Here is a 72,089-nt window from a genome sequence, read left to right as displayed (position 1 = left end):
AGTGTCTCATTGTCAGCGGTCAGTAATTGTCAGGCAGAGTGCCACACTTTTGGAGGTCAACTCTGAGGGAGTGCCGAATTGTTAGAGAGAAAATATTGATGGAGTGCACATTAGAGGGTCAGGACTGAAGGATTGCCACATAGTTGGATTCAATTCTTTACAGCTGCAACTTGACTTGTTAATTTTTATATTATATGTCCCAAATGATGAAGCAAGCATGACATAAAACTTCTGGTAGAGTTATAGAGTCATATAGCATGGAAATAGTCACCTTGGTCCAACTCATCCACACCGACCAGACATCCTAATCTGACCTAGGCCTATTTGCCAGCATTTGGCCCATATCCCTCTAAACTATTCCTATTCATATACCCATCTAGATGCCTTTTATGTGTTGCAATTGTACACCTGTTAATGACCCTTCTGCGAGCTTGTTCTATACAAATGCCACTCTCTGCGTGAAAAAGATTCCCCTCAGTACCTTTTGAAAATCTTTTCCTTCTCAACTTAAACCTATGCACTTTAGTTGTGGACTCACCCCCAACCCCCACTTGAGTCACCACTTTCAAGGAACTGTGAACTTGTATGTTGATGTTTTGAAGGATTCTGACATTTACTGCATACTTCCCTCCTGCATTGGACCTTCCAAAATGAGGTTCGTGGACCTCCTTACCAGGATATTGGTGGCCCTCCAGCTGAGGTAAATCCTATCCTTCTTGTACAAATCTCACCTTCCTCAGAAGACATGACAATGATGCACAAATGGGAAGCTGTCCCTCCAATACCAGCCATCAGGTCTTTAGATGTATTATTTAACTGTATTGTCTTCATATTTTTGGTTTCACTGGCATATCGAGTAGAAAATAATCCCAAAATTACAACCTTGGAAATCCAGCTTTTCTAACTTACTACCTAACTGTCTGAACTCCTATTGTAGGATTTCATCACTCTTCCTGCCTATGTCATTAGTACCAATGCATACCACAACTTTTGTTGGGCTTGCTCCCTTTTTTGATCATGTTCCACACCTGTTCAGGGCATCCTTAGCCTTGTCACAAGGGAGACAACACACCATCCTGGAGTCTCTTTTGTGGCCGAAGAACTGCCTATCTGTGCCCCTGACTATAGGGTCCCCTTTTATGACTGATTGAGCGCACTTTGAACCTCTCTGCTGTACAACATAGCCAGAAGCGGTGCCATCATTCTGACTGCTGCTGCCGCCATTCCTGATAGGCAGCCCTCTCCCCATAGTATCCAAAACTGTTTACTTGTCACAGAGGCAGATAACCACAGGGAACTCATGCACTAACTGCCTGCCCCTCATAACAGTCACCCATCCATTTGCCTGAACCTTGGGTGTGACCATGTCTCAAACTCCTGCCTATGATACTTTCCACCCTTGTGCAGGCTCTTAACTGTATCCTACTGTCATTCCAATGATTCAGTGTGTCAGGATATGCAATCAGCCACACATCAGGGATATTTGAACTCTCTCTGATCTCCCACATTCCAAAGAAGCATGCTACCCCACTGCCAGCCATTTTTACCCCCTAGCAACTATTTAATCAAACAGTTATTTCTATTAAAATTAATTTACAGCTCATTACATGGTCCTGAATTGGATTCTCACTAAAAATGATCAAATACACTGTTCTGTAAACAATAATCTAGGTGCAATTGTAAATCCCAGTACTGTATAATGTATAATTTGATAATGGGATAGTGTAGGTTAGATGGGCTTCAGTTTGGTTTCGCAGGTCGGCACAACATCACGGGCCGAAGGGCCTGTACTGTGCTGTAATATTCTATGTTCTACGTATTACCCCAGCACCAGTCTAAATCCCATTTCTCTGAAACCTGATTGATATTAAAGGGTTAATGGAAATTGGAGTTACAAAAAAGGTTCCTGACTACTGTTTACTAATCAGGAGCCCTTCAGTCCAATCAAGTATCTCATTGACAATAAGGCTAATTCAATTCTATTCAATTATAGTCCGCTGGGCTCAATGCATTGTTTAAAAATTGTATCATAGAGTCTATGGCCATTTTGTTTCCATTCCACTGGTGAATCTTTACCTCTCTTATTTCTCTTCTTTCTTTGTCTTTCAGACATCAATTTTTCAGGATCCTGCATCTACACCTCATCAGGACTTGTTTTTTATTACGTCAGTTGTTCTGTCACTTTCTTTGGCCCTGTACCATGACCCTTAGCTTTGCACTTGGGCTGCAGCAGTTCAATAATTCTGTATCATCTCAAGGGCAATTAGGGATTGGCAATATGTGCTGACTAAGTCAGTAAAACATTTGTATGTTGCTTAATTTAGCCTGACACAGGCTTTCCACTTTGTTCTTTGCTCCTTCCCTTCCCTCTTTTGTTCAAAATTGTTGCATTTTAATTTCTTTTTCCGATGCTGATGACAGGTTAGAGAAGTAAAATTTCAATTGTTTCTCTCTCCCCACTTGCATTCAGGCATATTAGGGATTTCCAGCATTTTCAGATTTTTTGTTCCTTTGGATTTTTTCAATAACCTGTACAATGCTTACTACAGCAAACCTAAATCGTTGAAATACTGGAACCATTGTATTAAAATGCTGTGCAAATTAACAAGGAAAGGCTTATTTTTTTTGTCAGTAAAATTCTATGGGAATAAAACTATTTAAAAAAAAATTTGTAGTCACAACAGAAAGAATGCTTAAGGTAACATCCCTTGCCTGCAGGTTTGATAGGATGGGGAGGGAATGTTGTATCAGCCCTAATATGCTCAGTTTATTCTCTGGCGCATGTTTCTCTCTAACCTTGTCTCATAAAATTGCCCTTTTAATACAAACAACAAATTTAATTGACAAAATCTATTGTCTACGATTTATGAAAGACTGTTGATAAGAATATATCATTATAAATGGATCATCTGTGACTAAAATGTTGGTGCCTCACCTCATAAACCTCTGAATCTTTTATTATTCCAACTACAATTTCTAATCTGCTCTGTTTAACAACCATACTGGATATAGTAGTAAATTGCCTTCTAGCTCAACTGCAATTAAAATAAGGACTAACCTTATGGAGGAAAAAGTAGAAGGATAAACTAAATTACTTGAATCATCGGGGGAGAAAAGCATCCACTCATTCATCCTAATTTACTTCCCTTTGAATTTGCAACACTTTGCTCCCTCAGGTCCGATGCTAACATTGTACTGTAATTAAACTTACAGGCATGGGTGGCACTGTTGTTCTTCAGTGAACTGACCTGCACCAAACAGATTGATAACTTTGCAATAATTTCTCAAACTTTCTCATGGATTGTGAATCCACTGACAAACATAAAGTCAATATTTCCAAAACTGTCACTGACCATGTCTTCTGGAGATCTTCCTTCCATATCATCTATCCTATAGGCCCTTCACATAGTTCAATTCTAACTCCTGCCTGCTTTCCACAGAAGGTCTGTCATGGGGGAAATGGAAGAATGGAATTTACTAATGAAGTCGAGCTGGTCTGGACAATAGAAGGGCTAGGCATAATGGCGGTGAGTGTTGTCAGGGAAGCCTAACAGGTTTCAGGAGCAGTGTGTTGGTAGGTGTAGACCGCGCTTGAAAGCAGTGCAAGACATCCAGACCTGTTCGACACAATTAATTGCACATTTTTGACCAGTGCTTTTCCATTATGCAAAGGGACTCCGAACCAACAGAAACTTCAGACTCTTGCCAAATGTAAGAAGGCTGAAGCTCAGTGAATGTTAGCAGCTATAGGGCGAGGTGGACTGGCTTTGTCAGAAGATTGAAACTGATTAATTAGTTATCATAGCAAACTGAAGGCAAGCCAATCTTAGTTGGCAAAGCAGAGGTAGTTTAGTTGAGGGTCAACTGTTTATTGGAGCAAGGAAGTGGGAAGTGGGATTGTGAAGATGGGCATCTTTGAGCACTGACAGCAGCAATTTGCAAAGGGCCTCATTTAGTCAGGCCAGAGAGAGACAAAGAGAGAAATAGAGATTCAGCCACGAAAAAACAGAGAATGGGAACTGCAGATGCTGGAGAATCCGAGATAACAAAGTGTGGAGCTGGATGAACACAGCAGGCCAAGCAGCATCTTAGGAAAAAATCTGATGAAGGGTCTAGGCCCGAAACGTCAGCTTTTGTGCTCCTAAGATGCTGCTTGGCCTGCTGTGTTCATCCAGCTCCATACTTTGTTATCACTAAAAACAGAGATGCAGCGTCTGGAGAGGAAGTAGCATTGTAAGGCTGGATGTTGAGGAAACAGGTATAGAAAGGTGCATAGCAGCCCCTTATTCATATACGAAATTAAGATTTTGCTTCCTGAAGATAACAGAACAGTGGTGCCACAGAAGACTGCACCTCTCCAGAAAGGCTGTCAGTGACCTGTGCACCATGATGGAAAAGGAGCTGAGCTTAAAGAGAGGTTTTCGTTACCTGCTCCCAGTGATGCCTAAGGTCACTGATACCTCTGGATTTTTCCATTGATTTTCTAGGCATATCTGTGGCAATCCACAGTCTGCAGATTACTGATGATATGAAGTGATGGGAAGTCTCATTGACAGTGTATTAAAGTAGCACCTATGCAGCAACAGAGATAGTAAGAACTGCTGATGCTGGCGTCTGTGTGGAGCTGGAGGATCACAACAAGACAGGCAGCATCAGAGAAGCAGGAAAGTTGACGTTTTGGGTTGGGACCCTCCTTCAGAAATGGGGGAGAGGGAAGGGAGCGCCAGAATAAATAGAGAGAGGAGGGGTGGGCTGGGAACGGTAGGTGCGATGGTGATTGGTGAGTGCAGGCAGGCAGTGGTGGGGTTTGGTCAGTGAGGTGGGAAGGGGGGTATAGTTGGGAGAGAAGATGGACAGGTTGTGTCAGGTCAAGGAGGTGGGGATGAGAGAGAGGGTCAGTCATGGGATGAGGCTGGTGAGTGGGGAAATTTTGAAACTTGTAAAGTCCACATTGAGACAATTGGATTGTAGGTTCCTGAGGTGGAATATGAGGTGCTGCTCCTTCAGTTGCTAGGTGGTGTCATTGTGACACTGGGGGAGGCTCAGGATGGATATGTCACTGAGGGAGTGGGAGGGGGAGTTGAAATGGTTCGCGACTGGAAAATGTTGTCGTTTGTCACGAACAAAAGCGCAGATGCTCTACAAAGTGGTCTCTGTGCCCCTGCTTAGTCTCACCAATGTAGAGGAGGGCCTGTTGCTGATGTTAGTGGACCTCGGAATGCCGATTTCTAGCTCCTTGAAAGTGGCATTGCAGGTAGACAGGATCATGAAGAAGGTGTTTGGTATGTTTCCTGTTATTGGTCAGTGCATTGAGTATAGGGGTTGGGAGGTCATGTTGCAGCTGTGCAGGACATTGGTTCAGCCATTTTTGGATTATTGCATGAAATTCTGGTCTCCCTGCTATAAGAAGGATGCTGTAAAACTAAATAGGGTTCAGAAAGGATTTACGTGAATGTTGCCAGGGTTGGAGGGTTTTAGCTATAAGGAGAGGCTGAATACACTGGGGCTATTTTCCCTAGAATGTCGGAAGTTGAGCAGAGACATTATAGAAGTTTGCAAAATCATGAGGGGCATGGATAGGGTGAGTAAGCAAGGTCATTTCCCCAGGGTTGGGGAGCCCAAAACTAGATGGCATAAGTTTAAGTTGAGAGAGGAAAGATATAAAAGGGACCTAAGGGGTAACTTTTTCAGTGGGTAGTGCGTGTATGGAATGAGCTTCCAGAAGAATTGGTGGAGGTTCGTATGGTTACGGCATTTAAGAGGCATCTGGATAGGTATATAAATAGGAAAGGTTTAGAGGGATATGGGCCAAATACTGGCAATCAGGACTAGATTTAAGTAGGATATCTGGTCTGCATGACGTATTGGACCAAAAAGTCTGTTTTTATGCTTTGTATCTCCATGACTCTATGGTATCACATTTTATGCTCTTTTGCACTTTATTAGTGATGTGGGTAAGTGATAGCAGACCTAGCTTGAGGAAGGGAAAGGCAGGTGTGAAATGCTCCTGAATATAAAGTGTTCAGAAAACATAAAAAAGGAAGAATGGAGAAGGGATGTTTCTATTGAGTAAGGAGACATTGCGTTGAGAAGGAAAATATCTCAGAAGGGTTCAAGCACAGAATCAATTTGACTGGTACTAAAGAACAAAAAAGTTGTAATTACATTTCTTGCCATCATCTATAGGCCACAGCTCATGGCAAGGATTTAGAGGAATAAATCTTCAGAAAAATTACAGAGAAATGCCAACATCATAAAATAGTTATAATGGCATACTTTACCAAATATAGACAGATATTTGCATAATGTGAAGGGCACTGAGGGGCAAGAATTCCACGTTTGTGATCAGCAGAATCTCTTACATCATGACGTGCTCAATCCAACAAGAAATGATGTGTTGAAAGCAACCAAAATTGCAGATCATAGCAGGTCAGGCAGAATCCATGGAGAGACAGCAAGCTAACTTTTCATGTCTCGATGATTCTTCACCAATCACCTACTCTCAAAATATTAGCTTGCTCTCTCTCCATGGCTGCTGCCTGAACCCATGTGATTTCCAGCATTTGTAGTTTTCAGTACATATTCCAGCATCTGCAATAATTTGCTCCACAGAAATGATGCATTTTTGAGACATGTTTCCAGGAAATGAGGTAGACCAAGTTAATCAACCGTCACCAGACAGAATGGGACAAAAAGGAAGCATATTAGAGAAGAAAGTAGAATTATGAGAAAAGGCAACATAAAAGAGAATCACAGAGTCTTCTTTAAGTATGTAATTTGTAAAAAGAGTAATAAAAGGCTGATTAGAGCCAAATATGGACAAAAAATTTTAAACATAAATGCATGGTCCTCATGAAGGTTTTTGCATGAATCCTTTGCATCTGTCTTTAACAAAGAAGGTAAATGTGATACAGGCCACAGTGATGGAAGAGAAAACTGTCACCAGAGTGTCTCAAAATTGAAAAGAAAAAGGTATTGTAAAGATGTGGGTCCTTAAAATTGATAAGTCACTAGGGCTGGATATGATATATGTAAGGATAGTGCAGGAAGTAAGAGTGGGAATTTTAAAGCATGGGCCATCATCTGTCAGTCTTCCCCAAACTAGGTGAAGCTGCCAGAAGACTGGAGAAGAACAAAACTCACCGCCTTACTCAAGAAAGATTGACAGGATAAGCCAAGCAACAACAGGTCTGTCAGTTTACAGCTAATGGTTGGAAAAACTTACAGAAACACTTGTTGAGAATAGAATTAGCGATCGCGTGAAAAATGGCAAGTTGATTGTGAAAGACCAGCGTAGATTTCTAAAAGGGAAACTATGTTCAACTATCTTGCTGGAGTGTTTTTTAAGAGATAACTGGAAGGGTCAAAGATGGATTTCCAGAAAGTGTTGGATACAGAGCCACATGACTTTTTGAAAAATGTATAACTTATAGAATAAAAGAGACAGTAGCAACATGGGTACAAAATTGTTTGAGTAGGAAACAATTAGTAAATGTCAATGATACTTTGCTGGATGGTATAGACAGGAAGAAAATGTTTCCTCTCAAAACAAAAATCACGCCCAAGAGGGCGAAGGATTTGAAGTGATATGCGAGAGAAGCAACTACAACGTAAGAAAGCTTTTTTCTACAATGTGTGACTTGTGTCTGGAACTCACTGCCTGATGTATGATGGAGACAGGTTTGATTGACACAAACAAAAAGATATTGGATGATTATTTAAATAGAAACAATATTCAAGGGTATGAGGTAAAAAGCAAGAGCATGACACCAGGTCATGATGCTCATTTCGATATTAGATGGAAACAAAATGGGCCAAAGGAGCTCCTTCTGCACCATAAACCCTCTGTAATTCTGTGATCCTGAGATGTAATAAGCTATTCCCATGCTTTGTTGAAACCTTTTAGTGGTGAAGTGCAGCTGAGGATGAAGTGACTTCCAAGAAATTTGTTATCACTGATCATCATGGCAAGGTCTCTCTGAGAAGGAGCAACGTGATAACAACATGATAACTGGCTACACTTTCAGCTCTTCAGTTTTACTGAAGAGGCTTCCCCACTGCACATTGCATCAGTGACCCTGGCAAATTGCTGGCATCTCAGGATACACGTTTACTCTCTTTGCAGAATCCTTGGCTGAAATAAAGCTTATAATATTTAAATGCATGACCCAAAATCTGAACAGAGTCACCAAAGTCATGTTGGTGAAAACTGGCAGAGAGGAAGATGATCCCAAGATCATGAACTTTTTGATTTTTGGGATTTAATTCCCTGCACAATCACAAACCATTCTTCCCTTGCCTGGAAATTTTGTTCTGTTTTCTATTTTTGTCTTCTCAGAAGTTGCCTGGTCTGATGACTCAATATGTTCAGCTTTTTCTGTTATTGTCTCAGATTTTCTACAAGCACAGTAACTTGCATAATTATTTATTCAATTTACTAACAATATTTTCAATTTTCAGAACAGGTTGTGTTCAGAATACTGCATAACACTCTGAAATTTAAATTGTAAATAGTCATTCCTTTTTGCCAACAACCTGTCAAGTGTTGATATGAACTGCGCAAATAAACTTTCTGCTCCCTCTAGAGGGTCGGATCTCCGATGCTGCTTCCATCGAATCTTCTAATCCTCCTATTTACACCATTCGAAGCAAAAACAATCTGAGTTATGAGCTCACTTCTTTTAGCACAGAAACATAATTGGTGATTGACTACAATTGCTTAGCTCAGTGCAGTTTCTTTACGAAATATGTTGCTGTTAAATGTAAGCCTCACCATGTTGATGACTTCTCTGAAAGATAATTTCTAAGTGTACACAATGGACTTCTTTGAAGTGGAAAAAGAAAAGTCAATTTCTTGCTTTGTGTATAATCTGCCTTGATGATTGGGCACCTTTGTTGACTTTAAATTATTATAGAATGCTGCATTTCTTTTTCAATCCCTGGAGTAACATACACCGCAGAAAATAGCCAAGGAATCCAGAATCAGGATCACAGTTTAAGGATATGAGATTTAGAATTGAGATAACATGAAATTCCTTCAGTCAGAGAGTGGGAAGGCTATGGAATTCTCTGCCACAGAAATTGGTACAGGAATGTTTTGAAGACAGAGTTAAATGTAGCTCTCGGTGCTAAAGGAATCAAATGGTATGGGGAGAAAACAGGAACAGTTGAATGATCATTGATGGTCATATTGGATGGTGGAGCAGGCTTGAAGGGCCAAATGGCCTTTTCCAGCCCTATTTTCCAAGTTTCTCTGTTTCTATGTTCCTTTATTTCGATCCTTCACCTCCATCTGCCTACAGCTGCTCGGCATCACTTCAGGTGTTGCTTGATGTTTGTTTCCAATTCCATGGGTCTGGAGACTATTGTCACCATTTGGTCAGATCAGGTCACCTTCAGACAAATGACATTAATGGACTAATTAAGTATAGCAATATACAAAGGATAGTACTGCTTTGAGGCAAGAAATCCTGGGTTCAAGTTCCACCTGCTCCAAAAGTTTGTAATAGCATCTCTGAACAGGTTAAGTCAAAACAAAAATTTGATGGATGGTGTAAGAAAATGTTACTTATATCCTCAAGTTTCAGCCCATTGTGGCCGGACATCACTATGACATAGCTCTGAGCACACATCTTTTGTAGCTGTTATTAGGATTAAGATAGAGTTTATCTTTTATTCTGGAAAGACAAGGGCATCAAAACTTGGATTATGAATGCAAAACGGGAAAATAAGGAAGTAATGGACTAAAACTTGGCATGTTTAAAATCACAATTAAAACATGATTGTGGCCACTTTAATTTTTAATTTTCAGTTCAGCCAAGTTTATTGGCAGTCAATAACTTTATAAATGTGTCAGTTTTTGTCCAATGTGTGCAGGAGGGTTTCCCAACACAATATGTAGACAGGCCAACAAGAGGCGAGGCCACATTGGATTTGGTACTTGGTAATGAACCAGGCCAGGTGTTAGATTTGGAGGTAAGTGAGCACTTTGGTGATAGTGACCGCAATTCGGTTGCATTTACTTTAGTGATGGAAAGGGATAGGTGTCTACCGCAGGGCAAGAGTTATAGCTGGTGGAAAGGCAATTATGAGGCAATTAGGCAAGATTTAGGATGCGCAGGATGGGGAAGGAAACTGCAGGGGCTGGGCACAATTGAAATATGGAGCTTGTTCAAGGAACAGCTACTGAGTGTCCTTGATAAGTATGTACCTGTCAGGCAGGGAGGAAGTGGTCAAGCAAGGGAACCGTGGTTTACTAAAGAAGTTGAATCTCTTGTCAAGAGGAAGAAGGAGGGTTATGTAAAGATGAGGCATGAGGGCTCAGTTAGTGCACTTGAGATTTACAATTCAGCCAGGAAGGACCTAAAGAGAGAGCTAAGTAGAGCCAGGAGGGGACATGAGAAGTCTTTGGCAGGTAGGATCAAGGAAAATCCTAAAGCTTTCTACAGGTATGTCAGGAACAAAAGAATGACTAGAATAAGATTAGGGCCAGTCAAGGACAGTAGTGGGAAGTTGTGTGTGAAGTCTGAAGAGATAGGAGAGGTGCAAATGAATATTTTTCATCAGTATTCATACAGAAAAAAAGACAATGTTGTCAAGGGCAATACTGAGATACAGGCTATTAGCCTAGACGGGATTAAGGTTCATAAGGAGGAGGTGTTAGCAATTCTGGAAAGTGTGAAAATAGATAAGTCCTCTGGGTAGGATGGGGTTCATCCTAGGATTCTCTGGGAAGTCAGGGGGTAGATTGCAGAACCTTTGGCTTTGATATTTATGTCATCATTGTCTACAGGAATAGTGCCAGAAGACTGGAGAAGAGCAAATGTTGTCCCCTTGTTCAAGAAGGGGAGTTAAAACAACCCTGGTAATTATAGACCAGTGAGCCTTACTTTGGTTGTGGGTAAAGTGTTGGAGAGGATTTAAAGAGATAGGATTTATAATCATCTGGAAAGGAATAATTTGATTAGGGGTAGTCAATACAGTTTTGTGAAAGGTAGGTCATACCTCACTAACCTTATTGAGTTCTTTGAGAAGGTGATGAAACAGGTGGATGAGAGTAAAGCTGTTGATGTGGTGTATATGGATTTCAGTAAAGCGTTTGATAAGGTTCCCCACAGTAGGCTATTGCAGAAAATACAGAGGCATGGATTGAGGGTGATTTAGCGGTTTGGATCAGAAATTGGCTAGCTGTAAGAAGATAGAGGGTGGTGGTTGATGGGAGATGTTCATCCTGGAGTTCAGTTTCTAGTGGTGTACCGTAAGGATCTGTTTTGGGACTGCTGCTGTTTGGCATTTTTATAAATGATCTGGATGAGGGCATAGAAGGATGGGTTAGTAAATTTGCAGATGACACTAAAATTGGTGGAGTTATTGATAGTGCGGAAGAATGCTTCAGGTTACAGAGAGACATAGATAAGCTGTAGAGCTGGGCTGAGAGGTGGCAAATGGAGTTTAATGCGGAAAAGTGTGAGGTGATTTACTTTGGAAGGAGTAACCACAATGCAAAGTACTGGGCTCATGGTAAGATTCTTGGTAGTGTGGATGAGCAGAGAGATCTCGGTGTCCATGTGCATAGTTGCCTGAAAATTGCCACCCAGGTTGATAGGGTTGTTAAGAAGGCGTATGGTGTGTTAGGTTTTATTGGTAGAGGGATTGCGTTTCAGAGCCATGAGGTCATGTTGCAGCTGTACAAAACTCTGTTGCGGCTGCACTTGGAGTATTGCATACAGTTCTGGTCGCCGCATTATAGGAAGGATGCGGAAGCATTAGAAAGGGTGCCGAGGAGATTTACCAGGATTTGCCCAGTATGGATGGAAGGTCTTATGAGGAAAGGCTGAGGGACTTGAGGATGTTTTCGTTAGAGAGAAGAAGGTTAAGAGGCAACTTAATAGAGAAACACAACATGAGAAGGGGATTCGATAAGGTGGAAAGTGAGAGCCTTTCTCCTCAGATGGTGATGGCTAGCATGAGCGGACATAGCTTTAAATTGAGGGGTGATAGATATAGAACATATGTCAGAGGTGGCTTCTTTACTCAGTGAGTAGTAAGGGCATGGAATGTCCTGCCTGCAACAGTACTGGACTCGCCAACTTTAAGGGCATTTAAATGGTCATTGGATAAACATATGTATGATAATGGAATAGTGTTGGTTAGATGGGCTTCAGATTTGTTTCACAGGTTGACGCAACATCGAGGGCCGAAGGACCTGTACTGCGCTGTAATGTTCTATGCTCTATGTTCCATGTTCCCACCATTAAAAAAAATTGCACTTGTAATTACTGCCCAAAACTATCTGTGATGGGTTTCTTTCCGATCTACAATGCAAATACCACAAATCAATCGCAATATTGTTTTGCAAAGTGAAGGGGCACAACTTGGATAGCAATGTTGGATATGCACATTGAACTGTTTATCTACTGTAACTGGATTAACGTATCATTGACACACATGAAATGATGCCATTGGACTTCCTGTTACTTTGACAGCAAATTCTGTCTCAATGCCTTATATAAGTTTAAATACAGCTGTTTTCAGATGACAGATAACCATGTCCGAATCTGCAATTGTTTTTTTTCGGTTAGTGGTACTGACTACAGGGAGAAGTATGCAGAGAAAAGAAAGGGTGAGAGGCATTCGAGGATGATAATTTTAGATTTAATGCAAAGAATCTCTTTAAGTGCTATTTTTTTGAACTAAAGCATTTGTCGCTCGAACAAGAACTTGTGTTCTATTGTAAGAATACATAATGGAATGCACCTTGTCTGAAAGTTTCAATTTAAAATATTTCCCTTACAATTGGCAATTGCCTATTTTGAATATTTACCAGATTTAATTTAATTCGCACATTTCCCATCTGAAATTGCTCATTTTAACTCGTGTACAAATTCATTTATTATCAATGAATTAAGAAATAGCCGGAAAAAAAGAGAAATCCAACAAAACAAATTTGCACTCTCATATCACAGTTTAAAAGATATTTAATCTCCCATTGATACATTCGATACCAACGGTTTTAGTTTAATTCTAATACTAATGTGACAGATGAATATATAAAGATTTTACCAAAAGCACAAAAAACGGAGATATCAACAATCTGTATATCTAGCTAGATAGCAAAAGTATAAGCAAGTGAAACATGATGAGGTCTTCACCCTGCTGAATGCATCTGAAGGTTTCACAGCACAGTATGAGGCAGCTGCTGCACACCTGTAGTATGAATTCATAATGTGTTATTACCACATGAATACATTAATAAACATGTAATTCTTTTGTCAGTGATTTTAGCTGTCCACACAGAATAACTTGCAATATTTATGCTCGAAATGAATTATGATTTTGTTATTTGAAGTGGGCTCTGAATGCTATTTGAATTTGATAAAAGGTGATGTTTATCATTGAAACGAGCACCAGAAAGACTCAATTACAAACGGAAAATAAACATCTTTCAAAATTCCATTACACACAAATGTATTCTTATGTGTTACAGGCCTTTGGAGAGGTGACAGGATTTGTTTTACAATTTTTGCACAGATATATTTGGAAAAGAGCTACAAGTAAATCAAAGAATCATGAAATGTTTACAGCACAAGTGCTCAATTTGCCCATCATATTTGTGCAAGCTCTCTAAATGAGCAATCACCTAATTCCACTCTCTTGCCTTCAGCCCACAACCCTGCACATTCTTCCTTTTCATGTAATAAGACAGCTCTATCTTGAATAACAAAGTGTGGGGATGGATGAACACAGCAGGCAGAGCAGCATCTTGGGATCACAAAAGCTGACGTTTCGGGCCGAGATTATTCGATCATGATTACCTTGATTGTTGCTGCCATTTTGTGATGTTTTGGCATTTCTGCCTGGGCCAGCAGTTATTGCTCATATTGAAAAGGAAATATTTTTACAATGTAGGAATTTCAAACAGAAATATCGGTGATGTGTTGGCTAGGTACGTTGCCACCAATCCTCAATTCCAGTATTAGATAAACATTGTGATTTTAACAGGAAAATTGCCCACTTCTGACCCAGGCAGAAGTTGGGCTTGATCTTCATGACCAGTAAATAAATGAATTCCAGCCAGGATGGAATTCAGCTGGAAGCCCTTAACATTTAGAGCTGTAAGGTGGCATGAGAAAGCTTTGGCAGGTAGGATCTAGGAAAGCTCCAAGGCTTTTTACACATACATGAGGAATAAGAGAATGACCAGAGTAAGGGTAGGGCCAGTCAAGGATTGTAAAGGGGATTTGTGAACTCAGTCTGAAGAGATAGGGGATGTCCTTAATGAATACTTTTGTTTGGTATTTACAACTGAGGTGGGCCTAGTTGTAGGGGAGGACAGTGTGAAACAGGCTGGTAAACTAAAGGAGGTGGACGTGAGTAAGGAAGAGATACTAGGAATTTTGAGGAACTTGAAGATAGATAAATCCGCCAGACCCGACGGAACTTATTCAAGGATTCTATGGGAAACGAGGGAAGACATCGCAAGGCCTTTGGTGATGAACTTTTCGTCCTCATTGTGCATGGGTATAGTGCCAGAAGATTGGAGAGTGGCAAATGTCATTCCCTTGTTCAAAAAGGGAATAAGGATAATCCTGTTAATTACAGTCCAGTTAGTTTAACTTGAGTGGTGGGCAAATTATTGGAAAGGGATCTGAGAGATGTGATTTATGATCACTTGGATAGGCACAGTTTGATTTGCGGTCGTCAGCATGAATTTGTGAGGGGTAGATCATGCCTCACAAACCTTATTGAATTCTTTGAAGTGGTGAACAAACGCATGGCTGAAGGTAGAGCAGTGAATGTGGTATACATGGATTTATGGAAGGTATTTGATAAGGTTCCCCATGGTAGGCTCAAGCAGAAAGTAAGGAGGTAGGATAGTGGGAAAAGTGGCAGATTGAATTCAGAATTGGTTGACCATTAGAAGACAAAGAGTGGTAGTGGACGGGAAATATTCAACATGGTGCTCAGTTACAAGTGGTGTACCACAAGTGTCTGTTCTGAGTCCTCTTCTAGTCGTGATTTTTGTAATTGGTTTGGATGAAGGAGTGGAAGGGTGGATTAGCGACTTCGTGGATGACGCAAAGGTGGGTTGAGTTGTGGATAGTGCAGAGGGCTGTTCTAGGTTACACAGGGACATTGATAGGATGCAGAGCTGGGCTGAGAAGTGGAAGATGGAGTTTAACCCTGAAAAGTGTGAGGTTATTCATTTTGGAAGGACAAATTTGAAAGCAGAATACAGAGTCAATGGAAAGATTCTTGGCAGTGTTGAGGAGCAGAGGGATCTTGGGATTCATGTTCACAGTTCCTTGAAAACTGCCACCCAGGTAGATAGAGTTGTTAAGAAAGCATGCGGTATGTTTGCTTTCATTAATGGAGGGATCGAGTTCAAGAGCCATGAAGTTATCCTCCAGCTATACAAAAGCATGGTTGGGCCACATCTGGAATATTGTGTCCCGTTCTGGTCACCTTATTTCAGGAAAAATGTGGAAGCATTTGAAAAAGTGCAGAGCAGGTTTACCAGGACATTGCCTAGAATGGAGGGAACATCTTACAAGGAAAGGTTGAGAGAACGAGAGTTTTTCTCTTTAGAAAGATGAAGGATGAGAGGTGATTTGATAGAGATGTACAAAGTGATCAGTGGTATAGCTAGAGTGGATAGCCAGAGACATTTTCCTCGGGTGGAGGTAGCTATTATGAGGGGGCATAGTTTTAAAGTGAGTCGAGGTAGATACAGAGGAGATGTCAGAGGTAGGTTCTTTACTCAGAGAGTGGAAGAGACGTGGAATGTATTGCCGGAGAGAGTAGCGGAGTCTGTCTCATTAGGGACATTTAAGAGGCTATGAGCTGGGCATATGAATGATAATATAAGGTAGGGGTGGAGGTTACATAGACCTTAGGTTTAGGGTAAAAGTTCAGCATAACATCGTGGGCCGAAGGTCCTGTATTGTGCTGTACTGTTCTGTGTTTATGTTCTGTTGATGTCTCATGATTTCAGGTTAAACATGGATAAGGAAGCCACTTATTAGTTGCCATGTGCTATCCTCCTTCAGCAAATGAATCAGTACCCCTTCATGTTGAAGAATACTTAGAGGAAGCACTGCAGGTGGCAAGGATGCAAAATGTACTCAGAGAGGGGTATTTCAATTTTCATCACCAAGAGTGGCTCAGCAGCAGCACTATCGTTTGGGCTGATCAGCTCCCAAAGGACATAGCAGGTAAACTGGGTCTGCAGCAGGTACTGAGGGAACCAATAAGAGGGAAAAATATACTTGACCTCATGTTTGCCAATCTGCCAGCTGTTGATACATCTGTCCATGATAATATTGGTTAAAATGACCACCACGCAGTCTTTGTGGAGAGTAAGTCCCACATTCTCATCTAGAATGCCCTCTATTGTGTTGTGTGACTCTATCATTGTGCTAAATGGGTCATATTTGAAACAGATCTAGCAACTCAAGATTGGACACCTATGAAGTGCTGCCATCAGCAGAACCTCCACCAGAAGGAGAAATGTCATGACAATCAGCATTCTTATGGCCCAGCATACCACCCACTCAACCATTCCCATCAAGCATGGGGATCAACTCTGGTTCAATGGACTGTGTAGGAGGGCATGCCAGAAGCAGCAACAGGCACATCTGAAAACAAGGTGTCAAGCAGGACTATTTGCATAAGTAGCAAATGAAATACAGAACTAAGCAATTCCACAACCAATGGATCAGAGCTAAGCTCTTCAATCCTGCCATATGGTGGACAATTAAATAACTCATTGGAGGAGGGGGCTCCACAAATATCCCCCATCTCAATCATGGAAGAGCCCAATCAGTGCAAAAGATAAAAGTGAATCATTCAAAGCAATCTTCAGCCAAAGGTGCCAAATGAATGATCCATCTCAGTCTCACCCAGTGGCCCCAGCATTACAGATATAGGTCTTCAATTCACTCCACAAAACAATGGTTGGAAACACTGAATAGTGCAGAGGCTCTGGGCCCTGACAAGCTGTTTGAATATATAGTTACAACACTGGCATTTACTCAATAATATGAAGCATTCCCCAGGTACATTCTGTGAACAAAAAGCAAGACAAATACAATCAGGCCAATTATCACCCCATGCTCCTATTCTTGATCATACGTAATTAATGGTGTCAACTTCAAGGCTATCAAGCAAGATTTGCTCGGCAATAACTTGCTCGATGATGTCCTGTTTGGGTTTTACCAGGGCCACTCAGCCCTGTCAAACAATAGAAAAAAGAAGCTGTTTTCCAGAGTTGAGGTGAGGGTGACAGCCCTTGACATCGATGTTGCATTTGACCAAATGCGGTATCAAGGGCATCCTTGCAAAACTGGAATCAGTGCACACGGGGGGCAATCTTCTGATGTTTGAAGTCATGCCCAGCAGAAAGGAAGATGGTTGTGATAGCTGAAGGTCTGTCATCTCAGATCCAAGACATCTCTGCAGGACTTCCTTAGGCTAGTGTTCTAGGCCCAAACATCTTCAGCTGCTTCATCAATGACCTTCCCTCTGTGATAAGGTTCAGAAGTAGGGATGTTTGCCAATGATCACACAATGTTTAACACTCCTTAGATACTGAGGAAGATAGGCTTATATCCATAATGAGTGAGAGTAGAGAAAATACCCAAGGATTCCAGATGGCATTCAACATTCTAAAATGATAACAATGCTAAGTATTTTGCCAATAATAAAACAAACCAACATTGAGGAGGCAAGCCAACTCCCAGAACCAGCTGCAGCTAGGTGTGGAGCTGGATGAACACAGCAGGTCGAGCAGCATCATAGGAGCAGGAAAGCTGATGTTCTGGGCCTAGACAGTTCTGCAGAAATTTTTTAAAAGTTTTTGAAGACCCTTTTTCTGAAGAAGGGTCTAGGCCCAAAACATCAGCTTAATTAAATGGCTGAGTGGACTCGATGGGCTGAATGGCCTTACTTCCACTCCTATGTCTTATGGTCTCATGACCTTATGCTGTTTGGCCTGCTGTGTTCATCCAGCTCTGCACCTTGTTATCTCAGATTCTCCAGCATCAGCAGTTCTTACTATCTCTGCAGCTAGGTGTGGCTCTTCATAGTCACCATGAAGAAATGGTACAGTGGCACATTTGCTGCTGGAAGTCTGCCATGCTCCAACACCATAGGGGTTTGGATCTCCAACTTGAAAATTTCATCTTACCTCTGATCAATGGTTTTAGTTTGCCTCTTATCTTTATAAGTTATCTGTTGCTTGCTACCAGAGAGTTGCTCAAAACCCAGTCTGATTTTCTCGAAGGTGGTTCAAGGCTAGGATGGTACTAACAAATTTGCATGAGAGCCAATGGCGCAAAGTTACACATCAGTCTCTCACCTCTATCTCTCTAAATGTCATCTTTATCATCTTGCAAAACTTTTGATCATTGCTTTGAAAGTTTTCTGCTCCTAGAAATGTATCAGTTTTTTTTTACGTTGGCTCTCCTATCTGATTGTATTGATAAGGTTAAGAAAATGAATGAAAGCTCACACTCAAAATTAGATTCTTAAACCTGAAACTAGCGGAACAGAGATTTGAAAGGTATAGATTCATATGCAAAGACAAGTTACATATTATTTTGTTTTAGTCAAGCAAAGTAAAATGTAAATATATTATGTTCATCATTCAATATTATCCCAAATAGTTATGTCATGCTGACAGATTGAAATAGTTAGGTCCATCCATTACTATTGTTGTCTTTATTCATTTATTGTTTGCAAATACCAATCAAGAGAAAATTTTGATGGTTGATCAGAAGGATTGGAACTCAAAATTTATAATCCACAGGAGAAAGGGAATGAGGATACTGTATCCCAGGAAGAAGACTGGTAAACAAACTTACATGCTGTCTTGTTGTAAAGGCCATATATGCAGATCTCAAATGCTTATTCTGTAAAATGTCTGATGGGGTGTCCGTGTCAATTATTCAAACCATTGGACTGCCTGCCATGAAGATTGCAGACTGTACACAAATGTGGAGGAACTCGCTTCCAATTGTATGATGTTTAAAGTTAGGTCAAAGCAATCGAATGTGAAACATATGTCCACTTCCACATGTATCTAAGAAGCCTAGTGTGACACCTCTGATATTTATTATGGTAGATTAGAGTGCTTCACTTCAGACTCTAGGTATCTCACAGCTCACCATGTTTGAAGGAAAGCAAGGATAAATCATTGATGCACTTTGTTATAGAGTCATATTGCATGGAAACATTCCTTTCAGTCCAAAGAGTCCATGCTGACCATGTTCCCAAACTAAACTAGTTTCACCTACCTGCACTTAGCCCATATTCCTCCAAACCTTTCTTATTCATGAACGTACCCAAATGTTTTTTGAAAGTTGTAACTATACCTGCATCCACCACTTTCTCTGGCAGTTCATTCCACACGTGAACCACTCTTCATGTAAAAACGTAACCCCTCATGTCCCATTTAAATCTTTATCCTCTCACCTTAAGAATATACCTTATACCCTAGGGGCGGCATGGTGGCTCAGTGGTTAGCACTGCAGCCTAGCAACGCCAGAGACCTGGGTTCGATTCCAGCCTCGGGTGACTGTCTGCGTGGGTTTCCTCCGGGTGCTCCGGTTTCCTCCCACAGTCCAAAGATGTGCAGCCTGGGTGGATCGGCCATGCTAAATTTCCCATAGCGTTCAGAGGTGTGTGGGTTACAGGGGGATGGGCCTGGGTGGAATGCTTCAAGGGGCAGTGTGGACTTGCTGGGCCGAAGGGCCTGTTTCCACACTGTAGGGAATGTAATCTAATCTAATCATATTTAACTCTCTCACACTAGCAAAAAAAACTTTGTCATTCACCATATGATTTTATGAACCTCAATAAGACCATCCCACAAACTCGTATACTCCAGTGAAAACAGTCCCAACATTTCCAGTCTATTTTTATGTCTCATACCCTCCATTTTTGGCAACATCCTGGTAAATATTTTATGAACACTCTCCAGTTTAATAGAGCTAAGAGAGTGGAGGTTGCACCATGAGAGGGGCACATACAGTGGCTCACTTTCACTTGATCACAGAATGTGCTTTATCTAGCAGCCAGTAAACCTGTTTCGGCATTGGCACATGGCAACCTATTCAATCAGATTATCATTGCCTAGCCCCTTCCCTGGTGCCTACAGTAAGGCCATCCACAGGATGGGCCTCTATGGCCTAAGCCTCTTGAAATTTATCGAGCACAGCCATTGCAGGAGATGTTAGTGATTAATCAGCCACTCCCCACATCCATAATCATATTCATTGAGGTTGGTCCTCAAAACCACTGTGGTAGGTAAAAGTTCAAATAATACAGGCAGCAAGGTGTAGAGCTGGATGAACACAGCAGGCCAAGCAGTATCAGACGAGCAGGAATGTTGACGTTTCGGGCCTAGGCCCTTCTTCAGAAAGATACAGGCATTTGTTTTTATATTATTCCTGTACATAAGATATCCTGAGTATTATAAATTAAATAGTCGTGGTTATATAAATGGGTCATTGCATAATTAAACTTAAGGCTTCTCTAACATCTTAGCAGAAAAGTGTTATTCACTGTGAGTGACAATTAGAAATGTAACCGGCTTGACCACTCAAAAATAAACATTGCTCATGTGGTAGATTTTGCAAGATTATGGTCCCTGTTTATTATCTCAGTTGGTTGGAACATGGAGTACTGAATGTGGAGGTCATGCCTGATTTACAGCATTTCTCAATTTTTTGTTCTTTAATTTTAATGAAGGAAATCAGGGTCACTGTACATACTGATCTCTGTGCCCAATTCTCTCACTGGCACTCACACAACCTCACAACATTTACTCTTGCTTAAATTGGTTTCCAAATGGAATCACTTTTATGTTTCAGAAGGAAAATATTTCCCAGCTGATATCATATATGAAACAACCTCACTGCAAAATCAAAGCAGAACATTGATACTTTGTGTCAACTCAACTAGGTTCTCGACTTTTGTCATTTTTATCATTTTTACAGGGTTGTTAAAATGTATTAACTATAGCATCATTTAAGTGCGACAAGGGTCTAGGTGGGCTCAGTCCTACGGGGACCTGAGGTAATACTTGACTGCCTATGAGCTGCGGTGTTGGAATCCACACATTGCAAGATGTCAGGTCATATTAATTCTTATGCGATATACCCTGATTTCTAGACACATCTATTAGCTTAAATTCCCAAAATATTGACATTTATTTTTCAAGGGGTCACATTGCTGCATCAGGCACATTAACTCTTTCGGGCAGATTAAGTACCTAAGTAAAAGAAGGCATTAAAGAAATGTTAAAGAGTCTTCAGATTGTCTGTAGGTGCAAGTCTGTTTTACTGCTGCTGCAGTATGTGCAGTAGCAGGATCATCTGAGAGGTGTTTTTTTTATTAATAGCAAATTAAAATTTAGAATAACAATATTAATAGTTTTCATCTCTCTGTAGAATTTTACCTGCAGTTATTTGTTTCCCTCAAAAAACTAAATTATGGAGAACCACTGTAAATTCTAAAAGTGGCCATGATACTCCAAACACTAATACATGACATGAAGACCTTTAGATAACCCAAGCTCAAAGACTCAAAATAAAAGTAGTCTTCTGCTGAAAATGGCCCCACAACGATGTGAATCATGCATAAATGGTGAAGTGTTGACATTCATTCTATTTTGTCATGTTATTAATTCGGATAACATTTATTTTTCTAAAACTTGTTTTAAATTACACAACCCCTTTAATATTATTAATTACTTACACAATACAGTATGAATGTACCAAGAAAATGCAAAGAATAAGAACAGGTAAATCTGACCTCCTAAATGTCCAGAGTTTTTCTTCAAAATACTTTTTTTTTAAAGGATTATGGGCCTGGGTCATTTCAAGTCTTCACCTATGAAAAAAGCCAGAACAAGAGAGAACAGACGTATTCAGGAGGTTTAAGTGCATGCTACTTCTTATTATTACAATCTTTTCTTCCACGTGTATGTATCTGTGTGAATGGGAGGTTCAGACATTGCATTGAGAAATATACCCTGTTTTTTTTTAAAGAATGAGAAACATGTCATTTGCCTATACTTGATGCTTACAGCACAGGTATAAAGCACATTTTCTTAAAACACAATATCTTTCATCAGTCTAGAGTTGAAAACTCCAAAATCTTAAAGATTTGTTCTTCAGGCCAGCTGTTCATTACTGTAGTTTGTGGATATTTACAGTATGTAATGTTGTTCCTTTAACCTGATAAAGAAAACACAAAGAAATGTATGGTATGTGGGTGAGATATGAAATGATACTATATAAGTCAAAAGTATCAAATCAACTAAGATTGGAACATATTTGTTGGTTTGAGTTTCTGGCTCAACAAATGCAGAGGGTAGGATTATCGCTTTCAGTAAACTGCATGGCCATTCCTGGTAGCAGGTTTTCTCATAGATACTGCCAAAGTAGAAAAAGTACGGTGTCCCTTTTGAATAATAAAATCATTCACAGGATGATGGTGGGACCAGCATTTTCTGTACCATCCTTAAATGCATTTCCTTCTTGAATTGTAATCCCATTATGTTTCACATTTCAGGGGATTCCAATGAACTGCTGGTTTTCTGTAATGCAGTCATTTTCATATAGAAACCCCACGGTGTGGAAACAGGCCCGTCGGCCCAACAAGTCCACAACGACCCTCAGAGCACCCACTAAACCCATCCCCCTATAGCACACCTAATCTACACATCCATGAACACTACAGGCTATTTAGCATGGCCAATCCACCTAACCTGCACATCTTTGGACTGTGGGAGGAAACTGGAACACCCGGAGGAATCCTACACAGGCACAGGGAGCATGTGCAAACTCCACACAGACAGTCACCCGTGAGTGGAATTGAACCCGGGCCCCTGGCACTGTGAGGCAGTGCTAACCACTGTGCTACCATACCACCCCAGCTATAATATTGAACATACACTGTTTAGCTGTTACGATCAACATTGGTTGAAAATGCAGACTCAAGACATTGTAAATCTCTACATTCTTTTTTGTCTTTAGAGAGGGTGAGAGTGGAATTCAGTTTGCAACAATCTCTCCTGATCATTGAGAAATGAATTGTTTCTCTTATTCATTCCAGCTTACCCCGTGAGTTTGTCACAATATGGTGGTTTTGCAATATGAATGAAACAACTGCTGTTCTGTTGCGTATCACATTTCAATACAACCTGCACCAGTGAAAGAATATTTGCAAGCATTTTATCTCATCTAATGCTTTCATCTCTGGCCTATTTTTTGTTCCACTTGCTGTATTTTCCTCTGGGTTTTAGAAGCATTAACCAGCTCTGAACATTTCTGTATTCCACTTTTAATACCTATGCTTTTTCAGTTCTTCAACATTTAATCTCAGACTCACTTCAAGACAATTTTACAAGCTCACAATTCAGAATTTTGACTTGTACTAGGTCCTTATTGAGCTGGCTGTAGGTTGGATGTCTGCAGGGAGTATATCTCATGCTACAGGTCACATGACTGCAAGCCAAAAAGGACACTTACACAGGACTGCATTTCAACCCGGCAGCCAATCACAAATTGATGTAACAAAGTTCTATTGACATAGTGGCACTCTAATATGTACAAATCAATTTAGGCCTTTCTCCATTCAGCTGGATTCCTTATCAGATGGTAGGACCTTGCAGAGTTGAAATGAAAATGCTTTGAAATCTTTGATTTCAGAGTCACTAATGTGTCTTCTTGGTTTGCACTGTGTAGGTAGTATCGACCTAACCCCCAAGTCTTTCCTTCAGCATTGAAAGTATTGCAATTAATTGATTAATGCTGGAACTCATTGAACAGGCAAACCTGAAAAGAAAAACAAACTAGTTATCATTCTTTCAGGACTTTATTCAAATCAATTTCAGACAAATAGGATACAAATCTACTCCCTCTAATGTTAAATAAATGAAATTTGGCTAGCATCAATCCAATTCCCAGCATATGCAAATCTCCAGCATGAAACTACATATAATTTGGCACTAATTACAACAGGCGCTAATTAGGCGACCCCACTCAAAGAGGCTATCAGAACAGATGATGTGGGAAATTGAAAGTTGTACGCACGCAGCAGGGGAATTTCTTTTGAGGTTTCTGCAAGGTGTGCTGCTAATGCAATGGCAGGGTATAGAGACAAGCCTTACATTGCCTTTGACCTTGACTGAAGGTAAATGTTTCATTCTCAGAGTTGCTTTATCTCAGCTTGATAAACAGAAAATTCATGAATGTGCCCAAACTTTAGCACAAATCATTCTCTAAGCCATACGTGCAAAAACAGAAAATAACTGAGGACCACTTACTTTAAGAAAGCATTCACAACCAGAGCAGTTTTTAAGTATTCTTTTGTGAATTGCATTTTTAATAGTTTTTGCTTGTGAAACAGTAGACCACCATGAATGGGAATATTTCCATCTCAAACTGTAGACAATTGTTTTATTATTCCTTAAACAGGTAGTACATTTAATGATAATTCTTGAAAGGAATAGCATTGTACGAGCTGATAACATAATGTGGGAATTAATGTAAGTTTAGAAATTATACTGTGCAAACGTTAGCATATAAATACTGAAAACATTAGTCTGAATAAAGTTTTCCCTTATTTCAACAAAGATGTTCATTTATTTGTTTAATATTAAGTTAATTAAATTAATGCTATAAATTCAAGATATGTGTATCTAAACTAAATCAAATAGAGGTGGTGCTCTAATAAAATGACCTCTTGAACCAATATTTGAGAGGGTGAAACAAGAAAAAAATAAGTTTTGACTTTATAGGAAATAATTTTCTGTAAGACTTTCACATTAAATTTCTTTCTCGTTTTTTTTCACCGTGTTCCTTCAAAAGTCTGCATTCCACATTGAATCCAGTTACTGAGTGATGTGACCCATATAGGCAGATTTTACCAGGATCCTTTAGCTTATTTGTTTAACTCTGAGCACAATGGGACCATATTTCACGAAAAATTAAAATGGGATCTTAATACGAAAAAACGAGAGCTACCTTATTTTTGGCTATCAGCCAGCAGAACACTCCGGGATTAAAGCACAAGATTGATGTTGGTTTGAAAATAATTAATCCTTTAGGGGGTTTTACAATCTGTAACATTTTCATCAGATAAATATCAATATAACTGGTTTGCTGGTAGCTGGTTACCTACTTTAAACTGAAGAACACTAGAGTTGAAAGAAAGCATTCCTTCAAAATTACTTTTTCACATTTGATAATTTATAACTTATCCAATTATTAGCAGCATTAACAGAGAAAAAAAAAGAACACTTTCAATGTGGAAAAGAAGAATACCTTGTTGATGAGGAAACAGATTGGCTGTTCTCTTGCACTGAATAATAATTTCAATGTCCTCCTTTTCGCTTTATTAACACCAGTTTAAGATAGTTGACAAAAAATGGGAGACTTTCCTTTGTTAACTTAGGCAAACTTTTTTAACACAATGACTGATTTCACACATTGAGGTTAAGCACATAGTTCATATCATTCTCCAATTTTTATTTAATAAATAAATTTTGCATCAACACAGTACAATTGCGTTAATATGCTTCCAAACAGAATGAGAGCATCTGACTGATCATTTTCTCGTTAAAGCCTGTGGGATAGAACTTAAACTGTACTCCAATGTATTTTGGGCAGTGAAACCTAATTTCCATGACAATACCCATACACAACATAAAGTAAATGTTAGCTCCTTCACATGTGCAAGGCATGTCCTCTCAGAATTATTGGTTTGTAGACTTAGCTTACCTGGCTTGCTCAACAGTAATTGCCAACATAACTTTTTTAAATAGAATTGTTAATTGATGAAACCTGAGAAGCCAGAAGCAACAAAAGTGATGAATTTATCAATAGAAGTCACATGCCATATTATAACATTTGGAAGTTATTGAATTACTCAAAACCTTATTGATTAAACAAACAGATGCTTCAAAGCAGCAATATGAACAATTTCAAGCATTTAACAAAGTGAAAAGGGAGTTGGTTTGTAGCAAGGGATTATAAAACCACCTAAGTAAACAAATAGATTGGCTGTTGGTTTGTTCGCCGAGCTTGGCAAATGAATTGCAAACGTTTCATCTCCAATCAAGAAGACATCATCAGTGCGTAGATGGGTGATTTTTCTGGTGCTCGCATTTATATAGGTTGCCTGAGAGTAGTTAATGTTCTCGATTTTGATTAGTGGATATTTTTGGTAGTTAATGTTCTCATTTTTGATTGGTAGAAGTGTGGAGGGGACAGCATTTATGCAATAGTTTGGAGGTAGGGTGTGTGGGGATAGTGGGTGTAGGGTGCTGGTGGGGAAAAGGTATTGATAGTTTAGATAAGGTGATTGGAATATGAGAATGGCAGAACAATGGTGTGTCTCCTACCAGACTTGAAAAGACAGATAGTCCAACTGGGATGGGAGGAAAGGGACAGAGGACATGATAACAGAATGTAACAAGCTAAAAGAAAGGGAAGAAATGGTTCGCAATTTGAAGGTGTTGAACTCAGAATTAAATGTAGAAGGCTGTAAAGTGCCTAGTCTGAAGACGAGACGTTGTCTTTACAGTTTGCACTGTGATTCAATGGAACACTGCAGCATGACAAGGACAGACATGTGGGCACGCGAGCAGGATATTGAGATAAAATGACTGGCTAATAGAGCCGCAAGACACCTGCCCCTTCATTTCCCTGTTCACCATCCATGAGCCAAAACAGTCTTTCTCGGTGAAGCAGCATTTCACCTGCACCTCCTCCAAACTTGTGTCTTGTATTTTCTTCACCCAGTGTGGCCTACTCAATATTGAAGAAACTAAATGCAGACTGAGTGCCCGCTTTGCAGAACACCTCCGGTCTGTGTACAAGCGGGACCTAGTCCTTTCCACAGCCAGTCATTTTAACACAATGACTTGCTCTCATTCAAGTCCTTTCAAGCCTGGCAAGAGACACATCATTGATCTGCCAATCTCATATTAGATTATAAAATGTGAGGCTGGATGAACACAGCAGGCCAAGCAGCATCTTAGGAGCATAAAAGCTGATGTTTCGGGCCTAGACCCTTCATCAGAGAGGGGGATGGGGAGAGGGAACTGGAATAAATAGGGAGAGAGGGGGAGGCGGACCGAAGATGGAGAGTAAAGAAGATAGGTGGAGAGAGTATAGGTGGGGAGGTAGGGAGGGGATTACAAGAGAGTTGCAATGGGAGAGAGATTCCCTGAGGTTGGTCCGGAGGGAGGAGGGTAACTTCTTCAGGTTAGGCATCCCTGGAAGAGGCTTCGCAGTGAGGTTAAAATAGTATCAGAGATAATGGGAACTGCAGATGCTGGAGAATTCAGAGATAATGAAGTCTACATCTTTGAGTGACAGCTGAAGACTTCAGAGGCTGACATGAATAATTATCTAGGAAAGTTTGGAGGAATTAAAACCCATCCTAAATTCTAGTTAACTATAACATTGAAAAACCCAAACTATAACACCGACTCAGCAACCACTTATCTAGCATACTCCGTCACTCACTTCAGGCTCCTGAACCAGGCCAACCTGATCATATATTCTGACACATTTTGAATCAGGCCCAGGTAGCTACCACCAACCCCCATCCAAATCCAATCCAACAACCCACCAACAAATCCACTCAACCCAGCACAGCCCTCTCCAGATCCAATACAACTTCACCCTTCACCCATTGTACAGGGACCCAACATGCACCCAAACACCATCCCATCCCAGATCCACCTTACCCCAATGCACTGAATCCCACTGACCCATACTGACTCAACCCAGCCCAACGAGACCTCTTCCATCCCAGTTTGCACTCAACAATAGTCTTTCCATGATTCCTGACATCCCCCACCAAAAAGCTACCTAAGGTATCATCCACTTTCTTGCCACTGTACCAGCACCACCTGGCACCTTAACTCTTTACCCACCACGGCACTCTACTTCCACACTTAACTTCCCTCAAAAGCTGTCAAAATGGCTTCAGTACACTTAAATATTGCAAAATTGCAGTTATGTAATATGAAAAAAGGGCTATGGTTTCAGCACTGGTCCACAGTTGGATCTGTGGATTCATTGCTTGGACTAAACTGCTTCAGCTAGAAATCCTCTTTATGCTAGTGTTCACATGGAGTGCTCCCAAAACTAAGTGTGTGATTTTTTTTTGATGGATCAGAGTTGGAAATGGGGTTTCTAACCTTGTTCAAAAGATTTGGACCATAAGATTTTAGATAGTGGATGATAAAAAGAGATTCTCAGTTGCTGGAGAGATCACATCTCAGGAAAACTGTTTATAACAAACCAGGGGTCTTTCATCTAAAATGAAGATAGAGGGAAAAAAATAATCTCAGAGAGTGGGGAGTCATTGGAATTTGCCCTCAGAGTCTAGTGGAGGCAAACTAAGTGAATACATTTCAGATGAAAATACATAGAATTTTGACTAGTAAACAAGAATGGAAACACGGGAAAAGCGTTAGATAATTCAGTGCCTTGATCCCACTTCAACAATCAAGATCAGGGCTAACAATCTAAGTCAACCCCATGCACCTGCACTCTCCCCGTATCCCTGGGAACTGTGCCAAAATGTAAGCAATGTTATGTAAACTATTTATCGCAAAAACTTGCATGAGTGGTATAACATTTCATCATAATAATGGTGGAGTGAACTTTGAAGAAAAGCAGAACCAGTGCACAAGGTTAAGAGAACAAATAATGACGGATTAATGAGAAGCATCAGGATCAAGGATGCAAGCAGATGCAAGCACAAAATTGAATGTGAAAGCCATAAAAGGGAAGTTTAGGAGAAACATTTCAAGTAAACAATTATTAATTCAGCAAAAAGCTAATAATCGTACAAACAATGGACCACATAAAAGCTCTGCCAGCCTGCAACATCCGATCTGAATGGCGATGGGTAATTAAACAATTAATGATGGGGCAGTACTGAATGACTGCAGAAGATGAAGTTGAATTATTCACAAACACCTTCAGACAAATGTCCATTCTCCTGAGGTCCCCAACATCCAGACATTACTTTTTATTCACCAGTTCCATTTATTTCACATCATATGAAGCAATAGCAGAGCACACTGGACATAGCAAAGCCGAAGAACCTTGACATCGTACCAGCTGCTGCATGAAACTTTGTGCTCCAAAACCAGATATACTCTGGGTCAAGTAGTTTCATTCTAACTACAACACAACTAAAACCTTCAATAATGCAAAAAAAATGCCTTGGCATGTCTTATCTACTAAATTCAGATTAAATTCAAGCTCATCATTTCAGCATTATCAATCTGCTCTTAATCATCGGCAAAGTGATAGAAATTACTGTTAATAATGCATATAACATACAATTAAGATAAAGGAGTAGGTCAGTCAGCCCCTCACATCTACTCTGTCATAAGATCTTGAAAGACCTGATTGTAGCTCCAAATTTACATCACCACCCACCCCTGATAATTTGCTGTCAACAAAACTTAGTATGCACTAAGTTGCTCATCAATGTCCAGTTTAGATTCCATCAGGACCACTCAGCTCCAAGTCTTATTTCCAACTTTGAGGTAACAGCTTCATGAACAAAATAGTGGCAGTTGATTGTGATTGCCATTCCTCACAATATTCAGCCCATTGTATACTTCATTGTTGGATAATCTTGAAATAAAGCATTATCTACTAATTGATTTCCTTGCAGGAATTAGCCTAAGTCAGAATTGATAAGGATAATTGACTCATGAGTGCTGTCAACACAACTCATGCACCCATGCATGATGCTTTGACTTCACACAAGGCCAACTAATTAATCAAACAGATGCCTTTCCTCTTAACATAATGATTTGTATTGTAAGCAGGCACTTAAACAGACAGGTCAATACAGCCAATTTCCAAAGTATTAACAAAATTTGGAAAGAGAGACACAAATTATTTTATTCTCTGTGCCATAGAGAATTTGTGAAATAAGTACAGATCATTGTCTACTGGAGCTAAGTTGTAGTCATGTAGAAAAATATTATTTGATATAAATGTAAATGTGAAAATGAATCTGAAAGTATGGGTGATGCAAGAAATGAATGTAGCCATCATCTCCATCTCACGTTTTCACATTCTTTATTCTCGAAAATATTGTAAACTAACATAGTATGTTAAGAGCACTATGTATAAAATACCCAGAGATGTTTGAAAACATTCCATTAAATGCCTCCACAGTCTTGAAGTATTGCAATTGCAGTGGGCGTAGGAAGTGCATCTTCTTCCTGAGAGCCCCTGGCATGCCACCAATGTCAATGAACTGCATCAAATCTAGATTCTGTCACATGGAGCACAGGAATTGCTGGCCAAGAAAGGCCCATGTTCCATGCTGTTGGCCTCACCAACCAGACAATACAAGGCTCAAGGACTGTTGTCTAAATTCCACACAATTAATTGGTGAATTAGATGGTTAGGATAGATACAATTGCATTTATTTTTTGCATCACATTTAAGCAAAATCATCCTCCTGGCATTTAAACAAAGCTGTACAAGTTAAAGAATGGTGGCCAAAAATCTGAATTCTATCATTTGTTTAAGGTTTAAGTCTGATGCAACTGTTTGCTGAACCTGTATATTATACCATTAGAGATCACTGGCTGCATGTTTCTTCTAAAAGCAGTTCTATTGCTAAACACATGTTGTAAGTTCTATTTCAGTAGCTATACTTAGAATCCATTATTAGGGAGTGCAATAATTATGAGCTAGCAGTGAATGACTTCTCCAACTATTTCACTGCATGATATTTCTATATGCAAAGCCTACACATTTCATTTTCTGTAAACAGTTGGAAAGAAAAAAATTTAGGGTACTGTTATTCAGTACTTTTCAAAACATTTACTGTTTTGTATCTAAAGGGAAACCTATGTAAAAATAATGTTTATTTTGTAGAATTTTGATATATTCATAAATTGATGAAAATTCTTCACATTATTTATACTGATGATGTTCTGTACAAATTTTGCAGAAAAAACTGGAGTACATGGAATCATGGCATCGTTGTTTTGTTCATTTGAAAGCAGGAATAATCACACAAAACTTAATAAAGAAAAACAACTCAAACTATCTTAATAAGGCAGCATATCATTCAGAATTCTAAGCATGCTTTTTGTGCAGAAATTTAATACAATTTCACGCATACTTTAGAGTTATATTATGTTTGTAAAGATTTATTTTGTGCTGAGATCTCTTGGGTCCAACACACTCTCCATCAACTTCTAAGACTGCAAGACATCTCCTTATCTCTTACATTAATTTAATGTCTTGAAAACCAACCTAAGATGGATTTAAAGTCCTAATGCATAATTGATCATCTCTTAGGTAGAGTTTGTAAAGTAATGTAATGTCCATATCCCAGGGCTTGGGCCACTTGACCAATAATTCTTAGATGAATGTAAAACAAAGAACTGTGAATGCTGGAGATCTGAAACAAAAGCGGATTGTGCTGATGTACCTTAATACGCCTGGCAGCATCTATAGAAAAAAATATAGAGTTAAAGTCAGGTGATCCTACATGAGTACCATTATCCTCAAAGGTTCTGGAAATAAAATTGGAAAAGTAACAAGACCATACTTGAAATGGTGGGCAGACACATCTTTTCATTCTGAAAAGCAACCTCAAGTAAAACAAAATGAAATAATAAATAGTAATAAATGAGATGAACGTTGTTCTGAGTGAGTTACACCATGTGTGGGTATTAAGCAGTTCAAGCAAAATTAGAATATGTGTGAATCATGGGAAAAATTCTACCTTGTTTGGCTGCATACCTAGCACGAGGAAGATGGTTGTGGTTGTTAGAGGCCAGTCACTCAGTTCCAGGACATCTCTGCAGAAATTCTTTAGGGTGGCATCCCCGTCCCATGATCTTCAATTGCATCATTAATAGCCTTCCTTTCATGATAAGGTCCAACAGGAAAGTTCAATGTTGTTTGCAGAATGTTCAGCACTAGTTATGACACTTCAGCTACTGAATCATTCTGTGCCCATATGCAACAAGACTTGGACGAAATCCAGAATGAACTAATAATTGATCAGTAACGTTCATGCCACACATTGCAAGACAAAGATCATCTACACCAAAGGAGAATCTGACCATCATCCTTGACATTCAATGGCATTCATATCACTGAATACACTACTATCAACATCCTGGGGGTTACCCATGGACTAGAAAGTGAACTGAACTAGCCATTGTAACAAGAGCAGGTCAGAGACTAGAAATCCTCTGCTGAGTAACTCACTTCCTACCTCCCCAAAGCCTCCACCAGCTACAAGGCATAAATCTGGAGTGCAATGGAATATTCTTCATCTGCCTGGATGAATGCAGCTGTATCAATACCGTACAGGATAAAGCAGCCCACTTGATTGATGCCACATTTTCAACTGGTCCATGACCAAATCTGAGTAGAGGCCAGGTCTATCATTTTTAAAATATATTGCTGAAATTCACCAGGCTCTTTAAATAGAACTTTCCAACCCATGACTACTATCATCTAGAAGGACAAGGGCGCAGATACTATTAGTAGTAAATTGCTCTCCAAGTCACTCACCATTCTGACTGTGAAATAAGTCGTAATTCATTCACTGTTGCTAAGGTAAAACCTGTAACCTCTTTCAGCTTTGTTGCTTTTCCTACTTGAAGCGGACTGTAGCACTCCTCGAAAGCAGCTCGCCACTTTCCCAAGGGCAACTAAAGGTAAACAATAAATTTGAACACGGTGACACCCACACCCTGTGAATGAATTTTAAAAAGTACATCTTTAGCAGTGGCCACCCAGGTAGCCATTGATGGAGTTCGGCCCTCTAAACATCAAGCATTGTCTTGACGAGAAGAAACTGGTGGTCACTCCTACCAATACTGGTGTGGGTAGATGGAGTGTGTGTTGTTGGCAATGTCATTGGATAGACTTTCTCTGAGTAGTGAGTCTCTCATTGACTGTTGCAGATCTAGTCCATCAGTTTTGCCCTTCAGAATTGGTCAGTATTGTGTTTTTGCTGAATTGTTTTAGTGATGAATATTGAAGCCCTCTTCCGTCAGTATTTATTTTCTAACAATGTCAAAGTTTTTGCACGATCATAACTTGTCTTTGCAGCTGAGGGAGGGTATAATATGTTTCTCAGCAGCAGGTTTAGTTAAGCAGGATTGACCTGATATCATTGTGATAATTGCATTCATTCTATTCCTCACACTTTACTGTGTTTTTTTTTCTCTACTGTGTCCTCCTTAGATACAATAATGGATTCTTCTTACAACAATTCAAGAATCCATTGTTGCCTTGACCTTGGAAAATATGTTGAGGAAATACAAGTGAATGATATTTTCATCTGAATGGAATAAAAAAAGAACATGACTGTTGTGGGTTTTGAACTTTTAAAAAATGTTGACATTTATCTGACTCTCCTGTAGTGAATTAGAGGTTCTTTGTATGTCATCTGCTTTTCAACATCATAGAAAAAACAATAGAAGCCCCAGTGAAGTTGTAAAAGTCATTGTTCGCGCTACTTCTCTGGTATTCACACACTTCTTCTGTCTCAATCCCTTTACATCCAGTCTGGACAAATTCTACTCATTGTGTCATCCAGACAGATGAAAGTAGACACTTTCTACCAACTCCTCTGTTGCCTTCCGATGTCACCTTGAATTCATGCCATATTAATATTGCGTGGGCATTTTCTATTACAGGTTAATCAAATGAATTTCCTCCCCTTGCTTGTCATCCATGTAAATTTTAGGTACTTTGTTTTCCCTGTATGAAAACAGGATGCTTGTCATTTTCAAGCAGCAACAGATTTCAGTGACAGCTATGGAGAATCCTTATCACTTTTCTTATGGATCTCTCATAGAGAAAATGAGCCATCAAAGGGCATGCATATATTTCAGGATTCCATGCCCAGATAATTTACATTTTCTCTAATGAGATTTTGTACAGTTCACTTATTCACATTTTTACAACGTTATATTTGTCATTACACCTTTATTGATCTTCTCTAGTTTGCAGTTTTTAAATGGAGTATCACTGACACTGCACATACGCATTTGTGCAATGCATCTGAGGGTGAAAGAACTGTTACTGCCCTTCGTCTGATCTCCACTTTTCTGGGTTACCATCTCCTTTTCCATTTGACATTTTAGGTTCCTTTGTTCTCTACTAGGCTTCACTTGCACCACTTTCCTTTTTGCCTCTACACTCATTGACTTTCTCACCAGTTTGGCAGCCCATTCACATGCCACTGCCATACTGTAGATTGTGAGGCCACAGAGACCATGACTGCATTAGTGTTGAATATGCTCCCTACAGTTTTGGTGACACAGTGTAGTTACTTTAAAAATAACTTTCCTGACCTTGTAAGATCATTAAGCATTTTCCAAGGGATCATATCAATCTACCCATTGTGTCACCTTTATTCTCTTGCTACACACTAAATTTATTCCAACCTCTATTTGCATAGTTTCATTAAGTAGAATATTGTTATCTTGCAGTGAAGTTTGCTGCTTTCTATTTTGTTGTTTTTCACTCGAATTGTCTTCATCTGTTACTTCACCTGTAAGTGAAGATTTTATTGCAATTCCTGCATCTCTGAGATGTGAAGGATTATTGTGATGCTGATGCTATTTTAAGACATTCACACCAGACTAACACCATCCCTTGCACTGTACAGTAACAATAGGAGAGATAAGCCTTTATGCAGCCATTTCAGCATGTTAACCAAAATTAAATAAGTGTAATTCTTTAAACACTGAATATGAATTCATTTGTGGAAAACATTGTAAATTGGTGATCTGCCTGGTCCTGAGCATACTTGATTATCTTTTCTTTCCAAGATAATGCTTCCCTTCCCCATCCTTGACGACTAATGACCTGATACTTAGTCAATACTGGGTTAGTGTGGTGTGGTATGTTCTCAATTACACAAAGCACAAAACTGTCAGGTTCAATTCCTGATCTGTGCTAAGCCAGCTGAACACTTATTTCCATCACCCATAACATTGTCAGGCACCCTGAGTTTATCAGCTGCTGAAACACCTCCCCACACCACTGCTATCTGTAGATTTGACAAAATGACTTTTTAAATGCTCTGCTAATGAACTAGCCATGTTTCACATTCCAAAAACCTAAAGTTATCCAACATTCCACTGCCTAGTTCCATCTCACACTACAATTCATCAATCACCATGTGCTTTCTGATCTACATTGGCACCTGATGAATCAATGGTTAATTTTATATTTTTGCTCTTACTTTTAAATTGCAGCATACTACATTGGCGGATGTGCAGGTGAACATCTACTTGATGCAGAAAGTCACCTTGGGGCCTGGGATGGGGGTGAGGGAGGAGGTGTGGGAGCAGGTATAGCACTTCCTGCGGTTGCAGGGGAAAGTGCCAGGTGTGGTGGGGTTGGAGGGGAGTGTGGAGTGGACAAGGGAGTTGCGGAGAGAGTGGTCTCTCTGGAAGGCAGACAAGGTTGGGGTTGGAAAAATGTCTTTAGTGGCGGGGTCTGTAGATGGCAGAGGTGTCGATGGATGATGCGTTGTATCCGGATGTTGGTGGGGTGGTATGTGATTTCACCATCTTCAAAATCTCCCCTCCCCCATTGCATCCCAAAACCAGCCCAACCCGTCCCTGCCTCCCTAACCTGTTCTTCCTCTCACCCATCTCCTCCTCCCACCTCAAGCCACACCTCCATTTCCTACCTACTAACCTCATCCCACCCCCTTGACCTGTCCGTCCTCCCTGGACTGACCTATTCCCTCCCTATCTCCCCACCCATGCTCTCCTCTCCACCTATCTTCTCCACTCTCCATCTTCAGTCCACCTCCCCCTCTCTCCCTATTTATTTCAGAATCTTTTCCCCATCCCCCTTTTCTAATGAAGGGTCTAGGCCCGAAACATCAGCTTTTGTGCTCCTGAGACGCTGTTCTAATGTTGACTTCATTTTTAATTGCTGCATCATTGGTGGCCTTGCTTTGGCCTGCCTGGGCCCTCAGCTTGGAAATCCCACTTTACATCTCAAACCTCTCCTTCCCTCTTTCTTCATCTAATCTGCTTCTTAAAGCCTACTGTTTTAATCAAATTTTGGGCATTTACCTTAATATCCTCTTTGGTGGTTTGCAATGCCTGCTGAGCTTATAACTTGCCTTGTGGTGTTTTATGACTTTTACGTAAAAATATAAATACACATTGTGGTTTTGTGATTTTTGACAATGTAAGGTAAGAATGGCAGTTTCCTTCCCTAGAGGACATTAGTGAATCAGATGGGTTTTTCCGACAATCAACAATGGATTCATGACCATCATTAGATTCTTAATTCCAGATATTTTATTGAATTCAAATTCCACCATCTGCTGTAGTGGGATTCAAACCTGGGTCTCCAGAACATTATCTGGGTCTCTGGATTAACTGTCCAACAATAATACCACGAGGCCATTGCCTCCCCTCATTGAGACAAACGGCTGACTCCATTACATAGAGCAACTCAGGACAAAGCAGGTACCTTCAGATTAGGCTGCTGCGTGTTACTGGCCAATCTGCACTAGAAATTTTCCTGTAATCTAAGAGTTGTTGATTTCTGAATTCGGACATGAAGTAAGGTATTACAATGGTATTTAGTATACGAGTCAGAGGAGACACGTTTCTCTTCAAATAGCATTGCTCTAAATATGTTGTAGTCAGAATAAGGACCAAACTAAAAAAAAATCAAACAAATTGACAAAGCCCAGCTGGTCAAGGTAGCCACTGAATTTCAACAGAGCGTGACTGTGTACCATCAGGGAGGAAACAGTGAAAATAAACAAAAGAGAGAAAGAAGTCTCTGTTTGAGAGGTTCATTATTACGATTAAAGAAATGCAGATAAGAATGAGAGTGTACTACTTAATGTCAATGTGTAAATGATATCCACATCATGAACAGAAATGAAACAAAATCAAATCAATCTTCTGTTCTAAAGAAGAGTCAAACTGGGCTTGAAATATTAACTCTGTTTCCCTCATTACAGATGCTTCCTGACTTGCTGAATATCTCCAGCCATTTCAGAGCCTGAAATGAAATCCTGACTGCCAATCATAAGAAACAATGTGAGGAATATCTTCAGTAACAAGGTGTAGAGCTGGATGAACATAGCAGGCCAAGCAACATCAGAGGAGCAGGAAGGCTGACGTTTTGGTCTAAGCCCTTGTTACCTCAGATTCTCCAGCATCGGCAGTTACTACTATCTAAGGAATATTTTTGGTGTTTCATTGTCATAAGACTAGGATAAGTAGAAGTTGTGAGCCCAGCATTCATCGTTCCCCTCATTTTGCCTTCACTATAATCTATCTGGAGGTCAATCTGGTTGCAGAACCAGCCTAAATCCCTAAGGCAATAACCAATAGGCTGCAAGACAACAAAGTGTGAAGTTGGATGAACACAGCAGGCCAAGCAGCATCTTAGGAGCACAAAAGCTGATGTTTCGGGCCTCAACCCTTCATCAGAAAAGGAGGAGGGGGTGAGGGTTCTGAAATAAATAGGGAGAGAGGTGGCGGTGTACCGAAGATGGATAGAGGAGAAGATAGGTGGAGGGGAGAGTATAGGTGGTGAGGAAGGGAGGAGATAGGTCAGTCCGGGGAGGACGGACATATCAAGGGGGCGGGATGAGGTTAGTAGGTAGGAAATGGAGGTGTGGCTTGAGGTGGGAGAAGGGGATAGGTGAGAGGAAGAACAGATTAGGGAGGCGGGGATGAACTGGGCTGGTTTTGGGACGCAGTGGGGGGAGGGGAGATCTTGAAGCTGGTGAAATCCCATTGATACCATTTGGCTTCAGGGTTCCCAAACGGAATATGAGTTGCTGTTCCTGCAAGCTTTGGGTGGCATCATTACGGCACTGCAGGAGGCCCAGGCTGAACATGTCATCTAAGGAATGGGAAGGGGAGTTAAAATGGTTCGCGACAGGGAGATGCAGTTGTTTATTGCGAACTGAGTATAGGTGTTCTGCAAAGCAGTCCCCAAGCTTCCGCTTGGTTTCCCCAATGTAGAGGAAGCCACAATGAGTACAGCAGATGCAGTATACCACATTGGCAGATATGCAGGTGAACGTCTGCTTGATGTGGAAAGTCTTCTTGGGGCCTGGGCTGGGGGTGAGGGAGGAGGTGTGGGGGTAAGTGTAGCACTTCCTACAGTTGCATGGCAAGTGCCGGGTGTGGTGGGGTTGGAAGGGAGTGTGGAGCGGACAAGGGAGTTGCGGAGAGAGTGGTCTCTCCGGAAGGCACTCAAGGGTGGGGTTGGAAAAATGTCTTTGGTGGTGCGGTTGGATTGTAGATGGCGGAAGTGTCGGAGGATGATGTGTTGTATCCGAAGTTTGTTGGGGTGGTATGTGAGGATGAGGAGGATTCTCTTTTGGCGGTTATTGTGGGGACAGGGTGTGAGGGAGGAATTGCAGGGAATGCGGGAGACACGGTTGAGGGTGTTCTTGACCACTGTGGGGGGGATGTTGCGGTCCTTGAAGAACGAGGACATCTGGGATGTACGGGAGTGGAATACCTCATCCTGGGAGCAGATGCGGCAGAGGTGAAATAATTGGGAATAGGGAATGGAATTTTTGCAGGAGGTGGGTGGCAGGAGGTGTATTCTAGGTAGCTGTGGGAGTCGGTGGCCATTATCTCTGATCACAATTTTAACCAATAGGCTGCATTGGGATGTATGTTGACACATTAAGGTGTTTCATTATGTTTCATATTTCATGTATGTCATGGTCAAAGCCCCATTTTGGTTAGATAACAGGCTAACATCTTTCGGTAAACAGGGCCATTGGGCTGCCTGTTTTAGGTGGACTCTATGTTATACATACTGTGAGTGAGAATGAATTATTATATTTATTTTACGTTGAATATCAGGCTTCATTTTCCTTTGTCCATTTATTTTTCCATAAGCTTCACCACTTTACCAATTTGATTCCCATCTACCTTGGGAGCAATGATCTTTCCTGGAATGCACATCCACAACGGCTGTTAGTCATCCTGTGTGGAGTTAGATAATAGACATCAGCAGGCTGTTGGAATTTGGAGACTTCTGGTGGTCATTGGATACTGGTCAGGTGGTTCAGTAACAAACTGCACTTACTCACTAATCCACTTGAGGAGCTGCAACACTTCAATATGATTATTTCCATATTGAAAGCATTCAATCCCAAACTTATTTGTTGATGTATTCTAAGGTTGTGGCATCAGAATGATTGATATGTCATTAGCTCTGTTTTCTTATTAAATACTCAAGACATATGTGGCCTGGTAATTTAAGGCTCTGCAAATGGATTTTAATGTGTAAAATGAAACTATAAAAAAACTATCTTGAGCTAATAAACTGGAAAGGTCAAGTGTCATATACACAGGCAGTCATTATGTATCAATTCTGCCTTTGCTTTTTTAATTAACCAGTCAAGAAGTAACATAGCTTGCTATCTAATGAAAACAACATCTTATGACTGAATGTGTTAGCCACCTTATAATTAATAACGAGTGGTCAGGAAATTGGATGCCTTGCTGCATGCAAAAAATTAAAATCAATTAACCACATGTTGGAAATTTCCCCCTGCAGTGTTTTAAAGAGTAGATAACTAAGTTGGCAGATTTGTAGCAGTTTATAAAAAGCAAAAAGAAATCAGCAACCTTCAAAAGAAAACGCATAGCAGAAGAAAAAGTATTGTAATATATCTTGATATTATAGACTTCCATTCTATTAGCCTACACATACTCTATTCAAATGTTAATTTGAACCTCTTTTGCAGTCAATGTATTTTAACTTTGACAAGAACGCTGCATAATTTTTTCTCAAAAAATAAAAACCATTGTTAAGAAACAACAAATGCACAATGGAAACATTGAGAGTTGGATAATGTACTTATCTTTGCTGAAATGCTTCAAAATACAGTGGAGAATATCAAACAAGCAGTAATGAGCTTGACCTTTCTCATCACTATTTGAAAATCATTATTGTATACATCTGTTTGCTGCATCACTTCCATTAGTTTTGTTTCTAATTTTAACATGAATTTTAAACACAACAGTCATCTACAGAGGCAATTGCAATCCTTTCCCAGCATTTCTTACTGTTCTCCAACAATATATTTTTTCTAGTTGTTTGTGGGATGTGGGAGTCGCTGGACAGCCAGCATTTCTTGCCCATCCCTAAATGCCCTTGAGAAGGAGGTGTTCAGCTACCTTCTTGAGCCACTGCAGTTCTCCTGCCGTGGGTTGACCCACAATGCTATTGCGGAGGGAATTCCAGGGTTTTGACCCAGTGACAGTGGAGGAACAGTGAAATATTTCCGAGTCAGGATGGTGAGCGACTTGGAAATGCGCTTGGAGGTGCTGGTGTTCCCATATGTCTGCTGCCCTTGTCCTTCTAGACGGAAGTGGCCGTGGGTTTGGAAGATGCTGTCTGAGGATCTTTGGTGAATTTCTGTAGCGCATCTAGTAGATAGTACACAATGCTACTACTGAGCTTCAGTGGTGGAGGGAGTGCATGCTTATGGGTGTAGTGCCAATCAAGCAGGCTGCTTTGTCCTGGATGGTGACAAGCTTCTTGAGTGTTGTTGGGGCTTCACTCATCCAGGCAAGTGGGGAGTATTCCATCACACACCTGACTGTGCCTTGTAGAGGGTGGACAGGCTTTGAGGAGTCAGGAGGTGAGTTACTCACTGCAGTATATGCTAGAAATTTCCAGTGATTATAATGTGCAAGTCCTTGGAATATTTTTGTTCGGTATCCCTTTCGTTGCTTATTTTAACTGAGATTTAATAACCAATTTTATTGAGGTGAAAAGTTAATGTTAAAATAGAAGACTATCTTGTGTATGAGTTAATTTTGATAACAAAGTGCTAAATTTACTAACAACATTTCTGGTAACACAGGGTAAAATGAATAGCAAGATGGTTTGGAAACATGTGTTGTTAGAAGCAGATATCAAAATATTTCCATTAAAATGCCCTAATCTTTTGCAGGATACACTGTTAGAATTTGTAATGATGGATTCATTACTGAGCTGGATGGAGCAATGAGAACTTGATGTCTTTTTCTATGAGTTCTCCACCAAAAAATTCACAAAATTGCTTTGTTCCCTTTTTTCATTAATGAGATGAGGACATCGCTGGCTAGACAGCATTTATTGTCCATCCTTACTTTCCCAGAGGATAGTTAAGAGTCAACTACATTGCTGTGGGTCTGGAGCCACATGTAGGCCAGACCAGGTAAAGATGGTAGTTTCCTTCCCTAAAGAACATCATGGATTCACAGTCACTGTTAGATTCTTAATTCCAAATATTTTATTAAATTCAAATTCCACCATCCGCCAGGGCAGGATTTGAAGTGGAGTCCCCAGAATGTTATCTTGGTCTCCAGATTAACAGTCCGGTGATAATACCAGTAGGCCATTGCCTCCTGTAGTTAGTGTGGTGCATTCAAGAGCAGGTGAAATTTTAATAAAGTGGTAAGTGATAATTATACTCAACAACCCAACTGGCCCAAAAAGGTTAATTATACTTGTATGAAACCTCATTCCTTCAGAAGTAAAGTAATATTGAAGATATATCTTTTAAATGTTTTTGTCTATCTCTTTAATCTTGCTACCTTAATGCCGTCAATGACTTTCAATGACATTGCTGAATCATCTATTATCTGCATTCTTGAAGGTACCATTGACCTGAAACTAAACTGGCACAGCTATATGAATACTGTCGCTGCAAGGGCAGGCCAGAGGCTTGGAACGCTGTAGTGGGCAACAAAACTTGTAATTGCCAAAAGCCTCCCCATGATCTACGAAATGAGAGTGTAATGGAATGCTCCCCACTTGTCTGAGTGAGTGCAACTTCAACAATACTGAGGAAGCTTGACACCATTCAGGACAAAGCAGCCCTTGATTAGTACCACATCATTAAACATTCATTCTCGCTATCACTGATGCACATTACACATTGCTGCTATTATCTACAAGATGTATTGCAGCAACTTACCCAGCCCCTTAGACAGCACCTTTGAAAAACAGATACATGTAGATACATGTTAACACAAGCACTTGCAAGTTCCCCTTCAAGTTACTTACTGTGCTGACTTGGAAATATATCACTGATCCTTCAGTGACACAAGGTTAAAATCATGGAACTGCCTCCTCACTAGCATTATGCATATACCAACATCACAGACTAAGGTGGTTCAAGATCATAAGATCATAAGAAATCGGAACAGTAGGCTACTTGACCCCTCAAGCATGTTCCACCAGTCAGTAGAATAATAGCTAATCCAACAGCTTTCATGTCCATTCTCCTGGTAAGGAAATTTCAGCTTATTATGCCCATTCAATGCGATGTCAGTGCTCCCTGAATACTGTAAAATAAATGGAAGACATTTCTGGAGATGTTTTGCTCCTATCTCAGCAACGTAGATGTAACAGAGTTATGGTCAGTTAGATGCAAGTTCCCGACTGATCAAGAATCTATCTATCTCGTCCTTTAAAATACATAAAGGCTCTGCCACCACAGTTCTCTGTGGCAAGCAATTCAAAAGATTCGTAACTCTGACTGAAGAAATTCCTCTTCATCTCAGTATTAAATGACTATCACTTTATTCTGAGGCTATGCACTCTGGTGCTCGGGGAAACATCCACTCAGCACTTATGCTGTTAAGCCCTCAAGGATCCCACATGTTTCGACAGATCACCTCTCATTCTCCTAGGCTCACTGCCAGTTTCCTAAGAGCAATAAAGAGTGGGAAATAAATGCTGGCCTCACAAACAATGGACATGAAAGAGTTTTTAAAAATCAAATTTCACTGTTTTAAGGTGGCTTCCAATATTTTGGAAGCCAATTCACCCATCTTGGGTCTTGTGTACTTTCATTTGCACTTTCCTGCTGTCGGCTTTCATTGTAGCATAATAGCAGCTTATCTGAGTTTTCCATTTAGCCCACTAATGATGAACAATGAGGGCAAACCTATCAACATCGACAGAACAACCAACTCCCAGAGCAATATCAAAACTAATTTCGTCTCAGCCTCAATATTGCTCCGCAGCATAGACATAATGAATGACAAGTGCAAACTCAAAGAAAGTGATCTTTCTAGCATGGATGAGCTGGTGCCACAGATGTCCCTCAAACTGACAAAGGATCAATTGCAGAGAACCTTCTGCGGATTCCAATGACTTTGGCTTGGTCATAATACTAAATTGTAGATTACAGGGAGTTTGACAGACTGGTATGTGTCTTTGTCTTTTCTCTTTCGATGGCACAGCTGTGATTTTGAACTTTGAATAATTTTCAGTGTGAATTTACATCCGACAAGCTTATGCACACATAATGTACACAAATGTTTGAGCTTGTATATAACTGACCAAAGCTGTGTTACATTTACGTTCATGAGATAAGAGCAAATCCTCTCCAGCAATCTCTTCTGTTTATTTTACCATATTCAGAGATCACTGATCTCGTTGAAAGGGCAGAATTCGCTGAAACTCAAAACTGAATATCGTCTAAATATGTCCTAAATCTTGACTCTCCTGAAGATGATACTTCATTCCAGTTGTCAGCAAAGGTAGTGAACAAAAGTAGGGTCAGAGCTCTGTTCATGGTCTCAGGGCATCAATGATACTACCAAGACCTCATTTATTGAAAATGCCCGAAGAGTCAATGAGATGGTATTGAACTGCAATCACATCTTAATCAAACTATACAGTGGTGTTGAGTTTCCTTCTTGGAAGGATTCTTTTGAGGACCCAGTTTAATTTAATCCTGATGTCAGCCTTGAAATTTCTTGAATATTTAATTAATTCTTACAGTATTTTATGGAAAATTTCAATTCATGACCTCTGGGCAGTGTGTCAGTGTCATTTATGCTATGCTGCTATATTATCAAAAGTGGACTTTCAAATTCGGTCATGTAAACCACTCCAATACCTGATTCTTATTTTATAAATAAATTCTTATTTCTTCATTGACATATCGTCACTGTTTCTGACCCTGGGAATTTTGGGTCCACTGTTTCATGCAATGATTGCAATGGAGTTCCTTTTTTTTACTTGATTTCATACTTTGGTGTGATGTGTCACAAGAAACTAAGACAATCAGCTATTCAATCTTCCCCAATAAGTTTCATTTTCTCAAAATAACATGAACTTTAATTGTTCTCATTTAATTTGGACAGCACTTTTTTTGTGTGTGTCCAGGCATAGATTTTAGCTCAGATGCCAATAAAAGGAAAACCAGGCAATAAAGTTATCAATCCAAATGCCTCCCTTGGTAAATATTACAATCAGAGCTATCACATTAGTAGGTAAATGTTTTGCTTTGTACAAAACACTAAAAAAAGCCTTAGATTTTCTTAGCCTTAGGAACTAAGGCTAGGATTCTGCAACACCTTCAGGAGCATGCTTAGAGGTTTTCTTTTTGGGAGGGGTGTGGGACAGTATGACATAGGAAAGGTGTCACGGAGGCAATAAAAGCATTCAGGCAGAATATATAGGAAGGGGCCTCCCCACTACCTACTGGCTGGGACTAGCACTGACTCTTTACTGGGAGAGGGAGGGCTCCAAGTCCCTGAAACCAACTGAGGTTCTCTTGCCATGGATGATCCAAGAGTGCTCTGGAGTGTGGGCCTGGCACCCTGCAGACTACAGGCAGGCCCTCCAGCATCAATAGCTCACTAGGAAACAACCCCAGTGAAGGGAGGGGTTTGGTAAGATTATTTCCAAACTACTGGCCAGTGAGACAAGAGTTCTACTTTAACTTTTGGCTCTCTCTGAAACCTAAGTTCTTAGACCCACCTTAAGAAATTGACATAGGGTTTGAACAAAATGGTAAGAGTGTTGAACAACTTCACAGACTGTGACGTATGAATTATTGGTTTTTCCACTGTGATATGTTAGAATATTACTCTTGAGAAGTGAGGAGGGATGGAGGGCGGGAATAAAATTAAGCAAAATGTTTGCTGATACATGTTGCTCATGAAAGTAATATTAGAACATAGCTATTTAAATGACACTGACATTCTACAATTCTGTTATTTGCCCCTTGGGCTATGTTAGCATAGTGGTTATTGTTGGGTACAGATCTAAAGTGTTAATATCCGAATGTACGAGAGTAACACCATCCACTGTTAGATGTCAGACACAGTCTGAGGAGATACAGGGAAAATTTCCAGCATGGAAAATAGCACTAACAGAAGTGTTCGTGTTACTTGCACATAGTTTTGAGCAATGCATTAAACTTCTTATTGTTGACCTTGCACAATGCTCAAGATTTCTACTCGTTAGACTAAAGAACCTGAGTCGCAACAATGGCCTGCAACAATTGGTTTTGAGCTCCTATAATGCAACCTTATCTGTAATGACCAGGGAACAGTTGAAGACTTGAATCTACTAAACCTGAAAAATCCTCTCACTATCCTCGAGGTGGCTAGTATCCAAGTTATGAACTATCCCAACAGCCTGTTCAGGTAACAGTCCAGCCCAGAACGTCACACAATTGAATTTGCTTGCCAACACACATTATCACATATGCTCTCCCCCAGTGGAAAAAATAGACCTGCCAGATTTGATAGTAAGGATATATTTAGTGGAGGAGCACTTGAAGTCTCATGGCTTCAATTGAAAAAAAGGCCAAAGAAAAGCTTCACTGATCATCACCTATCGACTCATCCATCTGTATGTTAACACCGCTTATATAGTAACATACAAATTGTATGTTGCGCAAGAGTAGGACGTTCAGTCCTCATGTCTGTTCTGCGCTTCAAAATGCAAAAAAATTTTGACACTGGACAACCTCCTGTGAAGCACCCAAAAATAACAGATTACAGACAGAACAAAACAATTCTACAATTATTAGGGGAGATTGAATCTCTATAACTTTCTTCCATTATACATTGAGAATAATGCTGGACAACCAGAAAATAATAGTAAGAGAAAGCTCTTGTAATATGCCCATCAGCCATGAAAAAAGATCCAACAGAAATGCAGCCACGGTATTGAAGCAGTGCAGAGATCTTCAGCCAGAAATGGCAAGTGAATATTTCATGAAGTGCCCCTTGAAGTCTCCACTATTTCAATTAATTTAACTCATTTTGCAACATTGTAACAACCAATGAAAGTTATGAGCCCTACAAGGCATGCAAAATAAAACAGCTGCATTTACAGTCAACCTGTTTCATTAATAGATAACAATGCTATTCAGCAAACAAAGTGCTTTGCAGTTTCCTCCCAATTATCAGTAAAGGGACAGAAAGGGTTCCTGAAAATGTTACCAATAAATCTCTACTCCCCAGTTACTCATTTGTTTTTGCTCATATCAAGTTCTATCAGAATCAACCATCAGACATCATCACAGCCTCAAAATAGGCATTTAACGTTGAATATAATAGCAGGGGATAAAGTCAATCTTTATGACATATTGAGATAGCATTCAACTGTGCGTGATAGAATGAAACACTAGAACAAAGACAAAAAGAAAATGAGGTACTTGTTTGTCAAGAGGAGAACAACAACATGAAATAGCAAAGTTATGCTGGATGTAGAAGTGTGTGTAAGGTATTGACCATCAATAATTACAGGGTTTCTAAAAAAAACAAAAGAACTGCAGATGCTAGAAATCACAAACTAAAACTGAAATTGCTGGAGAAATTCAGGAGATCTGGCAGTATCTGCAGAGAGAAAACAAAGTGAGTAGACAGCCATATCGTAACAGAGTCCTATAGAATGGAGACAGGCCCTTCAGCCCAAACTGGTCCGTGCCGACGAAAGTGTCAATTTCCCTGCACTTAGCTCATATCCTTCTAAACCTTTCTTATCCACATATTTGTCCAAATGCCTTTTAAATGTTGTTAATATACCTGTTTCAACCACTTCTGCTGGCAGCCTATTCCATATGCATACCATTCTCTGTGTGAAAAGTTTGCCCCTCAGATTCCCAGGTATTCCTTCCCCTTTTAACTTAAACTGATGCCCTCTAGTTCTTGACTCTCCAACCCTGGGAAAAAGACTAAGTGCATTCACTGTATCCATGCCTCTAATGATCTTATACACTTCTTTAAGACACCCCTTCAGTCTCCTAAGCGCTAAAGAAAAATGTCTTGTCCAACCTCTCCCTATAACTCAGTCCCTTAAGTCCTGACAACATCCTTGTAAATTTCGTCAGCTCTCTTTCCAGTTTCCTTTAGCAAGGTGACCAAAACTGAACACAAGACTCCAAGTGCAGCCTCACCAATGTCATGTACAACTGCATCATAACTTCCCAACTTCTACATTCAGAACCCTGACTGATGAAGTCCAATGTGCCAAAAGCCTTTTTCACTGCCTTGTTTACCTGTGACTCCACTTTCAGAGAACAGTACATCTGAACTCCAAGGTTCCTCTTTTCCACTACACTCCTTAAGTCTCTACCATTCAATATGTGTCTCTTACCTGGATTTGATTTTCCAAAAGGCAACACGTCATACTTAACCATATTAAACTCCATTTGCCATTTCTCAGCCCACTTCCCTAGCTGATCGCGATCCTGCTGCAATTTCTGATAACTTTCCTCACTGCCCATGATACTGCCTATTTTAGTGTCATCCAAAAACTTACAAATCACCCTTTGTACATTCTCATCCAAATCATTGATCGAGATAACAAACAGTAATGGACCCAGCATGGACTCCTGAAGCATACCACTAGTCATAGACCTCCAGTCCAACAAGCATTCTTCCAGTATTACTCTGCTTCTTACCATCAAGCCAATTGTATTTGCCAGCTCTCCCTGGGTTCTATGTGATCTAACCTTCCAGAACTGCCTACCATGTGGAACCTTATTGAAAGCCTTAATGAATTCCATATGGACTATATTTACTGACCTGCCCTCACCAACCTTCCTGGCCACTTCATCAAAAAACTCTTAACAAGTTTGTGAGGCATGATCTCCCCGCACAAAGCCATGCAGACTACTCCTAATCAAACCTTGTCTTTCTAAATGCATGTATATCTTATCCCTCAGAATCTTCTCAAGTGTTTACCTATCACAGATGTTAAGCTTACTGGTCTATAATTCCCAGGTTTTTCTTTGCAGCCCCTCTTGAATAAGGTCACAACATTCACTCCTCTCCAGTCTTCCGGGACTCCACCCGTGGCTAACAATAATGCAAATATAACAGCCAGGACCCCTACAATTTCTTCCTTCGCCTCTTGTAGGGTTCTTGGATATATCTGGATAGGGCCAGGAGATTTATTCACCTTCAAACGTTCTAATACTTCTAACACCTCCTCTACTGTGATACATACTGTCCCCAAGATATCGCCACTAACATCACCAAGTTCCCAAGTCTTCATGGTTTCTCCACAACAACAACAGAGGAGAAGTATTCATTGAGGACCTCGCCCATCTCTTGTGGTTCCACACATACATGTCCACTTTAGTCCTTGAGGAGTCCTATTGTCTCTCCAGTTGCTCCTTTTCCTTTCACATACTTAAAGAATCTCTTTGGACGCATCTTCATCTTCTTAGCGAAAGCTATCTCGCACTCCCTTTTGCCCTCCTGATTCCGTTCTTAAGTAATCTTCTGCATCCTCTATACACCTCCTGAGATTCCCTTGATTTCAGTTGCCTGTTCCTGAGACATGCCTCCTTTTTGTTCTGGTGAAAGCCTTAATATCTCTTGTCATCCAGGGTGCCCTATTCCTGCCAATTTTGCTCTTCATCCTTAGAGAAACATAAAGATCTTGAACTCTAGCTATCACACTTTTCAAGGCCTCCCCTTTGCCTGCAAAAACACTATTGCAATTAACCCCTATGAGTTCCGTTCAAGCCCAACAAAATTCACCTTGCCCCAATTTAGAACTTGAACCTGTGGACCAGTTCTGTCTTCTTCTATAAGAAATTTAAAATTAATAGAACCATGGTCACTGATCCCAAAGTTCTCTCCCACTGTTACCTCAGTGACCTGCCCTGCCCTATTTCTCAGCAGTAGGTCAGGTTTTGCCCCTTCCCTAATAGGGCCCTCTGTATGCTGTTTAAGGAAATATTCCTGAACACATTTAACAAATATTCCTCAGTAGATTTGTAGCTTGGGTTGTTTAAAATTTAGCAAATTCCATTCCATCTAAGCCCTTAACACAATGGCAGTCCCAGTCTATGTTAGGAAATTTAAAATCCGCCACTATGACAACCCTCCTGCAAGTCTCCCCAGCCTCCCTGGACATTTGTTCCTCTAGTTCCCGTTGACCATTTGGGGGCTTATAGTACAACCTCAACGACAGCCTCACCAGATGATCCCTCAATTATCTCATCTCTAACAACTGCTGTGATTCTCCTCAATAAAAAATACAGCTTCCCCTCCTGTTTTTCCTCCACCTCTGTCCCGCCTGGCACATTAAGCTATCAGTCTTGTCCCTCTCTGAGCTGCATTTCTGTAATGGCTATAATGTCCCAGTCCCATGCAACTATCCATGCTCTGAATTCATCAACCTTACCTGTCAGCTCTGTTGCATTGAAATAAATGCAATTTAATCCAACAGGCATTCCTCACTCCCTGTTCTGTTCCAGCCTGACCTGTCTCTTCAACTTGCTATTTCTCATTACCATATCTCCTTCCAGCCTTGCACTTGCATCCCTGCTATTTAGAATTCCAATCCCCTGCTAATCCAGTTTAAACCCTCCCTTGCAGCACTAGCAAATTTTCTCAGCAGGATGTTGGTCCCCCTCCAGTTCAGGTGCAACCTGTTCCTCTTGAACAGGCCATCTTTGCCCCAGAAAAGATCCCAATGATTCAGGAATCTGATTTCCTGCCCCCTGCACCAATTCTTACACCATGCATTCATCTGCCATATCGTCCTGTTCTTAAACTCACTAGCACGTGGCACTGGAAGAAATTTGGAGATTACCACCTTTGAGGTCTTGGATTTTAACTTTTTTCCTAGCACTCTATAATCATTCTGTAGGACCTCATCCCTATTCTTACCTCTGGCATTTGGACCACAGGGCAAAATGACTTCTAGCTGCTCACCTTCCCCCTTGACAACGTTCTCCAGCAGCTCCAAGACATCCCGGACCCTGGCACCTGGGAGGCAATACAACAACCTTGGGTTCCTGTTGGCAGCCACAGAATCTCTTGTCAGTCACCCTAACTACCGAATCTCCTATCACGAAGGTCCTATTTAACTTTATCCTTTCCTAGTGTGCCCCAGAGCCATGTGCAGTGCCACCAACCTGGCTACTGATACTTTCCCCGATTGTTCATCCCTCTCCCCAACAGTATCCAAAACAGTGTACTCGTTTTAGAGGGGACAGGCCACAGGGGATTCATGCACACTCTGCCTACTCCCTTTACCTTTCCTGGTAGTCACCCAGCTACTCTCAGCCTGCACCTTAGGTGTGACCACCCCACTAAAACTCTTATCTATGATGTGCTCAGCTTCTTGGACAACCCTGAGTGCAGTCAGCTCCAGTTGTCTAATATGGCCTTCCAGGAGCAGCAGCTGGGAGCACTTTGCACAAGTATAGTTATCGGGGACAATGGAGATCTCCCTGAGTTCCCACATCCTTCAGGAGTAGCATGCTACATAATATGTTGGGTCCAGTAACCCATCGTCTGAACTGATTGTGGTTGGAAAAATTGTTGGTATTTACGCAAAAAAAGGGGGTTTGGGGAGGGGCAAGGAGTAAACAATAGGTGGAAATGGAGCCAATTATATTTAATTTGTGTGGATGTAGGGATGGTTCCATACAAGTTAAATATGGCTGGACAGGGGGAGGCCCTAAACAGATCCCTTTCCCAAAGCAAAGGAAGATCGTGAGTAATTTATTTTAACTTTCACAAGACACTTTACCTTCACATAAAGAAGACAGATCTTGGTGACAATATCAGTCCTGAACTCGAAGAATTGTAAAGTTTTGAGTAACTATTCATGATCTCTCCTTTCAGATGTGTTTTCCTGAGTGAGGGAGAGAAAAGCTTGAAAGACTAGTCCTCTGGGAGAGTTGATTGTGTACTGGTGCTCCCACTGTCAAGAAGGCACAACAAGGCCTCTTCTTCGTCAGGAAATTCAGCATGTCAAAAAGGGCCCTCACCAACTTTTACAAATGCACCATAGAAAGCATCTTATCTGGACGCATAACAGTTTAGCATGGCACTGCTCTGCCCAGAACCGTAAGAAACTGCAGAAAGTTGTTAACACAGCCCAGACCATCACGTAATCCAATCTCCCATTCATGGACTCTGTCTATACATCTTCTTGCCGAGGAAAGGCTGCCAACATCATCAAAGACCCCTCCCACCCTGGGATTTCACTTAGCCAACCTCTTCTATCAGGCAGAAGATCAGAAGCTTAAACATACATACTAAAGTGTTTAAGAACAGTTTTTCCCCGCGGTTATAAGCCTGCTGAATGGACCTCTGTAACTTCAACTCTAATGTCAATCTTGCTTTTGTGCACCTCTTGTGCAGCTGTAACCTTGTATGCCTCATTCTGTCTAAACATCCCGTGGACTGTATGACCTTGTATGTTAACATCTGCCTGTACTGCACGTAAAACAAAACCTTTCATTGTAGCATAATAAAATGTGAGGCTGGATGAACACAGCTGGCCAAGCAGCATCTCAGGAGCACAAAAGCAGACGTTTCGGGCCTAGACCCTTCATCAGATGAAGGGTCAGTTCAGGCTCTCTGATGAAGGGTCTAGGCCCGAAACGTCAGCTTTTGTGCTCCTGAGATGCTGCTTGGCCTGCTTTGTTCATCCAGCCTCACATTTTATTATCTTGGAATTCTCCAGCATCTGCAGTTCCCATTATCTCTTTCATTGTAGTAGGCACTTGTGACAACTTTAAACCAACCATAAACAACTGGACACTATGACTAATCATTATCTTGTTCTGGGCCAAATCGCCATTCTCTGGTTCCAAATAGTCTATAGCAACCCCCCCCCCCCCCCCGCCCCGCCCACTGCTTGAACAAACAGCAATGTAAGCAAAACTTACAATTTGTTACAACTTGCTTTTAAAAAGTGTAGTAACCCTTTTCACAATCCTTCATTTTTAAACCATTGAACATTTCAGCCTGCAATCAAAAATACAGAAAATTAAAACAACATGGTCTTTACATAATAGGATTGTAGCAGTCCAATTTTCACCTGTATGGCTCCCGCTAACTCAGGCAATGAGAGGCCAGGGCTGCTTCGCAAGCTCTTTGCACACAACACACACACACTATCAATGTCTTGCAAAACTCTTTCTTCTTCGCCTCCTCAGGTATAGCAACAAATGCCGGCCTGCAAAAAGAGATGATAAAGGTGCAAGTGCTTCCACTTCTTGTTTCTTTAAAGGTCTTACAATAAATACTCCAGTAGATGTATTCCTCTCCTCTCAAGTTGTGCTGTGAGCATTTAAGTGATGTTATCAGGTTACCTTGCCATGCTCCTTTCTCTTCGTCTCTCTCTATTTCTCTCGGCAATGGTAGGCCTCAGGTCTTTGGAACAGCTGCAGCTGCGGTCTCTTGTTACTTCAAAGCCCTTCCAGAGATTCCTTCAGATATTTTTGTTCTGTTGCCCTCTCAAATTGCAGAGTCAGTAACTCAATAATGTCAGTTGAGAGATTTAACTTCCTTCTCTCCCTCTTGGCTGCAGTAGGTAGACTCAGATGCTGCAGCAGAAGTGGAGTGCTTTCTGCACCCAGGGCCTGTTATTGAAATTAAAGCACCAACAGCAACAGTATTCATTCTTCACCACCTCTTCAGAAGATTCTTTTGATGTTGCAGAGGAACACAGCCCGCTCAATCTAATGGTTTTTCAAATAGGCCCAAATTCCAATAATGGGAGTGGGAGGGAGCTGGCGATAGTTCAAGAAAATGTTCTGTGTTGCACTACCCACAATAGAAGAATGAACGCTTCTTTCTGACTGGACCTGAGGGCCTGTTTGGTCAACAGTGGTAGAGAATGAGCCACCAGTGAAACTTTACAAGAAGACTACCATAAGCCAGGGATAGCACATCTGATCCCATCAGGATCATGAGATAGACTCACTTCTCCTGAATCCATGACACTTTCAGATTGGGTGAAGCCTAATTCACTCTCCAACATTAATCCTTTCAGAACCTGCGCCTCACATAACTATTTGATGAGTATTTCCAGGACTCAAATTTGGGCGATACTCCTTTAATAAGAAAGCAAGCCTTGCCTCTTTCTTTACATCATGGATAACATGTAGCCTTAGGCCAACATGATGTTGGGAATACTGACACAAGATAGCAGTGAACAAGCACAAACTACCTTTCCTACAAGTTTAACAACTTCATCACTGAACTTCCTCATTTATTTAAAAATTATAGCCTCAGTTGATGGACAATGCTGATAAATGAACAAACATTGTATATAATGAATTACACTGCGGGAATCATGTTGTTTCTTTTCTTGAATGGGGCCAATATTTGACAGACAGGGAATTCCAGGATTTTCACCCCGCAAGAATATTTCATCAAGTCAGAACAGTACGTGACTTGAAGGATATTTCCATGAACACGCTGCCTTTCTCTTTCTCAGTAGTATAGGCTGGGAATGTTGTCAATGTTCATTTGGTGAGTTTCTGCAATGCTGTTCTATATTTAGTTCTTAATATTATCTTTAAACTGCTTTGTAGCTCAGTTGAACAGTTTGTAGATTTAATTTCAGATAAGTAATCCTTGTGCTTAATAATGTTATGAGAACAGTGCCATTGAGATGTTGAGATCCGCTTTGCTACTCGTATATCAATATATTAGTGAAACAATATTGTTTCACTAATAATAAACAACTTTCAACAAGTTAGCAGCGAGTGTAAAATCACAGTCACTTGATTCAGGAAAACGGCTTTATAAGTCAAGATTCTATGACATGGAACTTTTAAAAGATGTAGTTCATTACCACAGTTATCACCATGAGTCTCTTTTGTTTGCCCTTGTTAATACTAACCTTGCAATTAATATGCACAGCTCAGAGATGTTTCACTGGATAAATTGTAAAATGATGCCAGATGACAGATGATGCTTGGGTAGTTTTTGTTCTATCTCCCGCGGGATAGACAAAAGGATTTGATACTTCCTCACGTAAAGCATTAGACCAAGAAGGATGAGGTTGTATTGCTAATAGCAACAGTGATGATGTAAAGCGGATATATACTTTGCTTTAATCAAGGAAATATTAAATAAACTCAATTCAGGATTCTGAACAATACATAAATGTGCTTTCAGTGCTGAGAAAGATAATAGTGAGACTTAGTCAGGTCCACTTGGTTGGCAATCTGCAGATATACAAGAGGCAGCAGAATGTTGAGATACACTCGTATGCTTTCAGTCACCATCTGGAACTGGCACAATGGGACTCTTTCGATACAGGAACACAGATAAAGGAACAGTAATACAGAAAGTATTATATATGCTGACTAGTCGATATACCCACTGCAGGACCAGGGCATTGCAAATTAGCACGAATTCAGCAGACTGCAGTTCACTTAATGAATGAATTTAAGAATATAAAATATTTCAGACACATATGATGGAAAGAATGAATGACAAGTATGATGGATATATTCCATATTTTTCACTTTGTCTACTAAATTGCCACCAGGTTATAGCAATTGCCTTTGAGTACTCTGAGGCCAGAATTAAATGTTATAAGTTTCACAGTAAGGTTTATTAAGACTTTTTGAGAATTCCTACCTCTGATGTGGGTTATAGCAAATAATAATACAAAACAAATATCCATGCTTTTCTACAGGGGATCAGTTTGATAACAAAAGAGTGAAAGCTGAGAAAGAAATAAATTGTATATATATAACCTCTCTGAACTTGGGATGCCACAAAGGGTTTGACAGGCAATTGAGTATTTTTGAACTGCAGTTACTGTTGTCAGAAAACACAGCAACAACTTCATGCAGAAAGTCCCAGAAACAGACAAATGACTAAATTGTATGAAATTTCCAAATGCTGTCTGAGCATTAAGTGCTGGCAGGTGCAAAGCCATGAAAATCTTGAGGTGAAACTCAACATTAAATAGGATGAACCTGAAGAAAATATTGAGAAGGTATAAATGTAAATGAATTGCATTTGAAATTATTCATACTTGCATTTCCATGATCTTTTCTGCTAGGTCAAGAGTGGTTCATTCAAATTGGACTCGTAAAATGAACTGTGCTCCTTGTTGAAAGTGTGAGATTGCACAGAGAATGGTGTTCAAATTGTGTTCATTTCCTTAAGCACATAGTCAATAGTAGTCACATTTTTAATGAAGTTTCACAGTTTAAAATGCTAAATTTACTCAGAAACTGATGTACATCAATTAAAGGAATAAATGGTCCCGTTTACGTTTCGAAACATTTTTGAGTATTTTGAATTACATTATGTACAGGTAGTATAGGAGATACTCAATGTATTGATTTAGTTGGTCTAAATCTAATTTCACTGGTTTGATAACTTTGGATCAGGCTGCTACTTGAAGTAATAACAAGGAATATTTTACAATGGAAAGAAAAGAAAGAAACAAATGTTTTCTATGCAATGTCAGATTGCTCTGATTTATGAAAGATCTCATATTTGTGATGAAGAAATGATTTGTAGTAGAAATTTGAATTGTAACCTAATCTCTACACTTTTGAGTGCATTATTGACATAATTTCCTAATGGCATTCGAAGAAGAAACACTGCACCTTAATATGTGGCACATTAAACATAGAAACCCTTTGGGGAGTTAATGTCCAAATTGCTTCCTGGTCTCTGTCCTTCTGTTACTGCTATCTGAGAAGCTATTTTTACACGCCAGTTGTGTCTAACAAAGATTGCTTGAAGTTTGGTTTGTTTATGTATTTATTAAACATGGTAAAGACTGACTATGTATAGGACAAAAATTGGCATGATTCTATAAATGAGGACATCTGCAATTGTCCATAACATGTAGTCATATAATTTTACGTCACTTCTCTTGATGATGTACACTGACTTACTTATATATTAATATTAACTCCTTTTGATAAGTTGTCCCCAAGTCTTTGACTTTGGGATATTAACATTGTTACTTAATTACATCACCTCATCCTATATCCTAAAGTCTCTGATTGCATTTTTGGTTCACAGAGATAGCTAGTGTGATTTCACCAGCCTAGCCAGTTGTGTTCTCAACAGTCCAAGAGGAGGTTGGGAATTTAAGCTTTTTCATTTTCCCTGTGAATTTGTATGGATATGAAGATACCAATAATGATTCCTTTTGCTTCTGCCAATGGGAAGCATGTATGAGGTAACTAGAAATCATTTCTCCAAATGACTTTGACTGTACTAGTTGCCGAAGAGAATTTCACATTCTGGTGTGTAACTTTTTGACAAAGTCGCCTATCCTTGAGTGACTGCCTGCGTGGAGTTTACATGTTTCCCCATGTTTGCATGGGTTTTCGCTAGGTGCTCCACTTTCCTTTCACTGTCCAAAGATTTGCAGGTTAGATGCATTGCCCACGCTAACTCATCCCATACTGTCCAGGGATATGCAGTGTAAATGGATTATCTGTGATGTATGTAGGATTACAGAGATAATATGGAGAAGTTGTGACTGGGTCTGGGCCTGGGTGGGATGATCTTTGGAAGACTGGTGCAGACCCGATGGGCAGAATGGCTTCTTTCTGCACTATAGGGATTCTATGATTCTATGACAAGCCAGATGAAAATTGAGTCTGAGGCATAATTAACCTCTCTTTATAAATTAACAAGTTATCCATGATGTCAAAAACATCTTCTTTGCTGTAAATATTGCCTGTGAATAGGATTATGGACAATCTATTCTTATCATTACATGGTGGAACACTGATGGGTTTGAGCGCATTCTTCATGCGACTTTCAAAAATTTTGTATCTCATTTAAATGTTGTTTTGTTGCTGGTCGACACTTAATGGTTAATGATAACGAAATGATTTGTAGTAGAAGCTTGAACTGTAAGCAAACCTCCAAACTTTTTATAGAACTCCATGTAATGGTCAGCACTCTGGGCTTTGAATCCAGCGATCTAAGTTCATACCTTGGTGGGACCTCCATGGGGCGGCACGGTGGCACAGTGGTTAGCACTGCTGCATCACAGCGCCAGGGACCCAGGTTTAATTCTGCCCCTGGATGACTGTCAGTGTGAAGTTTGCACATTCTCCCCGTGTCCGTGTGTGTTTCCTCTGGGTGCTCCGGTTTCCTCCCAAAGTCCAAAGATGTGGAGGGTAGGTGGATTGGCCATGCTAAATTGCCAGTAGTGTTCAGGGATGTGTAGATTAGGTGGGTTACAGGGGAATGGGTCTGGGTGGCATGGTCTGAGGGTGGGTGCGGACTTGTTGGGCTGAAGGGCCTATTTCCACACTCTGGAGATTCTGTGACTATTCTAGAACCTCCTTTGTTCAGACTTTATTTCATGAATATTTGTCAATGTTTCCACTGAAGTCTGTTTCTTTCATGGCAAGTAATCAGTAGAAGCATCAAATCTAACTAATCACAAACAAAATCTCTGCATTCTTAGTGGCATCTTTGCCAATTCTTTAGCATGCATTAGAATAGGCAAAGATTCAGGGCCTGTCTCGTTCCTAAACCGCTGACCCAGGACAGAGCCTGCAAACTTTTCACAAACCCAGATAATACTTTATACCTTCTTCAATAACTGCAAATATTTGTTTGGTTTCAAAGAACAAGATGAAGTGGACCCAGGTATATATTTTATATCTTGCTGAATTTGAAAAGGTTTAAGTCCCAATTCAGTTGATTATGTATCTTTAGCAATACTCATAGGTAGTTCTGGATCATAATAAGTCAATATGTCTGTTAAAAATACCCATCTGCAACTTCTCCTCTTGCATTTTGCCCATTGACTAAGATTTCTTTAATGCTTGCAAATATCTTCTGCTTTCTTTCATCCAAGATTGATGTTTTAACAAAATACATAATGGTTTTTATTTAAATTTGCCAAGTTTGTTAAAAATTACCCCACTTGATTCATCTATTTACAATTATTCCCAACTATTCACCATATATATTTAAATGAGTTTGGATGAGGGAACAAAACGTGGCCTCTCAAAGTTTGCTGATAATGCCAAGTTTGGTGGGAGGATGAACTGTGACAAGGATGTAAAGGATCAGCATGACCGCGGCAGGTTGGTTGAGTGGCCAAATCAATGGCAGATGCAGTATAATTTGGATAAGTGAGAGGCTATTCACTTCAGAAGCAAAATCAAGAAGGTAGATTACTACCTGAATGGCTATAAGTTGGGAGAGGGGAGCTGCAGGACCTGGGCGCCCTTGTACACCAGTCCCTGAAGATAAGCATGCAGGTGCAGCAGGCAGTAAAGAAGGCAAATGGTATGTTGGCCTTCATTATGACAGGTTTCAAGCACAGGAGCAGGGGTGTGTTGTTACGGGTGTACAGGGCCATGTTGAGATCACACCTGGAATATTGTGTGCAGTTTTGGCCTCCTTTTCTGAGGAAAGATGCTCTTACTCTCAAGGGAGTGCAGCGAAGGTTTACCAGACTGATTTTAGGGATGGTGGGTCTGATGTATGAGGAGAGATTGATAGGGTTGGGATTGTTCTCGCTGGACTTCAGACGAATGAGGGGGTACCTTATAGAGACTTATAAAATTCCAACAGGACTGGACAGGATAGATGCAGGGAAGATATTCCTGTTGTTGGGTGCATCCGGAACCAGGGGTCACAGCATAACGACTTGGGGTAGACAATCTAGGTTGGAGATGAGGAGAAATTTCTTCACCCAGAGTGGTGAGCCTGTGGAATTCATTACCACAGGAAGCAGTCGATGCCAAAACATTGAATGCAGTGACTGGATATAGCACATGGGGTGAATGGGATCAAAGGTTATGTGGAGAAAGTAGGATTAGGCTATTGAGTTGGATGATCAGCCATGATTGTGAAGAATGGTGGAACAGGCTTGAAGGGTTGAATAGCCTCCCCCTGCTCCTATCTTCGATGTTGCTATGTTTCTATCATCCACATAAATCGCTGTAGGTGCCATGACATTTCAGAGCTGTGAAAATTCTTTAATTGATTTGGCTTTCCATGAATCTGGTCTGATTCCCCGATGTATGCATAATATGCACAAGGAATTTAAAGCTTAGTTACAAGAATTCATTTTTATTATTAAGGGCAAGCCCTGTTTCTTATCAATGTAGCAGCACAGCTCTCTGTCTGGTATCGTACTCTGTTCTCATGGACTCACGGATTAGGATGTCATCCATGTGACAAATTGTTCTGTCCAATGCTTCCCGAATACATCATCCATTGAAAAATGCAGATATGATACCAAAGCATAGTTGATTCAAACAGTATCTCAAAAACCATATGATACAGGTTCTAAGTAAACTTGGTTCCTCATCTGAAAGTAATTTCTGGAAGCCTCTATTTCTTTCAATTTAGTGAAAATTGAATTATTTTCCCAGGTTTATCAAATTCTTATCTAACTATGCCATTGGATGAATTTACCTTTCAACAGCTTTGTTCAGCCCTCTGAGACCCCTGATGCTCAGTGATTCATTTAGGCTCAGCACACAATCCATGCCTGAACACCAACTTATAAACTTTGTACAAGGTGAGATGAGTCTTTATAGAAATTGGGTCAAAGTCTTGTTTTATCTTGTCTAAAAGTGGGTGAGGAGCTGTCTTTGGGGTTAAAAGAAGCATGTAGACTTTGCTTCTGATGTAATGTTATAAGATGTGTTTCATTTCCCAAGCCCTTTTAATGATTGTTGAGATTCTGCCTTAAAATCTTTAATTCTGTTGCAGAGATAGTAGGAACTGCCGATGATGGAGAATCTGAGATAACACGGTGTGAAGATGGAAGAACACAGCAGGCCAAGCAGCATCAGAGGAGCAGGAAAGCTTGACATTTTAGGCCAGGACCCTTCTTCAGAAATCGGCAGAATTCAGAATTTCTGAAGAAGGGTCCCGACCCGAAACATCAAGCCTTCCTGCTCCTCTGATGCTACTTGGCCTGCTGTGTTCATCCAGCTTCACACAGTGCTAGCTTTAATTCTGTGTTGGGTTCCCAATTTCTTCATATTATAATTAGTCATTGTTATGTACAAACTCTTCTTATAAATGAACAATTCCAGTTCTGAATTCTGTAAAAGTTTGTGTGATTTCCCTCCTAATGCAAATGATGTGGAAAAGTAACCTATGTGTCTGGTTCCTTTCCATAGAATTTTATAACTGACAGCCGGAGAAGATCTTGCTTTCACAACTGTTCGATGTCCAAAAGAATTAAAACCTCCATCTGCAGTATCCACTTTTACATTCCACCCCATGACCGAAGTTTCTGCCTCCAATGACTTTAACTTGACCCCTTAAATGTATCCAGGAAAGTCACCTCTATATTGATCATCTTAAATTTCTCCGCTTTCCCTAACATTTGTGGGTCTTTCTTTTCATTACAATGTAATGTTCCCTGGTGTGGCATATAAGTTTAAAACAATACGTCATGTTACAGGAATGACACTCAGTTTTTCTGTGGGACAAACTTCATGCCAATGGAGCCTTTTCCTTCACATTTGAACACAGGCCAAGACAGTTACAATATGCTTTTCACAGTTCCCCTGTTTCTGTACAGCAACACAGCCTTCTGCACAAATTGCACATTTTTCTTTTTTTGTCTCCCACTTGGCTATTTAATTGCATGGCCTTCAATAACATCAAGTTAGCCTTCAGATACAAAAAGAAGCCTGATAATATGTTTCTAAAATCATCATGATGATTTTGTCCCAGATGATTCATTTTAAACAACTGTATTCACAATTTGCTGCCAGAGGTAAAAATCATGAATAAGGTAGTCAACTCTCACTTGGCTCGCTGTTTTCTTCCATTCAATATTGTTATTTCTGCTACAAATGCTTTAACGCATTTCTCCTGGGTAACTTTTTTCTTATTCAGCACTTGTGTAATCAAGATGTCGCCTACTGTGCTGCAACACATTGAAAAATGTTGTACTGTTTCTAGTCACACGGTTGTGTAGTATCTTTCACTTTATTCATTCGTAGGATGTTAGCATTGCAGGCTGGATCAGTAATTATTGTCCATCCCTAGCTCCATTGAGAAGTTGGTGGTGAGCTGCCTCTTGAGCCACTGCAGTTCATATGCCGCAGGTTGACAGACAATTCCTTCAGGGAGGAAACTCCACGATTTCATCTAGCATCACTGGACGAACAATGATATATTTCCAAGTCAGGACAGTGAGTGGCTTGGAGGGAAGCTTGTAGCTGTGATATTCGCGTGTATCTGCTGCCCTTGACTTTCTAGATGGAAGTGGCTGAGAGGTTGGGAGGTGGATTCGCAAATTATTTACAGTGCATCTTGTAGATGGTGTATACTGTTGCTATTAGAACATAGAACATAGAACATAGAACAGTACTGCACAGAACAAGCCCTTCAGCCCACGATGTTGTGCCGACCAATGATCCTCATGTATGCACCCTCAAATTTCTGTGACCATATGCATATCCAGCAGTCTCTTAAATGACCCCAATGACCTTGCTTCCACAACTGCTGCTGGCAACGCGTTCCATGCTCTCACCACTCTCTGTGTAAAGAACCCGCCTCTGACATCCCCTCTATACTTTCCTCCAACCAGCTTAAAACTATGACCCCTCATGTTAGCCATTTCTGCCCTGGGAAATAGTCTCTGGCTATCAACTCTATCTATGCCTCTCATTATCTTGTATACCTCAATTAGGTCCCCTCTCCTCCTCCTTTTCTCCAATGAAAAAAGTCCAAGCTCAGTCAACCTCTCTTCATAAGATAAGCCCTCCAGTCCAGGCAGCATCCTGGTAAACCTCCTCTGAACCCTCTCCAAAGCATCCACATCTTTCCTATAATAGGGCGACCAGAACTGGACGCAGTATTCCAAGTGCGGTCTAACCAAAGTTTTATAGAGCTGCAACAAGATCTCACGACTCTTAAACTCAATCCCCCTGTTAATGAAAGCCAAAACACCATATGCTTTCTTAACAACCCTGTCCACTTGGGTGGCCATTTTAAGGGATCTATGTATCTGCACACCAAGATCCCTCTGTTCCTCCACACTGCCAAGAATCCTATCCTTAATCCTGTACTCAGCTTTCAAATTCGACCTTCCAAAATGCGTCACCTCGCATTTATCCAGGTTGAACTCCATCTGCCACCTCTCAGCACATCTCTGCATCCTGTCAATGTCCCGCTGCAGCCTACAACAGCCCTCTATACTGTCAACGACCCCTCCGACCTTTGTGTCGTCTGCAAACTTGCTGACCCATCCTTCAATCCCCTCATCCAAGTCATTAATAAAAATTACAAACAGTAGAGGCCCAAGGACAGAGGCCTGTGGAACCCCACTCACCACTGACTTCCAGGCAGAATATTTTCCTTCTACTACCACTCGCTGCCTTCTGTTGGCCAGCCTATTGAGTGTTGATAGTGGGAATGTGAATGTATGTGCATGTGGTGCCTGTCAGGACAGCGTAGTGGCAAGCTTCTTGAATGTTATTGGAGCTGCAGTCATCGAGGTAAGTGGGTGTATTCAAATACATTCCTAACATGTGCCTTTTAGAAGATGGATAGGCTTTGAGGATTGAGGAAGTGTGTTACTTGCTGCAAGATTCCTATTCTCTGACCTTTTGTTGTCATCATAGTAATTATGTGGCTAGACCTGTTTAGTTTCTGGCCAATACGAACTCCCAGATGCTGATAGTAGAAGACTCATTGATAGGAATGCCATTGTATGCCAATGTCAGAGACAAACTGTAGCACTAATCTGGATATTGTCCAGGTCTTGTTGCTTTTAACCATAGTCTGCTTTCGCATCTGAGGAATCACAAATGGTGCTATACATTGTGCAATCATCAGTAAATTCCCTCTGCAGACTTTAAGGTGGAGGGGAGGTATTTGATGAAGAAGCTAAAGACAGCTGGACCTGGGGCTTTACCCTGAGATACACCTGCAGAAATGTCCTGGAGCTGAGATGACTGAACTCTGACAACGACAAATAGCTTTCAATGTGTTAGTATGACACCAACCAGTGGAGATTTTCCCCGATGTCCATTGATTTCAGTTTTGCTCAGGCACCTTGATGCTGCTTTCAGTCAAATGCAGCCTTGGTGTCAAGGGCTGTCGCTCTCACCTCACTTCTTGAATTCAGCTCATTTGTCCATGTATGAGCCAAGGTTATGATGTGGCCAGGAGCTGAATGGCCCTGGTGGAACCCAAACTGCGTGTCAGTAAGAAGGTCATTGCTGAGCAGAGCTGCTTGGTAGAACTGTTGATGACACCTTCCATCAGTTTACTGATGATCGACAGCAGACTGATGGTTTGGTAATTGGCCGCACTGGATTCATCCTACTTTTAATATACAGGACATGCTGGGAAAATTTTCCACTTTGTTGGGTAGCTAACAGTGTTGTAACTGGACTGGAATAGCTTGTAACCTTGTACATTGTAATCTTACCCATGTTTAACCTGAAGTCATGAGACTTCATGCTTTCTGAGTCAATGTTGAGGACTCCCAAGACAATTCCCTCTTAGCTGTATACCACTATGCCACTGCCTCTGATGGGCCTGGCCTGCCATTTAGAGAGAACATACCTATGGATGGTAGTGCTGGTGCCTGGGGCATTGGATGAATAATGATGGAGTGAAGGGGTATGCTGGGCCATGAGGTGGCAGGTTGTTGTTAAACAGGATTCTGCTGTTGCTGAAAGCCCACAGTGCCTCATGGGTGCACAGTCTTGTATTGTTAGATCTGTTCAAAGTCTATTACATGTAGCAGAGTGACAGTGCCATATAATACAATGTAAGGTATTCTTACAGTCAAGGACAAATGCAACTGCCACCAAGGCCCCTTCAAGATGGCAGCAGAATAGTAGGGCCACGTGCAGCCTCTCGCCTGGTGCGCAACTCCTTCGATCTACTGTATTTTTTTTCTTTTGCTTCTGCTCTTTTTCTTTTGTTTTATTTTCTTTTCTCTTTTATTTTCTGTGGTGGGTTTGTCAGCAGCATCCGCATAGCAGCAGCAGCAAGGATGCCCTCCTGGTGTATGTTGTATGTGCAGGACAAACATCAAATGAGGCTACGAGAAAGAACCAATAATCCAGGAGTCACATAAAAGCAAAATGCTGCTAATGCTGGAAATCGGAAACAAAAATGGAAAATATCGGAGAAACTCAGCAGGTCTGTCAGCATTTGTGGAGAGAGAGACAGTGTTAACATTTCGAGTCTGGTCTGACTCTTTTTCAGAACAGTACTCATTTGATCGAATATAATTTCTTCTGATGATGGAGATGATATTATTTACACACTGATATTAATAAATACACTCCATTTCCCAGCTGCAGTTCTTTACCTCTCATCTTGGATCTTTCTCTCTTTCTGTTCCTTCTTTCTTTCCTGATGATACAGAATCATGTTGTACTGAGATTCAGTGGAAGTTCTTTCCCTTCAGTTATTTGTAAAACTAGACATTTATTTCAGTTTAAGTGTTTTAGTTTTGCCCTTATTCTGACTATAACATATTTCTAGCAGCAATCATTGAAGAGTAGTGTTTGGCCAATATAACCATCCTGTTTATTTCATGGATATTAAATGCAACAACTCTCGTCATGTCCCATTTTAGAAATGAACAATTGTTATGGTTATGGGAAAGATCCCAGGCTTGTAACTTTAAAATGATGACAGGACATCAAGTGGCATTTGATGGATCCTACATTGTCATCAATTTCTCTGTATAATGGAGTCAGCCAGCCACATACATGTGAAACCTAGACTATCTGTGGAATTCTCAAATATTGCACAGTGCAGATAGTGTTATTAATAAACTTCAAGATATCTGTCTTAATGTGAACATGGCTCTTCATGATATGGTTAATATCGCTAAAATATCAAAAATCAGAAAGTGCATCAGCAACAATGTATATTTACTTTTACTATCTAAGTCATAAAACATGACAAGGAGAATTTAAAAAAGCTAAGCAAGTACAGCAAACCACTTCGAGGATATTAAGGTAGATGGCCAAAATCTTGGTTAAAAGCTCAAGAAGCATCTCAGATGAAGAAAGAGAGATGGAGAGGTTATGGAGTGGGTGACATGTTTTGAGCTTAACGCCCAGGCAGCTAATGGCATGGCTACCAATGATACAGCAATTAACACTGAAGTACAAATTCGAGACAACAGATAGCTTGGAGGATTGAGAGGCTGGAGAAGGTTAGTGAGGGTTGAAGCTACGAGCAATCTGAAAGTAAGGACAAAAGTTGGAAAATTGAGGCATTGATTCATCGGGTGCTAATATAGATCAGAAAGCACATGGTGATTGATGGATTAAAGTGTGAGTTAGAAACTAGGCAGCAGAATATTGGATAACTTTAGGTTTTTGGAATGTGAAACATGGCTAGCTCATTAGGAGTACATTTAAAAAAGTCACTTTGTCAAAGCTATAGATAACAGTGGTGTGGGGAAGTGTTTTAGTGCTGATAAACTCAGGGAGCCTGACAATGTTATGGGTGATGGAAATTGGTGTTCAGCTGCCTTAGCACAGAACAGGAATTGAACCTGACAGTTTTGTACTGTGTGTAATTGAGAACATACCACACCACAGTAACACAGAATTGACTAAGTATCAGGTCATTAGTGGTCAGGGATGGGGAGGGGAAGCATTATCTTGGAAAGAAAAGATAATAAAATATGCCAAGGACACAGGCAGAATGCCACTTTACGATGTCTTCCACAAATGAATTCATATTCAATGATTAAAGATTTACGCTTAATTAATTTTGGTTAACATCCTGAAATGGCTGCATAAAGGTTTATCTCTCCTATTGTTACTGTACAGTGCAAGGGATGGTGTTAGTCTGGCGTGAATGTCTTAAAATAGCATCAGCATCACAATAATCCTTCACATCTCAGAGATGCGAGAGTTGCAACGTGGACTTCACTTACAGGTGAAGGACCAGATGAAGAAAGATTGAAAAAAAAGACACAGAAGAATGCACCAGAGATCGTAGGAACTGCAGATGCTGGAGAATCCAAGATAACAGAGTTTAGAGCTGGATGAACACATCAGGCCAAGCAGCATCATAACGAGACTGCTTGGCCTGCTGTGTTCATCCAGCTCTACACCTTGTTATCAAAAGAAAGCAGCAAACTTCACTGAAAGATATTAATTTTCTACTTAATTAAATAATGCAAATAGAGCATATAATAAATTTAGCATGGAGCAAGAGATTAAGGGTGAGGAGAGCAGGTAGATTGATATGATTGCTTAGAAAAGTGTTTAATGATCTTACAAGGGTAGAAAAGTAGCTGCATCATGCCAACACAACTGTAGGGGGCACACCCAGCACCAATGTAGTCACTGTACCGTAGCTTCATTGCCTGCAGTGCGGCAGTGATATGTGAATGGGCAGCCAAAATGGTGAAAAAGTCACTGATTGCAGAGGTGTAAAGGAGAATGGGGCAGGGTAGCACAAAGGGGAGTGAGTTAGCCAAAAATGCTAAATGGATCAGGAGAGTGGTCACTGAGCAAATTCAAGATCAGAGAAAGGACAGAGAGGATTCTTTGGTCAGCAGAGACACTGCGCATGTGGACATGTTGAGTCTTCATTGGCCCTCCGCTGATAGTGATGATATTGACAGGATCAACTTCTCTCTCAATGTGGTGACAGAGACGTTCATGAAAAACTTACAAAGTTGAGAAGATCACTATTGGCACAGTAAGATGCATTATGCTGCAAAATGTGAATAACTGTGCTGTATAAAATCTGGCACATAGACTTTGTAAATTATAAGGGCATTGAATCCTGAAATACCTGCATACACGTTGATGGCTCATTTTCTCTGTTAGACCTGCATAAGATAAGTGATAAGGGTTTTCTAATAGCTGTCAAAGATATCTGTCCCTACTTGAAAGTAACAAGCATCCTATTTTAATGCAGGGAAAACAAAACACCTAAAATTTACATGAATGACAAGCAACAAGAATAGAAAAGTCACTTGATTAACCTATAACAGAAAATTTTCATACAGTACCAGTATGGCATAAATGCAAGGCAACATGGGGAGGAGACAGAGCAGTTGGCAGAAAGTGTCTTCAGAGACAAGGAGTAGAATTTTTCTGGACTGGATGCAAAAGGTGAGAGGAAAGAATTTTGTGAATGCCAGATAAGTAACATGAAAGATGATTTATACAACTTCACTGTGGTTTCTTCCACCGTTGACGCCGACACCACCGACGCAGACGTGGCCAACCCACTGCCAATGTGACCCCACCCACTGCCAAAGTGGCCCCACCTACTGCCCACATCACTGATACTGACGATGTCACCAACTCCGCCCCCACAGCCAGCTCCAACCCAGCTGCAGCTTTCCACCCAGTGCCAGCCCCAAGCCTTACTGGGTCTTCATCATCACCTCCACCCCCAGATATCCCCATCACTGAGGACAAACGGTCAGTCCTCAGTAAAGGACTCATCTTCATTCCCCTCTGCCCACACATTAATGAATTCCATTCACATTTGGATGTTGAATGGTTTTTCCACCACCTACACCTCCGTGCCTATTTCTTTAACCATGAGTCCAACCCATCCTCTACAGACCCCTCCTCCCACCTCCAACATAGCCCCTCCTCCTGGACACCACTCCAAGGCCTCTTGCCCTCCCTCGACATCTTCATCTCCAACTGTTGCCGCGATATCGATCGCCTAAACTTCTCCACCCCTGTCACCCACTCCAACCTCTCCCCCTCAGAACATGCAGCCCTCCACTCCCTCCACTACAACCCTAATCTTACCATCAAACGGGCAGATAAGTTGATGGGTGGGGGGGGAGGAAACGTAGTAGTGTTATGGCGCACTGACATTTACATTACCGAGGCCAGGCACCAACTATCTGACACCTCCTCCAACCGCCCCTTCGATTATGACCCCACCTATGACCACCAAAACATCATCACATCCACAACCTCAGCACTTCAGGTGACATTCCATTCACAGCCTCCAACTTCACCATTTCCCCACTCTGTACTGCTCGCTTGTATCTCCTTCCCAAAATCCACATACCTGACTGCCTCAGCCAACCTATTGTCTCTGCCTGCTCCTGTCCCACTGAACTTATCTCTGCGTACCTTGACTCTGTTTTCTCCCCCTAGTGTCAGGAACTCCCTACCTATGTCTGGGACAACACCCACATCCTCTACCGCCATCAAAACTTCCAATTCCCTGGCCCCCAACACCTAATCTTCACGATGGACATTCAATCCCTGTCCACTTGCATTCCCTACGTGAATGGCCAAAAAGACCTTCGTGTCTTTCTCTCCTGCAGGCCGGACAAGTCCCCCTCCAACAAAACTCACATTCACTTAACCAAATTCATTCCTATCCTTAACAACTTTTCCTACAGACAAAGTGGGTGGCCATGGGCACAATATGGGCCCAAGCTATGCCTGCCTCTTCATTGGATACGTGGAACAGCCCATCGTCCACAGCTACATTGGCCCAATCCCCCACCTCTTCCTTTGCTGCAATGATGACTGTATCAGTGTTGCCTCATGCTCTCACGAGGAGCTCGAACAGTTCATCTACTTTACCAACATCTTCCACCCCAATCTTAAGTTCACCTGGACCATCTCTGGTACCTCCCTCTCCTTCCTGGACCTCTCTCTCTCCAACTCTGGTGACCGCCTCGCAACTGACATCGATTTCAAGCCCACTGACTCCCATAGCTACCTAGACTGCCCTTCCTCCCAGCCACCTTCCTGCAAAAATGCCACTCCCTACACCCAACTCCTTCACCTCCACCGTATCTGCTCCCAAGATGGGATGTTCCACTCCCACACATCCCAGATGTCCTCCTATTTCAAAGAGCACAAGTTGCACCCTCCGGTGATCAAAAATGCTCTCAATCGCATCTTTTGCATTTACTGTACCTCTGACCTCACAGCCCCATCGCCCAACAAAAATAAAGATAGAATCCCCATTGTCCTCACATATCACCCCACCAACCTTCGCATCCAGAGTATATTCTCTGCTGTAGTCTTGTTTTCCACCTTAGATACAATAATGGATTCTTCCCGTGGCAATTCAGGAATCTGTTGATGTCTTGATGAATAACCTTAGAAATTGTGACTAAGGAATACAAATCAATGATATTTTCATTGGAATAGAGTAAAAAATAACATGATTGTTTCAATCCGCCGCCTACAATCCAACCCCACAATAAAAGATATAATTCCGTCCCCCACCCCTATCTGCCTTTCATAGGGACTGCACTCTCCACAACTGCCTCATCAGCTCCACACCTCCCCACTAGTCCCACCACCACCGGCAGCTTTCCCTGCAACCGCAGGAAATGGTACACCTGTCCCTACACCTCCCCCCTCACCTCATCCAAGGCACCAAACAAACTTTTCACATTAGACTGAGGTTCACCTGAACCTCTGTCAATGCGGTCTACTGCATTCGTTGCTCCCTATGTGGCCTCCTCAATGTTGGTGAGGCCAAACACAGGTTCGGAGACTGTTTGTAGAGCATCTATACTCTGTTCGTGACAAACTACACATTCCAGTTGTGAACCATTTCAACTCCCACTACCACTTCCTGTGTGACATGTCCATCATGGGCCTGCTTCAGTGTCACCTGCAAATTGAAGGAGCAGCACCTCATATTCCACCTTGGCAGCTTATAGACTGATGGCCTACACATAAATTTCACCGGTTTCAAAATCTCTCCATCCCCAGTCACATCTTATGACCAACCCACCCTTTCATCCCCGCCTCCTTGATCTGACATAATCTGTCCATCTTCTCTCCTACCTTTCTGGCCCTCCCACCTCACTGACCAATTTGCCCTCACCTATCACCACCCAATCTACCTCCCCAGCCCCGCCCTTTCCTCTGTCTCTTTATTTCTGAATTCTCTTCCCTCTGCCCATTTCCAAAAAACAGCCCCGACCCAAAACATTAACTTTCCTGCTCCTCTGGTGCTGCCTGGCCAGCTGTGTGCCTCCAGCTCCACACTGTTATCTTTTTTCACTTGCATTTCTATTGTTCTTCCTGTGATGTGGAAATGCAGGTGACATATGAAGAACCCGATCTCACAATGGGCGAGACAGATAAATGTCAACCTTTCTTGAAAGTTCAATACCTGAAACAATCATGTTTTTTTTAGTCTATTCCAATGAAAATATCATTGATTTGTATTTTGTAGTCACAGTTTCTAAGGTTATTCAAGAAGGCATCAACAGATTCCTGAATTGTGACAAGAAGAATCCATTATCGTATCTAAGGAGGAAAACAAAACTACAGTGGAGAAATGGGAATGAATGCTCTTACCACATGGTATCAGTTGACTATACTTAACAAAACCTGCTGCTGAGAGTCTTATTTTATCCTCCCTCAGCTGATGAATCAGTTCTTGTTTGTGTAAAGTACTTAGAAAAACATGGAAGTTGTGAGAAGAAAAGCACTGACGGTAGACGGCTTCAATATTCATCACCAAATGGCTCAATGACACCGACTGAGATGAATAAGCTCCGAAGGCCAAAACTGATGGACTAGACCTGCAGTAGTTGATGAAAGACTCACCACTGTGGAAAAAAAAATCTGATGACCTTCTCAACAATATCTCTCAGTCTGCATGACAGTAATGGTAGGAGTGACCATCGGTTCATCCTTGTGGAGACAATGTTTGATGGTTAGAGGGTTGAACTCCAACAGTCCTTTTTCATCATTTACGGGACGTAGGTGTCATTCTTTAGAACTTCTTGTCTCTCCTTAGTTATTCTTGTGAAAGTGATGAGCTGTTTTCTTGATCTGCTGCAGATCACTTAAAGTAGGAAAAGCAATGGTGCTAAAAGGGAAGGGGTTCCAGATTTTAACCCGGTAATGGTGAATGACCTGTGAAATATTTCAAAGTCAGGATGGTGAGCAGCTTGGAGAGGAGTTTACACCTGACAGTGTATCTCCATATGTCTGTGCCTTTGTCCTTCTGGGTGGTAGTGTTCAGAAGTTGAAAGATATTATCTAGGGAGACTCGGTGAACTTCAACTGTGTATTTTAAAGATAAATGGCAGGGTTGGATTTGTACTAATTTTTGTGTACACAACATGCCTGCGTAATTTTCCTTGTTGGGTAGAAACCAGTAGAGTAGCAGTACTGGATCGGCTTGACCAGGCTACAGCATGTTATGAGGCATAAACCTTCAGTAGGTTTGCTGGAGTATTGTCAGGGCTCTGTATTTGCAGTATCTAACGCATTTAGCTGTTTCTTGCTATTAAACTGTCTGAAGGCTGGCATCTGTGATGCTGGGGAGGCTGAGATGGATCATCCACTTGATAGTTCTGGCTGAAAGTTTTCATAAAGGCCTCAGCTTCATATTTTGTACTAATGTGTTGAGCTCCTTCATCATTGAGGATGGCGATGCTTACAAAGCATCTCCTCCAATGAATTGTTTAATTGTTCGCTGACATTTATGATTGGATATGGAATGACTTTGAATCGCAGCACAAAAATAGCAAGATGGCCTCTTCATAAACATCTCACAATCATAGAGAACAGCAAAGATTCTTTGGCCATTCAAGTCTATGCCACTAAAATATTCCACTACCAACACCATTCCCATTTTCCTCCCTTAAGCCCATAATCTTGAATATTATGACATTTCAAGTGCGCATCCAAGTATTTCTACAAAAGTTTGGGTTTCCCATTGACCAAAACTCACTTGGGCCAGCCATATCAATGACTTTTCTTTAAGCAATTTTAAGCCAAGAATTCTGCAGCGATTAACTCATTTCCTAATGTCTTAAAAGGCTGCCACCATCTAAAAGGCGCCAGCAAAGAATGTGATGGAACATTCCTCACTTGTCGGTAACATCTAGTAAATGCCAGATAGCTCAAAATTGTCCGGAACAAAGTAGGCCACTTAACCGGCTTAAAACATTCATTCCCTCTACCATTGATGCACAGTGGCAGCAGTGTACCATATAGATGGTGCAGTGCAGAAAATTATCAATGTTTCTTCGACTGCAGCTTCCAAACCCAAGAATTCAATTTCTCTG

The sequence above is a fragment of the Stegostoma tigrinum genome, chromosome 1 (genome assembly GCF_030684315.1).
Source record: "Stegostoma tigrinum isolate sSteTig4 chromosome 1, sSteTig4.hap1, whole genome shotgun sequence".
NCBI lineage: Eukaryota > Metazoa > Chordata > Chondrichthyes > Orectolobiformes > Stegostomatidae > Stegostoma > Stegostoma tigrinum.
The sequence above is the reverse complement of the archived record's forward strand: the minus strand, read 5'-3'. Positions refer to the sequence as shown.